At 31.2% G+C, this 58,607-nt stretch overlaps 7 protein-coding genes across 14 annotated transcripts; 3 read left to right on the forward strand and 4 right to left on the reverse strand.

The window, feature by feature from the left end:
• Positions 1 to 1,610: 1,610 nt before the first annotated feature.
• Positions 1,611 to 7,177, forward strand: LOC124823884 (CRS1 / YhbY (CRM) domain-containing protein). 4 transcript variants are annotated; one of them, XM_088105331.1, is made up of 9 exons: positions 1,612 to 2,473; positions 2,998 to 3,478; positions 3,558 to 3,688; positions 5,214 to 5,564; positions 5,645 to 5,801; positions 5,903 to 6,198; positions 6,279 to 6,338; positions 6,430 to 6,522; positions 6,846 to 7,177. In XM_088105331.1, the coding sequence occupies exons 1-9, from the start codon at positions 1,670 to 1,672 to the stop codon at positions 6,936 to 6,938; spliced, it is 2,466 nt and encodes an 821-aa protein (XP_087961457.1). In that variant the 5' UTR covers positions 1,612 to 1,669; the 3' UTR covers positions 6,939 to 7,177. The 4 variants fall into 4 exon arrangements, with proteins under 4 accessions (XP_087961455.1, XP_087961456.1, XP_087961457.1 ...); XM_047296195.2 differs by having other exon boundaries at positions 1,613 to 2,473; positions 6,670 to 7,177; XM_088105329.1 differs by lacking the exons at positions 6,279 to 6,338; positions 6,430 to 6,522; positions 6,846 to 7,177 and having other exon boundaries at positions 1,611 to 2,473; positions 5,881 to 6,116.
• Positions 7,178 to 9,462: 2,285 nt separating this feature from the next.
• On the reverse strand, positions 9,463 to 15,100 carry LOC124823893 (uncharacterized). Of its 2 annotated transcripts, none has more exons than XM_088105332.1 (8): positions 14,950 to 15,100; positions 12,488 to 12,603; positions 12,256 to 12,338; positions 11,951 to 12,072; positions 10,839 to 11,006; positions 10,364 to 10,457; positions 9,854 to 10,055; positions 9,463 to 9,703 (listed from the first exon to the last, which is right to left on the reverse strand). In XM_088105332.1, exons 1-7 carry the CDS (start codon positions 15,098 to 15,100, stop codon positions 9,854 to 9,856), a joined length of 936 nt encoding a protein of 311 aa, XP_087961458.1. In that variant the 3' UTR covers positions 9,463 to 9,703. The 2 variants fall into 2 exon arrangements, with proteins under 2 accessions (XP_087961458.1, XP_047152162.1); XM_047296206.2 differs by lacking the exon at positions 14,950 to 15,100 and adding an exon at positions 13,359 to 13,486.
• On the reverse strand, positions 14,823 to 19,054 carry LOC124823910 (uncharacterized). Of its 3 annotated transcripts, none has more exons than XM_047296243.2 (8): positions 18,925 to 19,054; positions 17,954 to 18,072; positions 17,718 to 17,800; positions 17,400 to 17,521; positions 16,851 to 17,015; positions 16,424 to 16,517; positions 15,323 to 15,524; positions 14,823 to 15,226 (listed from the first exon to the last, which is right to left on the reverse strand). In XM_047296243.2, exons 1-7 carry the CDS (start codon positions 18,938 to 18,940, stop codon positions 15,323 to 15,325), a joined length of 801 nt encoding a protein of 266 aa, XP_047152199.1. In that variant the 5' UTR covers positions 18,941 to 19,054; the 3' UTR covers positions 14,823 to 15,226. The 3 variants fall into 3 exon arrangements, with proteins under 3 accessions (XP_047152199.1, XP_047152193.1, XP_087961460.1); XM_047296237.2 differs by having other exon boundaries at positions 14,823 to 15,235; XM_088105334.1 differs by having other exon boundaries at positions 14,823 to 15,235; positions 17,954 to 18,061; positions 18,925 to 19,017.
• A 1,245-nt stretch (positions 19,055 to 20,299) lies between these two features.
• Positions 20,300 to 27,779, reverse strand: LOC124823945 (putative uncharacterized protein YDL057W). Its single transcript, XM_047296284.2, has 8 exons — positions 27,544 to 27,779; positions 26,510 to 26,625; positions 26,274 to 26,356; positions 25,471 to 25,592; positions 25,054 to 25,215; positions 24,500 to 24,593; positions 20,797 to 20,998; positions 20,300 to 20,715 (listed from the first exon to the last, which is right to left on the reverse strand). The coding sequence occupies exons 1-7, from the start codon at positions 27,701 to 27,703 to the stop codon at positions 20,797 to 20,799; spliced, it is 939 nt and encodes a 312-aa protein (XP_047152240.1). The 5' UTR covers positions 27,704 to 27,779; the 3' UTR covers positions 20,300 to 20,715.
• Positions 27,780 to 29,348: 1,569 nt separating this feature from the next.
• Positions 29,349 to 35,237, reverse strand: LOC124823955 (putative uncharacterized protein YDL057W). 2 transcript variants are annotated; one of them, XM_047296305.2, is made up of 8 exons: positions 35,156 to 35,237; positions 34,946 to 35,021; positions 34,733 to 34,851; positions 34,566 to 34,648; positions 33,005 to 33,126; positions 32,212 to 32,373; positions 30,102 to 30,195; positions 29,349 to 29,832 (listed from the first exon to the last, which is right to left on the reverse strand). In XM_047296305.2, exons 2-8 carry the CDS (start codon positions 34,959 to 34,961, stop codon positions 29,631 to 29,633), a joined length of 798 nt encoding a protein of 265 aa, XP_047152261.1. In that variant the 5' UTR covers positions 34,962 to 35,021; positions 35,156 to 35,237; the 3' UTR covers positions 29,349 to 29,630. The 2 variants fall into 2 exon arrangements, with proteins under 2 accessions (XP_047152261.1, XP_087961461.1); XM_088105335.1 differs by lacking the exon at positions 35,156 to 35,237 and having other exon boundaries at positions 29,349 to 29,472; positions 29,631 to 29,832; positions 34,946 to 35,120.
• An 8,722-nt stretch (positions 35,238 to 43,959) lies between these two features.
• LOC124823621 (putative transcription factor bHLH041) lies at positions 43,960 to 46,779 on the forward strand. Its single transcript, XM_088109419.1, has 8 exons — positions 43,960 to 44,075; positions 44,152 to 44,259; positions 44,345 to 44,450; positions 44,550 to 44,564; positions 44,668 to 44,730; positions 44,830 to 45,462; positions 45,651 to 46,046; positions 46,696 to 46,779. Exons 1-8 carry the CDS (start codon positions 43,963 to 43,965, stop codon positions 46,777 to 46,779), a joined length of 1,518 nt encoding a protein of 505 aa, XP_087965545.1. The 5' UTR covers positions 43,960 to 43,962.
• Positions 46,780 to 56,466: 9,687 nt separating this feature from the next.
• Positions 56,467 to 58,201, forward strand: LOC148207034 (uncharacterized). The gene is made up of 3 exons (XM_088115801.1): positions 56,467 to 56,551; positions 56,637 to 57,251; positions 57,789 to 58,201. Exons 1-3 carry the CDS (start codon positions 56,489 to 56,491, stop codon positions 57,927 to 57,929), a joined length of 819 nt encoding a protein of 272 aa, XP_087971927.1. The 5' UTR covers positions 56,467 to 56,488; the 3' UTR covers positions 57,930 to 58,201.
• Positions 58,202 to 58,607: the final 406 nt, after the last annotated feature.

Raw genomic sequence — 58,607 nt, forward strand, 5'->3', positions numbered from 1 at the left:
GTACACATCATACCTAAATACGTTAGTACATTAGACTAATTTGATATATATGCTGAATTTATAAAATTTTAAAACTTATTTGAAATTTGTTCTCCTTACATTTTTCCTACCAAAGTTAGTACATTAGAACATATACAGTATGTTTGGGTGAATAAACACAAAATGTTGATAGAAACATGATTTTATAAATTATTTATAATTAAAGTTGAAGTAATTTGTATTCAAATGTTTTTATGTTAAAAAACAAGTTTGAGGTAAAATTTAATAGAAAACATTTAATCTATCAGAAAAAAGTTACCTTTTATCATTTCTTTAAATGAAGATTAGAATATCATATATCTTTATTAAAATAAAGTTTCATACAACAAATCCAATTTGAATACTTCCACACCTTAAAACCAAACATGAATATAAAGTAGCTTGTGTTAGGTTAAAAATATACACAAAATCTTACACCAAATCTATTTTCAAAGTAAAAATCTAAATACAATTTGAAGTGTATATTAAAGAGCTTAACCTCTAGCTTTTTTTTTTCTTTTAAAGTTGGAAGCCAATCAGAGAATAAATACACAACGAACTTACTTTTACTTTATTATTAAGAGGATATGACTTTTCAACATTATATTAAAACTTGAATGATAAAGGTTCAATCTTTAGTTCTTGCAAATTAAAGAATGAGTTGTAGAGGAATGAGGGTTTGATGGTTGAACATAAAGCAGATGAGATTTTGAGTGGTGAAAACATTTTTAAACTAAAGTGATTTTACATGAGAAAATTGAAAATGAAGTTTTTTATGTTTTGAAAAGTTTAAATGAGTTAACTCTGGATAATAAATAATTAACATTAGAATAAATGAGATAAAAATAATACATTTAAAATTAAAACAAATAGTCTATCTGAAACAGAAATTTCATGTAAAAATCATATTGCAATAATGTTTTTATTTATAAAAAAGTGTGATAAGAAACTTTGGATATAGATGGTATAAATCTTTGCATAAAAAATAATATGGGAAATCAGGCACACTGTATAACATATGATTGGGATAAATGGGACAAGTTTCATTAGTTCCTATAATGATTATGGAGAAGCAAGAAGCAGGATTTGGTTTTGGATGATCGAAAGGCCAAACAGTGACCTATTTATAATAGGCACTGCACCATATGAATTTGGCAGCATCAACCATCACACACCTGAACTGCTCATGTCACAACAGCATCTTATTTGGCACCACTCCACTCTCCCATCAACCAAATCTTTTCTCCCTTCTTTTTCAATCATATCATTTCCTTCTTAAAATTCATTTTGCACAAATTTAAAATCAAGCCTTCAAAGATTCTCATACTGGTACACCACTCATCTTCTTATAACTCAATAATCATATGGTGCAAAAACGGGAAAACTTCCGGAATATGTAATCCGAAAGTTTCTTTTTTTTTGGGAAGTAAAATGGTATATGACTGTTTTTTAAGTTTTATGGGGTGCGTAAAGAAATTTGGAAGGCTCAGGAAGTAAAAGCCCTGTCACGAATGTGACAACTATGGCTTACTTATTGGGGGCTTGTCGGCCCAAGTGGCTACATTTTTGTCAAAACAGCACAAAACAAAAATCCTCGGAGTATGTTACAGATGAAGAGGTTTTGTGCACTGGATGATAGAGTAACTATGCCATGGCGCTTCAACCAATTCCATTGAATTGTTCATCCTCCACACTGTGTCGCTCTTCTTCTCTGCATTCTCTGTTTTTCCAACCCCATACTCTTGTCACTATCAAATTCAGAGTTTCTTGTTCGAACCAGACTGCGGGAGTTCAGACTCAACAACAAGTGAAGACAGTGAAGAAGAAAAAGAAGACCAATCACAGACCAAGCTTCTTTCATCAAATTCAAGATAAATGGTCTCATAAATTGGGGTCCCAAAGAGAAAAATTTCCATGGCAAGAATTGCAAGACGAGGAGGAACAACGACACCAACACGAACAACGACAACAACCACCGAAAGAAGAAAGGCATGAGAAGTTGCAGAATACGGAAAAGCCTACAAAATCGAATTTTCAGTTTCCGAAGCGATTCTCGCCGTGGCCGCAGGCAGTGAACCCGAGCAATGCACGGTTTGCTTCTGAATCCTATGATTCCGAGGAGGAGAATGACACCGAGGGTGTCAAAGGTTCTGGCGGTGAAGAGAGAGAGGGAATGGTGCGTAAGGCTTGGAATGTATCAGAGGGAGTGAATGGAGAGAGGAAAAAAAGAAGAAGCAACACGGTGCTGGCGGAGAGGACGATTCCTGAACATGAATTGCGGAGGCTGAGAAAGATTGCGCTGAGGATGATGGAGAGGTTCAATGTTGGAGTGAAGGGCATCACGCAGGAGTTGGTGGCTTCCGTTCACGAAAAGTGGAGGGATAGTGAAGTTGTGAAGTTCAAGTTTGGTATTCCTCTTTCTACTCACATGAAAAAGGCTCATCAACTCCTTGAGGTATTTCTCTCCTTTCATTTCTTTGCTTATCTTTATGCTTCACTTGAAAACCTCATAAAAGACAATGCACTCTTCATTTTCAATCTAGGCCTGATTGTATGAAACTCTCTTTAAGCATCATAAAAAGGTAGAATAAATTGAACTTTAACGTCTTTCATAGGTTAAAATTAACTTATTCATTTAACCTTTCGTAGAAACTCTTTTAACTTCTTCAAAAGCTAAAATTGCTTAAATTGATTTTAACTTATAGAAGGTCACTTTATTTTGCCTTTTTATTTTTTTAATAAATGTTTATGGAGAAATTTATATCCGGGCCTTAGTGTAATATGTTTTTGTCAGATAAACAGTCTCTAGTCACAAATTATGAACAAGACAAGACTCTGTAAATAGGCTATATTTTTCAATTAATAGTAAGAGTGCATTGGTAGCATTGTTCTGGCTTATGGATTGTCTTTTATCTTGTATTGGTTTTAACTGCTAGTTATTTTTCTTTTTTTCTCAATGCTGTCTTCGTGCTTGATCAGAGTAAAATTGGGGGCATAGTGATATGGCGATCGGGCAGTTCCATAGTATTGTATCGGGGTATGACCTACAAGTTTCCCTGCGTTGAATTGTATAAGGAAGTGAATGATGCCAAGGAGAATGCTGTGAATAACTCACTACATGTTGGAAGTGGAAATAATGGTGAAGCAAATGTCCGAGAAACAGTTGGAATTACAGAGTCATTTATCCAAGACTCTGAAGAGTGTTTGAAGGACATGAGTGAAAAAGAATTGATGGAAATGTGTGACCTCAACCATTTGTTAGATGAATTGGGTCCACGTTTCATAGATTGGACAGGCCGTCAACCATTGCCTGTTGATGCGGACTTGTTGCCTGCTGTGGTTCCAGGATATAAGACCCCATTCAGACTTCTTCCCTATGGATTACGGCCTTCTTTAACTAACAAGGAAATGACCAACTTCCGTAGGCTTGCAAGAACAACAGCTCCACACTTTGCCCTTGGTATGCAAGAAACTATCTAGTTAAATTCATGTGTTGCAAACATCTCTTTCCAACCGGTACTATCTGTTTATTGCTGCAGGCAGAAACAGAGATTTACAAGGTCTAGCTAGTGCTCTGGTCAAGCTGTGGGAAACAAGTGCTATTGCAAAAATAGCCATCAAACGAGGTGTGCCCTTTACAAATAATGACAGGATGGCTGAAGAACTTGTGGTAATTCTCATAAACAGAGCTGGAATTGTTTCAACACTACTGTTTGATTTAATTGAAGTGAAATTTTATTGTGAAAAAGAAAGTATATAAATCTACTCATCTGCTTGACCTTTGAATTATGTTACAAACTCTTATAAATGGAATTGAGGAATGCTAGGAACATTTTCTTTCTGGCACTTTGAAATTATCTCTTTATTATTGATTGAAATTTGTTGGAAACAACCATTTTGGTGGGTCTCAATTCACATTTAATGGCTCTCTCTCATAATTTAGAAGTTGGACCGACCAAGATTGGTGCTTTCAAATAAATTTCGACCAATCATGAGGGAGAGTTTCAGAAAGAGAATGTCATTAGCATTCTTCAAAATTTATATTCTCTAATGGTTTTTTGATAGTGTCTTTCTAATGTGCGTCCAAACTTCCATTCATTTTGATATTTTAAAATATATTAAAAGTATTTTTAATATATCAAAATCAGTGTTTTTCATTTAGAAAACATTAGGAATGAGAATATGATCCTAAACCCATAAAAAATGAGGCATGTCATTATGACTTAAAGAAAGTATGCATTGTATTATTTTCATCCTGAAACAGTAAAGGTCAAACAACCGTTAAATTTTCTCTACATGTTTCTTAACCTTTGCTCGACCTACCAACAAATGAATTTAAAGTTTAGGGAATTGCCTGAGTGACTACGCCACCCACCTAATAATGAGTTAATAGGAAATGAGAGGTGCAGGTGAGTTGACTAAATAATTAACCAATGACCATGACATCTTTCTGTGATAAAATAACCATATTGTATCATAAGATTGATAAGTTTGTTAACATTTCCTCAGTTGGGATTTTCATTTGAAGTCCATAAAACAAGAAAATTGCTGAATGTCTTCATTTTGTTGTTAATCTCTAGACATGCGTTTGCTATTTGTCCTCTTCATTTAATTTGCTAAAATCAGATGGTTTTCATCCGTGGAGACTGAACAACTTGACATGTGTGATTGTCACGGCATTTGCCTTTGTTTTGGATCAGATACATTGGAGATATTGTTTTCTCTATACCATCATTGGGGCTAAAATGCACACACATCTTTCCATCTAAATGCAGAAAACTATCCCATGCTTCAAATCTAGCTACCCAACTCCTCGAACTTACCAAACCTTGCACGTTACTGTAGAAAATCCCCTTTTGAGTTTAGATAAATTCAAGAAGTCAAGTTATTAGGGTTTGTACTACAAGTGGTTATCTGCAATTGATCCATAGTTCTTGCCTTTTGGCCCATTCTATTCTTTCTTTAAATAGTTCCTGATCGTAGAAAAAAAAACTCATGCTCTTAATAGTCTGAACCTGCATTTGTTGTAATGCTCACGGTTTACACTTTTTGTAGACTTACCACCATATTTGTTAAAATCTTGTAAGGTTGTACGGATTGTTAGAATTTGAAACTTGTATAACTTGACAGCTGAGGTTCCTAATTTTCCCTCTGGCATACTCAAGTGAAGTAATTATTCCTTATCATGCATGCAGAAATTGACTGGAGGAATTCTACTTTCCAGAAATAAAGAATATATTGTACTTTACAGAGGCAATGACTTCTTGCCTCCTGCTGTCACAAATACACTGAATGAGAGACAGAAACAAACCCTCCTCCAACAAGAAGAGGAAGAGAAAGCTCGGCAAATTGCTTCATCTATTACTCTGTCAAAAACCAAAGCAGCTCAAGTGCCATTAATTGCTGGCACCCTTGCTGAGACTAGGGCTGCAACCTCCAACTGGGGACACCAACTGAATAAGCAAGAAATTGAGAACATGTTGAGAGATTCTGCCATGAGTAAACTTTCTGCTTTAATAAAAAACCATGAGAAGAGACTAGCTTTAGTAAGTTTTGAAGGTATAAAGTGAAATAACTTACCAAAAATGATCTGTTACTAAATCTATCTAGCTTTTAATGGTCGTAGGCAAAAGCAAAGTTCAGGAAGGCTGAGAAGGCTTTAGAAAAGGTTCAGCGTGATATGGACCCAGCTGTCATTCCTACTGATTTGGAAACATTAACTAATGAAGAGAGGTTTTTATTTAGGAAGATTGGTATGAGCATGAAACCATATTTACTTTTAGGTAAGATGAACAAATTTATTATAGCTTTGTGATTGGCTGTTTTTGTATAAGGGTTAATGGCTTACACAAGAAAGGTTAGAAGCATGGAATTTTTATTTCAGGGAGGCGAGATGTTTATGCTGGCACCATAGAAAACATGCACCTACACTGGAAATATCGTGAGGTGGTAAAGCTAATTCTGAAAGGAAGAAATGCAGCCCAAGTCAAGCATATCGCAATATCTTTAGAAGCTGAGAGCGGGGGGGTGCTAGTGTCTGTGGACAAGGACAACAGAGGTCACCATATCATTATTGTGTATCGTGGGAAGAACTATTGCAGTCCACATGTTGTGAGACCCAAAAGCATGTTGACACGAAGACAGGCAATGGCTCGATCTGTTGAGCTTCAAAGACGTGAGGTAGTAAAGCTATGACTTGACTTGTGGTAAACTTGGATCTTTACTAGTACTTTTATCTCATAAAGTTCTAATATATCCAGGCTCTTAAACATCATATCCTAGACTTAGAGGAGAGAATTGGGTTGCTGAAATCTGAGCTGGTATGATTTTGTGTCACTTTTATGTAATCCTGCAGTTGCTTATTTTAAGTAGCTTATAAGTTCATTCTGAAGTTTTTGTTGCTGATTTCAGGAGGATATGAAGAATGGGAAGGAGATTGATGATAGCAAAACTCTGCACTCAACACTGGACAATCCTGTTTCCTCCGACAATGACTTGGAAGAGGTAAATATTTTCTTTCAGTAAACAAATACCAAATACTTGTATTTAAAGGGTAGATTTGCCAATAGCAATTTTAGAAGTACCCATAAGAAGTGACTAACTGTACTCTTTTCTTATGTTTGTGCCATGCTACTTTCTTTGGTAAAATAGATTGAATGGAGTGAGATTTATTTTAGCGAAGATGACAGTGATGATGAGGATAAGAAACGTCAAAATACTTAACTAGGTAAACTAGCACTGCATTGCAATAGGTGACAAAGAAGGTGAAGAAAAATGTGAAGCACCGAAGCTTAAGCCTCTCACCCCTCACTGAAATATTTTTGTAGATGGTAGCAGGCACAGATTATTATTGCTGCCCCCTTGTGAGCACCATTTATGCGGGAATTCTATCTTACCTGGAAATGGTATGCTACCTATAACATCATGTGAAATGGTTAATTCAGTTGCATGAATGTAAATTGCATTACACGAGTTTGATAACGGTTAATTCCATTAGGGTAGTATGACCTTTCATTGTAGGATTTCTTTAGAACTGTTGTTCCACAAAATAATATTTATTTTGGGGTCAAAAGTATATTGTAATTTATATTTGACCTCCATCCTTAACTATTGACCAGTTTGAGTAAGAGTCGACATTTTTATTCTTTGGATTACCAAACTTGTATATATCATATATGTGTGAGATTATAAGAACTGGTATTTCATTAAATTGAAAAATTGAATTATTTTCATTTATATATTTTTGTATACAGATATTTTGTTTTTAACACATTTTTCTCCTATGAATCAAGATTAAATTAATAAAGTTTTGATTATATAATATTTTGTATTGTTATACAAACCTATAATTTAGTCAAATGAATATCTTCCTCTCATTCCTCCCCTGGAGTTGGTAATGGATGTCATACATCCTCAACTTGTCTAATCATTTCTAAACTTTCTCATAACTTTAATAAGAGTATTTGCAAGTTGTTTTTCAGATCGAATATTTGACAATTTTATAATGTTTTTATCAACCTTTTCCTTGATGAAAAAACTATCAATCTCCATGTTTCATTTGGTCATGTTGGAAATCCTTGAGAGATATTCTGAGGCTCAAACCTTCACAAAGTAAAAAATCATTCTTCAGCTCAACAATTTTTGTAGTGGATCTTGTTACAACTTTTTGCTTCTTGTTTTTACATTACAAGATTATCTTCTACCGTGACATATCTAGAAATTGATATTCTATTATTAAGAGCACTTGTCCAATATATTAGTATAAATTATCACATCCTTATAGTTAGAGTTCTTCTTAAATAAAACAACTTTTTCCAAGAGTATCCCTTAAAATCTATGTAACAATCTTATGTTTTTCACTTGAATTGTGTATGAACTAAATAACCTAAGAACACAAGTTAAATCTAGTCTAGTGTGTGTGAGATACATCAATCTCTTTCATAACTCTATGATATTATCCTATTGCTTGGTAGAGTTTCATCTTCTTCAATACACAATTTTAATCCCTTTCAATTGGAGAATTTGCTTAAGTTTTCATTCTAATTTCTTTCAATAAATTCAATGCATATTTTCACCATGAGAAAAAAATACTTAATTTTGATTCCAAGAAAAAAGGCTCAAGATCCTTCATCTCGAATTTTATACTCTTTCAATGCCTTGTGTTCCTTTAAAAAAGTATTTATAAATCATTTCTCATAGTTATTATGTCATCAACATAAACAATAAAAATTGTAATCTTTTCATTCTTTTTTTCTTTAGAAACAAGGTATGATCTTGGTTTCTATTTAAAAAGTAAGCATTAGTGAATTTACTTAACTACATTTGTGGCGATTGCTTTAATTCATACAATGTATTCTACAATAATATTGAATATTCTTATTTATTAAATATCAGTTATTTATAAGAAAATTATAATTATATAATATTTAAATTAAAATACCAAATAAAATATCACGAGACAAACATTTGTTAAATTTTCAAAATTAATAAAACAAAGTTGATAAAAATTTAAAAATATTTTTAAAAAATTACAAAAAAAATAGATAATCAGATTTAAAAATATTTTAAAAAGTCTTTTTATTCCCATACTTAAATTCTAATGAAATATTTTTTATATAAAAATTATAATACTACTTGAATGAAACAATTTTGTTTTGTTTTGCAGTACATACTTTTTGATTTATAGCAAACTCAAGTAGTTCATCACTTCTATCATAAAATGCGTTTATCAAAGCATTTCAAGAAAGGACAATGGCTAAATAAAGATACATTTTCATGATTTATGACTTCATAGACATTAATAACCATCTTTTTACTTTTTAGTTTTCAGTAGCATTTTTCATATCTCTCATATACCTTTGTTGAAGGCTTCACCTTCCTACGGATGTAAGATCATTTTCTCTTTACAATGTGCATATCCATTAATTGTGATCATAAATTATAATTGGATTTATTTAGAGTAATACCTATGTTAAAATCGCCTTTAGATTGAATTATCATTAGTTTCTTTGTCACATATCCAACTAAGATTTCAAAAAATTCATAAAAAGAAATCTAAACTCTGATGCCAAATTGAAAAATAGAAATGATTATATAAATTTATAATTTAACTAATCAAATATTTTCATTTCAACACATTACATAACTAATCATGCTCTCTTTATAAGTAATCTGTAACTGTGATGATTAAGATTATATAAGCCATCTACTCTCTCATCTATTTTCCTTACACACGCTTGCAAAACATCAATTGTATTTATCCTTTATTCTTTGTCCATTTGTTGAGGAGGACTTTTTATCTGGTTAAAATGATAAATAGAAAATGGTCTGTTGTTTATCCTTTTGATCCGTTTTATTAATTATTAATTGCTGCTTACCTCTACTTATTTTTCTTCGTATCATTTCTTACTATTTAACTTCACATATTCATAAAATAACATGATATGGTAAAAGTATAATGACTATCCTCAACCTTATTTCTCATTTAATATACATACACACACAAATAAGGGTACAGGTTTAGAAATTTAAAATCATAAAGTTTTTATTGTAATTCACATTTGTCTGTAAATATTACTGCCACATTGTGCAATGGAACAAAACTAAAGCTCTCCATGAGCAGAGTCCTCAGATGTCCCACGCTGCAAATTACAGTAGTGCATCATGAAGCATGTCCATCAGGGAGCTGCAAATGCAAGTTTGTTATGGATCGCACTTTCAAATTTCAATTGACTAAAAGCAGCAAGATTGATCATCACCATTATTACTTTTAGAAAAACTAAAGATTTTAAAATATAAAAAGCTATTATTCAGGCCAAGATAGGTAGATATATACCTAACTGGCATTAAGAAGGTCCATTTGCAAGGTTTCCTTTATAACATGCACCACAAAGGACGCTAATTCAGCTTGATGATCCGTATATACATGATCAGCTCCTTCTATGATGTGTAACTTGTGATTGGGTAGAACCTTACCAAACTCAACTGCAGCTACAACCGGGATTATGGTGTCTGTTCCACCATGAACGGTAAAGACCCTGTCACATTATGCAACCATGCATTATGGAAATTTCATTAACCTCATTAAAAACTGTCCTCTTTTGTAAAAAATACTATAATTGAAGTTGAATTTCTTTAAATTCCATTTCGTGATAATCGTTATATTCCGAACTTCTAAGTTTCAAGAGTTAACACTTGTAATATTTTCACACATTTTCAAGTGTCAAAATACAAAAAACAAAACTTCTGATGTCAAAATATAATTCTTCTGTCATTATAATGAAACTCTTTAACGAAGAATGAAAGGAAGAAGGGGAGGGGAACTATTAGACAGCTTTTCGCTCACCTGCATTCTTTGTCAATATGCAAGCATTCTTCAAGCATAATTATGTTTAACCGATCCTTCAAACTTTCTCCAGTTACACGATGATCAATACCTCCTACAAAAGTAGACGTCATGTGATATCCTCTAGAAGAAGAGAACCTATGTATACAAACGCACACGCAAACATCGGTGCATATATTATTTCACATTCAAAAGAAGAGTTACGGCAGAGAAAGATCATAGCCTGATGCTGATGGAGCATTGCATCAAAGATTGGAAGAGAAAAGAAAGAAGCTTACCAAAGGAAAACAAAATCGAGGAAATGCTCTGGGCTAGCTCATTTCAGCAAAAGCAACTAATAGAAAGTTTAAAGTAGAGAAACAAGTATATGGACCTGAGATTTCAAAAAATCATCTTTGAAAAGCATGCTTCTACACCAATTTGAATTTAAGCATTTGATTGTTTTAACACAAGGCTGATGAAGTGGCTGGATTACCTGCTGACTCTGCCTTTAACTCAATGAAACCTTCCTTCCTGAGTCTTTCCATAAAATCTTTACCAAAACGATATTCAAGGCCTATCTTCAAATCAGGGCTGCCAGATAGGTTGACAATTGTTTTAATGTCGTGATATTTTGATGCATAAAGAAGCGCTGCATTAGCTCCTGCATCAATATACATAAACTATTCAGAACAATTTTAACATAGATATAAACTTTCTAATCTACAGTGACAGAATTCTTTGACTTGTCCTTTATGTGCTTGAATCCGTACTTCTCGTATCATAGAGAAACTGATGCTACTAAATTTTAAATTAGGTAGTTGTAATGCTGCATAAGGTATGACAGTTACAGTGTGTAACAGATTTGTAGAAGGCAGTTAAGATGACATTTTTTCTGGTGTTTTGGAGGAGGGAACGCCATGTAGGTGGAAACCCTGCTTTTGTTGATGCTTCTACTCAAATTTAGCTTAAGATAAAATATTCTCCATTAATATTAAGGGTTGAGCGTGTTGAACTCAAGTCTAACAAAAACTCAAAAACCACGTATCCATGGAAGATGTTATCAATTTTTTCCTAGGCATGAAATATTGTTTTAAAACCAAGCACAAATATGCAGCAACTTGACATGTATTTATTCCTATCCAGTGGATACAGATTAACACAGACATCACAGTAAACTTCAATTTAAAGTTTAAGGCAAGTGATAAAATTTCTCATAAATCCTCTTTAAACATATCAAGATAAAAACTACTCAGTTTATTTTAGTGCTTCTGCTGGCTAGCTCAGTAGATTAAGAGACAGAGTTTTATTCATAGTATGAACTATAAATACATACAGACATGCTTTTATTTTCAGTGACAGTGAGTAATAATCTAGAGATAGGAAAAAATTATGTAAGAAACTGTGCAGTTCTTGTCCTATTGCTTCATTCTGAGATTTTTGCCCCAGCCAAATCGTTGCTGACCAGAAATTACTTATATCATGGTTGTTAGAAAAATATTGACAAAATCAATTGCCTCAGTATTACCTGGACGCTTGTTACTACGAACTTGTCAGTTCGTAGAATTACACATATGCATGTATGGATATCAATATAATACAACAAACCTTTACTGTGCCCAACAATTGCAATAACTGTACGGTTTGTTTCTTGAAAGTGTTGAGCTACAGCACGTATATCCTCAGCTTCCCTCCAGTAGCTACCAAACTCAAATGAACCTTCACTTTCCCTATAAGAAAAACTTAACAACTAAATCAAAATGAAACAGTCAAGCAATACTAATGGTCAGGTTTAGGTATCCGAAGTTTCATAGAACATGGCATAAACGGAGGAACTAGTGGTTCTATCTATTGATGGTCAAAATTACAAACATAAACAAGTTCAGGGTTTTGATTTGTAACCAGAGATTTACCCATTTCCAGTGAAGTCAAAGCGGAAAGAACTGATTCCTGCATTCTCTAGAACAGCAGCTAGATTTGTCATGATAAAGTTTTCCTGGAGATAAGAAAAAGTAATTAAACAATGAGAGTAACTGAATCCAGGTATTATGTGTACATGGATTGTGGAATCAGATGTCATTCATTTCGAATAACTCAATGCATTATAACAAAAATTGGCGGGTTCATATAAAACAGGAAAGTAACCTTGTTAGCTCGAAGACCATGGCATAGGATAACAATCTCTTGGGTTCCAGATTCATGTAGTATGCCCACTAGTTTATTGCCATGTTTGTTCGGGATTATGACTCTCTGCTGCTGTGCTGAGAAAATAACCAACAGTTTGAAGTCAATTTCTTTTTTAATTGATTGAATATTCAGTATGCCACTCAGGTTTCATTTCAAATACCGCAATAAATGCTTCTGAAATACTCAACACCGTTATACTATACTTTTCATATGCCACTTTGGATACTTCCATTTCATGTTATTTCCATTTCCATAGGAAAAACAGTGTAAATCATAGAATATGAAACCCTGTTTATGAGTTAAACTTTGGGCGATACAGTTAAAGAGAACATAAAATAAATTAGGTTTATATAATACGGAGAGATAAAATTCAAAACGGGAATTAGAATCTTCAGTTTTGGCAAGATTTGGCAACACTATTTGATGGAGATAGAAAAAAATGGAGACCAGAACAGGGAAGTTAAGAAACCCAGTAATTTGGGTATCATGATAGTGTGCTGTTCCCAACATGTCACAGCCAAATTCTTTTTAAATAAAGAGTCTTGAAGAGTTAAAGACAACCCAGAAACTTCAAAATACAAACTCTGGAACTCCTCCGGAACAATTGTAGTTTCTATTCAATCAAGAAAGTAGAAACTGCTAACTTAAGAAAGTACAGAACATAATCCAAAACATAATTTGAACCTATGAACAATTTAGAAGCATTTCAGTCAGACAAGACACTTAAAATGAGTAATGAGGTTGACTTATATTTATGTACTTTTTGCAGTGAAAGGAATAAGCCATTGGTATCGGAAGTCATGACATGAAGTTCATATAAATAACTCACAAGGGCTTTTTTGTGCATCTCCGGCCATCTTCAAGTTGTGAAAACGTCAACTACTTTCAATAATTCAACTTCTGAGTGTGGCAGGTAACCATGTCATCTCTTTCCATATAATTATATACATTTGGTCTTACTCTTATTCAATACTTATTTTTATATTCTTAATAATATAAATTGTTTTATGTATTAATTAAATTTTTATACTGTAATTTTTCATTTTCTCTTTTCAGTGAAAGAATATTTTTATTGTATTCTTTGCGACTTTACCATTGTTAAGTGTTTAATCAAAACATCCCAAATTTCAATTTCAAATATTTGTATTTCTCTAATATTTGATTTCTCCTCGAATCTTAACCATTTTACTTTAAAAAAATTATATTCTTCTAAAACTGAAACTTTTTTTTTATTATTTAAATTAGAACAATACTTACATACAAGAGTAACTTGCTAATAACATACCTTAAACAAATTATTAAAGAATTTAAACTTAATTTAATGCTAATTAATGTAATCATAACATTTGGAAGTGTTTTTTTACAGTTAGTAGTTTGAATTCAAGTCCATTGAAATTGCTCAACTTTGTCATCAAATATGTAAAATTCGGTACGTTTGTTTAATTTTTTTTCTGAATTTTTTAAATAGAATAATGACTTATTATGATTTTGAACATATTTGAGTATATTTTTTGAAAAAGTAGAAAAAGAAAAAAAAAGTCTTCAGTTTTTTTTAAAGTAATTTTTTGATGTTATTTTTCATAAAAAATATGCGCTTAAATAGAGAAAACTTTAAAAAAGCTTTTACCATACATAAATACATATCAATTTTTACTTTATATCCTTTAAACAATAATTTTTTTTTAAAACAAACCACCTAAAATAAATCACCAATGTTTTTCTTATACAAACAAACGCACCATTCAATGAAGCAAAATTTATCAATCTTGTGACAAATTCCGAATACAACGTAAGATGAAAAATCATTTCTTTCAAAAACAATGTGCTTAAAAGTAAATTTAACACATTTATTTAATATAAATAAAAAGATGATATCCCAACCCACCCTTTATTTTATGTTTGAAATTCCTTGATAAATATAGAATAAAAACATCCCAATATTCAGGCTTCTACGTAAATACTTCAAGAAATAAGAAAAACAAAAATAATTCATAAATTAAAATTAATCTATACATAAATTATAAATATTTTCTTAAAACGTACATAAAAGAGTTTTTACAAATTCACTTATATACAAACTAATTTTAGTTTCTTTAAATCTATTTTATACCATTAGTCAAAATAAACTTTACATTAATTAATTCAAATCATATTTTCAGTTTCACTTCTATGCCACATGTTTTGTCTGAGAACAATTTCTCAAGTCCTCCACAATCTTCCCAGAAATCGAATACATAAATAATTTCATAATTTTTAAAAGCTATTGCTCACTTGTGTCTCAGACACTAATGAAGAATGTAAAAATAAGAAATCCTTTTAATATATTTATTTTAGTTCTTTAACTACTGTCCCTCCAAGACTAGTTATCATTGCTTCAAACATGTGGCAACTAAGAAGTCTTTACCATAAGGTTTTCTTACCTTTTTCTTTTACAATTCCATGCTTTGTTCCAACATTCTTCAAATGTGATATTAACTCCTCACCGAGGCTTATGCCCTGTTCACAATAAGCTAACTTGAGAAAGCTGTTTGCACTGTCATAAATAATTGAACTCTCCATCATTTTAACCATGATGAGAGATTCACTAATTCAATAAGTACAATCCAGAAAAGTTCAACACGTGTTGTGGAACATCATAAGCAGGTTCATCCATAGCAGAAAATTTGCTCATCAGTGGCGGATTGAACTGGCTTAACACTGCAACATCTACCACAAATATATTATTAGATAAACGAATGTCCAACATAAAATGTTGAGTTCAAATGCAGCCAACAAAGATAGATAGATAGATACCTAGCTAGAAGCACCCTTATCCTTGCTCAAGGTTTCGTTTATGAAGTTCACAACAACTGAGGCTAATTCATCTTGGTGATCACTATACACATGATCAGCTCCCTCTATGATATGAAACTTGTGATTAGGAAGGATCTTGTCAAACTCAACTGCAGCCAAAGCTGGGATTTGGATGTCTGCACTACCATGAACTGTAAAGAACCTGTCATTTATCTACAACCATTCAATATGGAAATTTCACAACTTCACAAATAAAAACTATCATTTTTCCTCACAAATTAATGTTCCGGTTCTTTAAATCCATTACTAATTACTAGTACATACTCCATATAGACATAAACCTATTAACTTGCATATTGGAAGCATGAACCAAACATCAAATTACATGGATAAAGATTATCTCCTTCACTGACTAATATGAGAACTAATGAATATAGGAAGTAAAACCATGCATTGCCAACATCACTAGTTCTTTTCAGATTGAATGACTTACATGCAAATTTCGAAACTGAAATGTTTGGAAGGTTATGCCTTTCACTTTTGGTCAAATTTTCCATAGTTAATAAAAACTGATACTTTTGAAGAAAAGATAATGAGAAAACTAAGCATTAAAATAGTGCAAGTTATAAATTCCATTTCCTGTCTCATTTATTCTTGCAAATATGACAGATTTTGATTTTGTATCCTTCAAATATTTTATTGTTTTAATCTTTGTAATTTTTACTTTTTTAAAATGGTCTCTATTACTGATTGGTGATGAGTTAACATGCATGTAGACAAGTCATGTAAGCGATCACTTTAAGAACGATATAACATAGTAAATTTAGATCGAATCACTATCATCCTCACAAACTATTTCGTTATTTTTCATATTTATTCTTCATTGTTAACTTACAAACAAAAATGTTTCAAATAAAAATTTCTAACATGAAAAAATAATGAGGATTTTGTTTAATTTTAAAATTTGGCAGAGGCATGCTCTTGAAGGAAAAACACTTACACAGTTAAAAATTACATGCATTAACTGCTGAGAGATTCGGGTGTGTGGATCATTGTAATAAAACTCTGTAATGAAGATGAAAGGGTGAAGAAGAGTGTCACCTGCATTCTTTATCAATATGCAGACATTCTTCAAGCATACTTATGTTTAACCGGTCCTTCAAACTTTCTTCAGTTATACGATAATTGATGCCTCCTGCCAAAGTACATGTCATGAGATGTCCTCAACTGAAGATAACAGGTGATAATAATTTTTTCAAATTTGTCAAGAAATCGAAGTTTGACATTGTGAGAACTTATAGCAAAGCAAGATGACAAGACAAATGCAGTTGGAACATTGTATCAAAGATCAGAGACCAAAAGAAAGAGCTCCAATTGGTTTGAAGAACAAAGGAAGTTTTGTTTTGAAAAAGAGTGAAGAGGAAAAAAACATCATTTTAGAAAATGCAATAAATAGCAAGTTAAAAGCAGAGAAACAAGCATATGAAATATAAGTGTTGAAATAAATGCTGATTTAGTGGTCAGTTACCTGGTTCTGCCTTCAACTCAATGAAACCTTCCTTCCTTATTCTTTCCAGAAATTCTTTTCCATAACGACTTACAAGGCTTACCTTCAAATCATGAGTACCAGAGAGGTTCACAATTGTTTTAACATCATTATATTTTGATGCATAAAGAATGGCTGCATTAGCTCCTGCACCAATATACATAAACCATTCAGAACAATTTAAACATGCATAGAAACTCTCTAATACACAGTGGCAGAATTTGTTGACTTCTTGATACTGGTAGAAGATCTTGGAAAGTTTTGCGAAGGGATGAAATAATGTTTTAAGCCCTATCACGAATATGCAGCAACTTGACAAGTATTCGTTCCTTTGTAGTGGATACAGATTAACACAGTCATCATAGTAGACTTCACATTAAAGTTGAAGGTAAGCAATAAAATTTATAAATCCTGGTTTAGCATACCAATACAAAACCGACTCAAGTTTCACTTTGGTACTTCTGCTGACTAGCTCAGAGTATGAAATATAAACACATGCAGACATGCTTTAATTACATCAATACAACAAACCTTTACTGTGGCCAACAATAGCAATAACTGTCCGGTTTGCTTTGAGAAAATGTTGTGCTACAGCATGTATATCATCAGCTTCCCTCCAGAAACCACCAATCTCAAATGAACCTTCACTTTCCCTGGAAGGAAAGAATCAACAGCTAAATCAAAGCGAAACAGTCAAACAGAAACAGTAATAGTCAGAATTCGATAGCAGAAGATTAATATAAACATAGCATAAATGGAGGAAGGAACAAGTGGTTTATATATTGAATTGAACACGAGAATATAAGGATAATATACTCTCGGTTTTGATATGTAAAACGAGAAATTTACCCATTTCCAGTGAAGTCAAACCGGAAAGAACTGATTCCTGCATTCTCTAGAGCAGCTGCAAGATTTGTCATGATAAAGTTTTCCTGAAGATAGAAGAAAATAACTAAACAATGACAAACTGAATCAAGGCTTTCATATTATGGAATCAGATGTCATATTAATTTCTAATAATAATAACATTTGCATCGTAATAGAAAAAATTGTGAGTTCATAATTTACAAATCAGGAAAAGTAACCTTCGAAGCTCGACCCCCATGGCATAGGAGAACAATCTCTTCGGTTCCAGATTCATGTAAGATGCCCACTAGTTTATAGCCATACTTATTCTGTATTATGACTTTTTTCTGCAAAAATGCTGAGAAAATAATTTAACAGTTGGAAGTCAATTTCTCTTACATTAATTGAATATTCAATATGCTACTGTTTTTAACCATTGCAATTAATTACCAATACCACACAACGATCGTTAGCAGCTCACTCTCTAACACAATCTTCCTGACATATTCTCTACTAAATGATGAACTTTATTAAAAGTTATAAAATCATTAATGGTAGCAAAACAACAAAGATTCTACTAAAAAATTTTGTAATTTGCAATAAATTGTCAAAGAACATGTTAAAAAATATTATTTTGGTATGCCAAAAGTACTAATCATTTTAGTCGAGATCTGCAGTTTATAAAACTCTCTTTAATCACCGAGTTGTCTGAAACACAAAACATAGACAGAATGATTGTGAATATTTCCATTCCATTGCATGTTATTTCTTTTGGTACGTGAAGGCTAATACTTGGCTTAAAATTAGCTCAAATAACGGAATGAAAGGCTGGTTCTAAGGACGGCTGACTGCTACAGTGAGGTGAACAAGGGAGAAGTCCCTTTACTGTGAACAAAAAATAAATTTGTTTTATAAGGTATACAGTGTGATAAGAATTGGGAGACAATCTTAAATAAACTAAAGATTGAACATGCAAATAAGAAAAATTCAAACTTGAAACGTGAGAAAGACTTGGCAAGAATGCAATTGATTAGAAAAGACAGGTTGGGTAAGATGGTGTGACGCTTCCAACATCTCACAGGTAATTTGCTTCCATACACAGTGTTTTCTTTGTAAATTATGTAAAAAGGAGTTCTTGAAGAGTTAAAGAACACCCACAAACTCTCAACATCAAGCTCTTATCAAATAAAATTCAAAAGAAATAACTCACATGGGTTTTGTGCCATCTTCAAGTTCTGGGATGCGAAATTGCTGGCATGCTTGCTTGCGAAACCTCTCTTGAATTTGAGTTTACAGTGCCACAAAGCCTGCTTTTTTTATAATTCAACCTCCGTGTGTAATGTGAGGGCATTCTTGTCTGATGGAATCGCCCACTTAATGACAAATTATCCAATATTACTCCCTCTTTTGTAAAAATTAAAACTTTAACTAATATCGTAAAAATTAATTAAAACTACCTCTTTGTTGGTTTAAATTTATTAAGGGTTACTACATAGATATTAAACTCAACACCAAAACTAATGATATTTAATCAATTTGGCATTTAAACAGGATCAGTTACATATAATATTAGAAGATTACTTATATCAGGGTTCATGTTCAGTTAAACTATTCTAACGGTTCAATCAGTTACTACTTGGAACATTAATTACTGATCCCATTTACATAACATTAATTTCAACAATAAAAAAAGTGAATGTTCGAAGAAAAGTTGCTAAAAAGAAATTATTCCTATTTTTCATTAACAAAATTAAAACACAAATAAATTTAAAAAATAGTTAAATATAATTTTAGTACTAAATTAATGTGAAATTGAAATTGATTTTGTCTGAAACTTTAATATATTTTTATTTCTGAACTTTAATATAGATATAATTTTTTTAATCTAATAATATTAAATTTTGTTACATATTAAATATATTCTTCCGTTAATGTTGAATTTAACACATATTTAACATGTGAGTTTAGAAATACATTTTACATGAAAAAAAAGGTTAAATATAATTAAATTAAAAAGATTATATTTATATATTTTTAAATTTTTAAGATGAAAATGTATTAAAATTTTAGATACACAAATTTCAATTTTATTTTAAAGTTAAAAAATTTAAAACATATTTAATCCTTAAAAAAATAAAATAAATTTTTTTAATGCGCAATAAACTATTTTGTTTAAAATAATTACTTAATCAATATATATATATATATATATATATATATATATATATATATATATATATTGCTTATTAAAAACTATAAAACTGTCTCCTTAAGAAATTAATGTCTATAACTTTGTTTTTCTCCTTAAATTAGTTACAGAAATTAATGTCTATAAAAATATTAAAAAAACATTAAAAGAATAATACTAAGACAACTTTTAAAAAATGTTGTATATGTTAACAAAAATCAATTTTAATCCCTAAATAGTCTAATATACGAGGTTGATTATCAACTTATGTATCACACTAACTTAATCAACTTGGCAGTATCATCACAAATTATGAAACAATTTAAATAAAAAAGTGGACCTTTTTAAAATTAAGGACCAAACCAAACTTGAACTAAAAGTTCAGATAAGAGGCAACTTTAGCCACAAAAATATAATGAACTCATTGTAAATGTTTTTTGTATCAGAGTGTAAGAATACAAATACTTTCAACATTTTTAAAATACTCAAACTGGTGACCACATCGCCATAGGCTTTCGTTACACTCTTTTATATAAATACCAAACCCTTGAAATGTGGGGCTAACCCCCACTAACGCTACAATATGCCACCATAACAACTGTTTGCATATTGCATTTCATAATATATATAATGTCAAAATGACTTTGTACATCTAATCAGAGACCAATAGCAGTAGCAGATATTTCTCTCGCCATTATTTTCACCACGATGCAATATTCACAATTTTTTTTAACTGCAATTTTATAGACAGGTTCATCCGTAATAGAGATTTTGTCACCTTGAGCAATTTTAGGTGGCTCAAAACTGCAAGATCTACCACAATTGCACATCTTTAGAAAAATAGATGTCAAACAAATTAAAGTTCAGATAGATGGCACTGGCAAAGGTAGATACCTAGCCAGATGTAACCCTATCCTGGAGCAAGGTTTCCTTTATGCAGTTCACAACAACAGAGGCCAATTCATCTTGATGATTAGTGTATGAATGATCAGCTCCCTCTATGATATGCAGCTTATGGTTTGGTAAAATCTTGGCAAACTCATATGCATCTTCAACGGGGATAACTGGGTCTGAAGAACCATGAATTGTGAAGACCCTGTCATCCATTATGTGATTTGAGATTAGCAATTATATGGATGTATGTATGTGATACAGCCCAAATATCTGTTGGGCCAAACAATATATTGGACAAAGAAACAAAATAGCAAAGGAAATGGGGACAAGTTTATAGCAGGAGAAAAAAATAAAGGGACTGAGGTGGACAGAATTAGTTAGACAGAGAGAATTGGAGGATCCTAGAAGATTTCCTTTTTTGTTATTACCTTTATAGTGTCAGGGGAGTGTGTGGGGGTGAAGATTCTTTTTTTTGAACAAAATTAGAGTGGAGAGTACCGTTTTGGTCTCTTAAGGAGCCTAGCTCTGGGCAGTAGGTTATTCTTTCTGCTTTTGCCTTGATTTCAATGAACCAGGATCTGTGATCCTTTCTATATTCTCTTTTCCTCTTATTTTATTACTTGTCCTGTGGTTTCCTAACAGTATGTGATGAATTTGTAGCTTTATTAAGAATATTGTTCACAAGACCACCCTACTACCTTTATCATCATCTCTCACTAGTGTAAACTCCCTTTGCTCAAAATCACTACTCTAAGAACTATTAAATAAGAATTCCTCAATTAAATACAAAAGTATTCATAAATTTGTGCATGTAATGGTTTCCCCTGCTTGACTAGAGAGTAAATCAAAACCTGAAACTAAACAATTCTATTTCAAATATCAAGAGTGGATATTAAATCTTGTAAATTTCCTCCTCTGATTTCGTAATTTTCAGCACCTGTGAAATAATTAGAGGGACATCTCTCGTATCCAGTTTAGAGAAGGCAAAACAACGGACATTTCAAGAAATTAATGTGTTAACAGCATTATGGATCCAAGTTATATAGACAAAAATCAATAACCCTTATATAAAAATGACTTTGTCACTAGATACGCCCCCTATATAACCCTTATATAAGATAAGAACTCTTGGTCATTGTGATAAATATAAACATATAATTACAATCACTAGGTTAAAAATAACGGTTTAAATAGTGTTTTCTACAAATTCTACATAATTTTCGATTACAAAGGGGAAAAATCACATTCTTTAAAAAATTATCACTGGTTTTAACTTTAGTTTTTACACAAACTGTTACGTACCTGAGTACGTAAACTAGCCAAATACAACCTTTCACACTCTCTCACCCGTAATAGAACAATAAACACACGTATTAGAACAATAAACGAATAACAATGGATGAATGAATCTCTTTTACTGATGGTAATATCTGAATAAACAAGGGTAAACAATAATTGGGAGCATAACCTCCTTCAATTACTTTGAGAGCATAACCTCCCTCACAAGACAATAATGTCTGCCACAAAACTCAATAATCAAAAGCCTGTCTTTAACCCTGGACTCTAACCTTATTTATATTAATTATTTCCCGCCCATCTCTTATTAAATATTCCTCTAGAATATACCTGCATTTAATATAAATATCCTTATATTTAATATTTAATATAAATATCCCTATATTTAATATAAATATCTCTCTGTATATTATCCTAGCATATATCCTTAATTATAAATATCTTATATTGAATATTTCCCTAAATATATATTTATTTACTCTAATTAACTTATACTATATTTATTTACTCTAATTAACTTATACTAGATATTCTCTCTGCTCATATACTTTCCAACCCTTATTATTACCCCTACCTTAGATCGTAACATTACTCCCCGCTGCAAAACAACCTTGTCCCCAAGGTTGGGTTGGGGAGCTTGATCTCATGGCTCCTCATCAATTCAAGTCTGGAGGTTTGGGTGGTGGAAATTCTTCGTCGTCCTCTGCATATATCAAGACTCTCAAACTCTTGTCCGGACAACGGTGCGCAGCACCGAACCGCTCGCCGCATCTAAAGCACCTTCCTTCTTTCCTACGTTTTTCATATTCCTCATAAGGTAGATCCCTCACGTTTCTTTCCTTTTGTCCGGTCCCCACATTCTCCGTGATGTCCGCTCGGCTCTCCACGGCAGTTACTGTTCGGCCTTGGTTCGGGCGACTGAGCTCTAGTCGCGTATCCACCCCGTTCGGTTTTTCTCCAGATTGATTCTCGATCACACTTTCGCTCCCAGCCTTCACGCCCCCTTGGAACTCTTCCACGTCCTTTGCCAGTCTCATAACGTCCATCAACTCCCGCGGATCAAGTAATCTGAGTTGATTACAGATCCCCTCCTGCAATCCTGCCATAAAGTACTCCATCAGCTGTGCGTCGGGCATTGTTTCCGTTTGGCCGACCAAGACTTCAAATTCTTGGATGCATTCTTCCACGGTTCCTGATTGTTTACAGGCCGCCAGTCTCTCGAAGACGGTTCCCCGGTTTCTTCCTCCAAAACGGATCACCATTGACTCCTTTAATCCTGCCCACGAATGGTTCCTGGCCTTCTCCCTCCATAATCTGAACCAGTGTCCCGCGATTCCCTCCATGCTGATATAGGCTAGGCGCAACTTTTCTTCCTCCGACACTCCTTGTAGCTCAAAGAATTTGTCCGCTCTATTGATCTAGTTCAAAGGATCGCTTCCTTCGAAGATGGGTAAGTCTACCCTTCTCCTCCAATACAGTTGCTCCTCTCGGTGTCCACCATCTAGCCTGCTGCCATCTCTCTCGTCCTCCTCATTCCTTCTCCCGTTGACAGACCCCTGACTTCCATCAGGATTTCCCTCATGTCGTCGACCTCGCTCTCCCATCACCTTCACCAGTTCCTGGACTGCTGCCTCCAGTCCTCCCATGGAGATTTCTATGACCTCCAATCTTCCTTCAATGACATTCACTCTTCCCTCCATGATGATCCGGCAGGTCGGACCAATTGTTACGTACCTGAGTACGTAAACTAGCCAAATACAACCTTTCACACTCTCTCACCCGTAATAGAACAATAAACACACGTATTAGAACAATAAACGAATAACAATGGATGAATGAATCTCTTTTATTGATGGTAATATCTGAATAAACAAGGGTAAACAATAATTGGGAGCATAACCTCCTTCAATTACTTTGAGAGCATAACCTCCCTCACAAGACAATAATGTCTGCCACAAAACTCAATAATCAAAAGCTTGTCTTTAACCCTGGACTCTAACCTTACTTATATTAATTATTTCCCGCCCATCTCTTATTAAATATTCCTCTAGAATATATCTGCATTTAATATAAATATCCTTATATTTAATATTTAATATAAATATCCCTATATTTAATATAAATATCTCTCCGTATATTATCCTAGCATATATCCTTAATTATAAATATCTTATATTGAATATTTCCCTAAATATATATTTATTTACTCTAATTAACTTATACTATATTTATTTACTCTAATTAACTTATACTAAATATTCTCTCTGCTCATATACTTTCCAACCCTTATTATTACTCCTACCTTAGATCGTAACACAAACTCTGTAAACTCCATGCTCATTCTTCGTAAACAAAAAAAGATACAAAGGGTGACGCAAAAAGAGATCAGACAAAAAATTGTGCTCACCTGCATTCTTTATCAATCTGAAGGCATGCTTCATGCATGTTTGTATCTAAGCGATCCATCAAACTTTCCAAAGTCACACGGTAATCAAAACTTCCTGCAATGAGATGTCCTCAAATGGTCGTATAATAATGTAAAAAAGTGTGTGCCTATGTTAGACAACTAGAAACAGAGAATGTCATGTAATGTGCCGGATTACGTATGAAGGCTGCCAACAAATCTTGAAGTATAATTATTGCCTAAAATTTTCTTTTTCTTTTCCTTTTTGGGGTTTCTTTTGTTATCAGACATTTAAGAGAATGAACTGTGGCAAAATAAAAGTACTGCAGCAAGAACTTTGTGCTTAAAAAGATAGAATATTCCCCAATTATAATTTTGGTATAAAATGTATAGCAAAAGCAAAAAGCCATGTTTATTGACTTAATGGTTTTAACAAATATGCATAATAAATCTGATGTAGGGAACTAGAAATTAATGGACACTGAATTTATTCAAACTATCTCTAACAAAGTGCGGTAAGAGGCGTGTAAATGTTTTGTCGTTAAATGAAAAGTTACCTGACCGCATGAGGTCAATGAAACCATCCTTCCTAATTCTTTCCAAATAATCCTTTCCAAGGCGTTCTTCAATTCCTGCCTTCAGATCATAGCGTCCAGAGATGTTGATAACTGTTTTAATGTCACGATACTTAGAAGCATAAAGAAGCACTACGCCACCTCCTGTATCAGGATACAAGTAACAAAATTTCACATAAACCCACTTTATACTTTTATTAAGTTTTATTACTAAAGCTGTTCATAGGCTGATAGATAAGATAAAAATTACTACAGTTTCGGTTTAGAACTTCCACAGGCTAACTCAATACATTAAGAATAAAAGTTTTGTATTTAGAGTATGGACTAACACAGGATTAAAACTTTAGTGCTTGATCATCTGCAAAATTATATCTGCACGTAAGGATGTAAACAACAAACCTTTACTATGTCCAATAATTGCAGTAACTATACGGTTTGCTCTATGAAAGTGTTGAATGACATCATGTAGATCATCAACCTCCCTCCAATAGTGACCAAACTCAAATGAACCATCACTTTCCCTAAAAGGAAAACTCAACGACTAAATAAAAAATGAAACAGCTAAACAATACTAGTGATCAAGATTAGGTAGAAGAAGTTTCATAGATCATGGTGGAGCAGCTAGTGGTGATTCATCACGAAATGGTTTTAACTTTTCTATTGTCAAAGGAAATAATTACTTTGTTAAAACTAGAAAAAAAGTAAAAGTATGTGTCCAAATTCCCTTGTAAGGCGGAACTGATGTTTTAATCATGTTTTTGCATAAAATACTAAATATATATTATCAATGACCTCTAATGTGTTATTTTTTGGTAAAACAGATAATTTTTTTATATCTTGACAGTTGAGAAATTTATATTCCAAGAATAAATAACTCAGTAAATTAACATAATGTTAAGTAGCGTTTGCATATACACTATACCGATGCATATGTGAATATATAAATATCCAGTATCTGTTTCCTTAAAGAGAAAATCATATCATATGCTTCACAATTGTTACTAACGTATGCCAACAACTGCACAAAATAAGTAAACCTTAGAACATCTTGCATTGCAGAATCTCTGAAGATTTTTAGCTTGGAACTTTTAGAATAGTTTTGAATCTAGTAACATATTCACAACAAAAAGTGAAGCTGGTTGCATAATTTGAATACAAAAACAAACAGGTTCACAATTTATCCTGTAATACAAGATATCTACCCATTTCCACTGAAGTCAACGCGGAAAGAACTGACTCCTGCATTCTCTAGAGCAGAAGCAAGATTTATCATGATAGTATCTTCCTGGAGATAGAAAATTTTAATTAAACAATGAAAAAAATTAATCAAGTTATTTAATACGTATGGATAATGGGATGAGATGTCATATTAATTTTTAATAGTATTTACATAATAATAAAAAAAGTGAGCTCACAATTTATTAAAAGGGAAATTAACCTTGGTGGATCGAAGACCATGGCATAAGATGACAATCTCTTCGGTTCCACATTCATGAAGAATACCAACCAGCTTACTGTCATTCTTTTTAGTAATTATGATTTTCTGCTGCCGAGCTGAAAAAAGTAATTCAAGAGTGGGAAGTCATTTTCTTTGTAATTGATTTAATACTCACCACGCAAGTCAGATTAACCATTGTCACTCTTTACCACTTTGGATACTTTCTTTGCATGATATTTATATTAGCATAGCAATAAATAATAAATCATGGAATGTATGAAATCATGTTTCCAAGGACAGCAGATATCTACGATGAGGTGAACTCTGGATGTGATACAGTTAAAGGGGAGAGGCCCTTGACAATGAACATAAAATCAATTTGATTTATACATATGGAAAGCAGTGTGAGAAAAATTGAGACATTCTTCAACACGTCTGAAACTGAGGAAGATGTAGAAGCAAATTTTGACAAAAAAGAAAAATGGTGGAATTAGAAGCTTAACTTTAAGCTGGATTTGGTAACACTATCTAATTGGTAGGGAATAGGAAGATAAAGAAGAACCAATGGTGTTCAACTGCCTATCAATTTGTGTCAGCGTGAAAGGTGTTGTGGCTCCAACAACCCAGAATTGTTACTTGAACAAAATGTGTTTTCTTGCAAAATTTTTAAACAAAATAACATTTGAGAGGAAGACAACCCAAAAAACTTTGAACATAAAACTATGGAACCCATTTAAAACTGTTAGTTTAACATGTAAATTTACATTGTAATTCCAGGTAAAATGCAGACAAGCGCACGATCTCAGTGCCACAAATGTACAGAACCTGTAAACAACTTAAAAGCATTCAGCCAACATTCAGGCAACCATTTCTGGAATATTTTAACAATGGATTAAATTGGTAGCTTCAAAATAAACCACACGAAGCTGTTTCGAGTACTTAAAGGTGAAGTTTTGCTAGCCAATGATTGTAGGCAGAGTCACTTATGTCATCGATTCTCATATAAAGTATCAAACACCAGAAAATTAACTCACATGGGTTTTGGGAAGGTTGGGCCATCTTCCAGCTCAGGGTTTTTCTTGAAATGCGAATCGGCTTGCGAGAAATACCAGAAAAGATTGGTGGTGAAAGCTTCCTGAATTCAACAAACCTGGGAGACAAATTTACGACAGAACCCGTGAACACAGTAAGCATATCATGTGATCATGAATTACAATGATCCAAATTCCTTTACCATTTGTAAAGTTTTTTTAATTTAATTACATTGATTTTTTTTTAATATTTATGAAAGGTAATCATGTCAAAACAGTTTCCAACGGCGAGCCCGGCGAGCCCGGTCCACCGTATGTTTGAGAACTATTAGATTTAAAAAAAAAGTAACTTTTTTGAATTCGTGGTATTTTTAATTCAGTTTCAATTCGTGGTGAGTCGGGTTCGTTTATCAATTCACCTAATGTATTTTAATATTATTAGTTAGTATTTTTTTTATTATATTGTAGATGGGATAAACAAAAAAGATGTTTTCTAAGAGAGAAAAATATTTTAGATGGACAAGTGATACAAAAATTATCAATAATAAAAACTTATTAGTTTGTTTTTTTGTTTGTTTTTTGATTAATTGTATGATATTTTTTTTATTTTGAATTATTTCTGGAGTTTAACATCATTTTAGAGTGAAATTTATTTAGATTTAAATTAAAAAAAATTATAATTTTTTTATTAAAAACTTATAATTAAGTGAGTTAATAAATCAACCCGTTTAACCTATCAACCTGTGGTGGATTGAGTCGAGCTCGAATTTTTTCAGCTTACTAATAAGTGAACTGGGTTAGATTGACTCACTAAGTGACTAACCCATGGTAGACCGAAGTGGGTCGAGCCAGGTTACCCGTTTTGACAACTCTCTTCAAAAACATTTTATAATGAATATTAAATGAAAATGTGTCAAATATAAATAATTTATATATTAACATGAAATATATTTAACATGTTAAACACAATTATAAACAGAACTTAATTTTAATTTTACATTAAAATTAAGAAATTAAAAATATACTTAATGTTTTTAAATATGTATAAATTATTTAAATTTTAAAAATAATTAAGTAAAATTAAAAAAACAATATATATATATATATATATATATAATTATACATAAAATAAATTTTAGTTATTAAAATAAAAATTACTATCAATAATTTTTTTATTATGAATAATTATCTAAACTTAAAAAAATAATTACTAAAATAACAAAATAATAAATAATCATTTTATAATAAGTAATTATTTAAATAAAAGAATAGTTACTAAAATAATAAAACTAAAAAAAATTATTATAAATAATTATTTAAATTTAAAAAATAATAATTAAAAGGAAAAAATTAAAAAAAAACAAAGAGATTATATATATAATAATTACAGAATTTATTTGAATGCTGGAAGAAGCTGCCACTAGTCAAATGATCAATACTGCATGCAAATGGGAAGTAAGTTTCTTAAGTCAACTTTTGACTTGAATTAAACCATAACTCAAATTTAAGATAGTATTAATATATGTATTGTTATTGAATCAATTATGCCGGTATAAAACATTCACAAATATTTAATCTTTCTTATCTCAATTAAAATATGCAATTTTCAATGTAAAGATAATGTATTAAAATTTACACATTTCCTAATAACCAAAATAATGTATATAAAAAAGAGCAACTCTTACATCGTGTTAAATTAAGTTCAAAACTCATTCTAATATACCAAAAACTCATTCTAGTAGCTGTTGTTCATTCAATTATCAGCAAATATACAATCTTCGATAGGAGAGCTTATTTTGAGATTAAACTAAGTTCAAATCCAAATTTGCATCGTCATAATTGATAATGTCAAAATAACCCAGTACATCTGATCATGTAGATAACAAGGACAGACATTGGTCTTGCCATTATTTTCACTCTGATGCAAGTTCACTGATTTAATAACCAAAAGTTAGAAGGCTAATATATATTGTAGAACATTATAGGCAGATTCATCCATGTGAAAAAATTTGTCATCAGTAGTAAATTCAACTGGCTTGAAACTGCAAGAAAAAGGTAAGTTCAAATGCTTCTAGCAAAGACAAAAATACCTAGCTAGCAGTACCCCTATCCTGGTGCAGGGTTTCCTTTATGAAGTTCACAACAACAGATGCTAATTCATCTCGATGACCAGTGAATGAATGATCAGCTCCTTCTATTATATGTAGCTTGTGGTTTGGTATAATCTTGGCAAATTTAGATGCATCTTCAGCAGGGACAACTTTGTCCGAAGAACCATGAACAGTTAGGACCCTGTAATACATTATATGACTTGAGATTAGAACTTATGTTCATGATGGAAAATTCATATAAACACCCTCTACTCAAAAGATTTACTCTTTGCACTATCGAGTTTTGAATCATAGGTTCCTAAATTTAATGCCATCATAAATTATCCTATGGTTTATTGCTTCCCAATTATATTTTCTTTATATAAACTATGTAATTTCTACATGCATACTTTACCATCAAAAAGATGCAAAAGGGTTAATCAAAAGGAACAGGACAAAATATTTTCTCACCTGCATTCTTTATCAATCTGAAGACAAGCTTCATGCATATTTGTCTCTAAGCGATCCATCAAACTTTCCAATGTCACACGGTACTCAAAATTTCCTGCAAAGTAGATGTACCCAACCCCAAATGGTCATTAATTAAAATAACTCAATACTGTGTCTAGTTAAACAAACTAAAACAGAAAATCCGTGTCATCAGTCAGATTACCTGTGATGGCTAACCGCCAATCAATCTTCAATGGTCCAAGTATTAAAAACAGTTGCAGATAATTATTTTATCGCCCAGATTTTTCATTTTTTTCTTCTGTGTCTTCCCCTCTCCATGATTCTTTTTTCGTTTTGTTTGATTATCAATTTAAGAGAATGAAATGCAAAGAAGTACTGCAGCAAGAACTTTGTGCTTATAGGATAGAATAATACAATAAGACCGAGTTTATTAGGTTAAGAGATATGATTTCAAAATTTAATGGAGAATGAAGATGTCTTGCAAAAAATGTCTGTAAATAAATTCAAAACAATTAATTCTTCACTTATTCTAAATTTCATCTTTCTGAATTCCTAAATATTTTACCCTCTCTCTAAGATTCTTGGTTGATCATCCATCTTTTCCACAATCTCATTACATCAATAATGAAGCAGCAACGAGATTGATCAAAATCTTGATCTAGGTAAGTTCGTATTTTCCCATTAGTACTATCCCTTCCTAATTTTCTTGAGTCAATGGAAGTTCATACTCCATCTATTAAAATCAACTGAAAAATAGGATTGTACTAATAATTGGACCAAGTGAAGACGTTGATTGTATAGGTTGAAACTTGGGAGGTTCTATCAGATTTCTTTGAAAACATTTCAATTTTGGAAGTTGTTTTTCTTGCAAGGCTAGCTATCTCCAGGTAAAGGGAGCTAAGAGCTTACATCTAATCATTTAATTTGATTTAGATGCGTTAAAATGTGATGAATGTTGTTGATTGGAGTTCCGTTTTCTTTGAATTGGAAATATGTAGAGTTATGGTTTAATTGGTGTATACCTATGTTGAATTGAATTGGAGTTTGGATTCCTCAATTTTAGTTTGAGTTAGCTTATTGGAAGGTTCGGTTACATTATAGCTATATTTTTTATGATTGAATTGAGTGAGGATGGTTAAGATTGCTTAAGTTGGGTAGCTGTACCTATAATGAAATTGCTTATGATATGGGTTTTCTCTCTATCTTGCTTGAGTGATGCTAAGGTAGTGGTAATCATTGCATCCACCAAGAATTGTTTCTCAAGCACCACACTAGTGAGAAGCTGAAGAAAGTTCTTGCCCTAGACTTTATATAGTAGGTGTAAAGAACCACCCCAACATAGGAAATTGGGATTGAATTAACAATAGTACTTCTAATGGATCAGTTGTTGTTATGAGGTACGACATACTTAATACAAGTTTCTAGGAAGGTGTCAAATGTCACAAATTACCCTAATGTCATAGAAAATACAATTAAGGATTTATGTAATCTTAGATTGTGAATTGGGTGTAATTTGTTGTTATTATGGTTCTCCAAGATAAGATATATGTGATTATATTGTTCTTGGGATTGAGATTGTTGTGGTAATTTGAATGATATATATGCCAACAGTATTATATCACGAGAGATGTGAATGTTTAAAACATTAGCTCACCTTGATGTTCTGTATTGTGCTACTAGTATGATTGTACTTTTTACGGAAACAAATGTTGTTATAGTTAGGGAAAGCATTCCAAGCAGAGCTAGGATCATGATTTAATATATTCCTAGAACGTTAAGACTTTATATATGTATTTTAAGAGCTTAAAGTTCTAAGATAATACATGAAAACTTGGTCTGTATAGTTTCTGAGTATAAATATCTACAAAACTAGTATAGATGTACATATTTTGGAGCGTTTCAAATACCAATTCCAAATTACAAGAGCATGGCAAAAGCAAGACAAACCGTAATTCCAGGCTTGCTAATTTCAGAAAATACACTCGTACCATAACTTCAAAATGGAAAATCAAGAAATTGATAGTCACTCAAATTGTTCACACTATCTCTTACAACATGCTGTAAAGTCTAACACTATCATTGAAACTAGTGTCCTTAAATGACAAGTTACCTGATCTCTCCACATCAATGAAACCATCCTTCTTAATTCTTTCTAAGTGATCTTTTCCGAGGCGTTCTTCAATTCCTGCCTTTAGATCATAGCGTCCAGATAGGTTGACAACTGTTTTAATGTCATGATATTTAGAAGCATAAAGAAGCACCACGCCACCTCCTGCACCAATAGCCATAAATGACTAATTTTAGTCCAATTAGCATGCAATTTCAGAGAAGCAATTTGAGAAGATGTATGAGGCAAAGCTGAACTAATAAGTTAAGTTTCACTGAGTACGAATGAAAAAAAAAAATTGACCATCAATAAAGATTAGAAGTCAAGGAACTTTTCATCAATTTTACCTATTACTATAATATATCTAGTTTAGGAACTATATAACCCGCATTCCACATACCTATTGTTCTATAATCCTAATTCACAAACACTATGTTTAGATAAAAGATGCTTCTCAATTTCCTCTATAGCAGGCTTTTTTGGCAAGCAGCCCAGAAATTACATTTTAATATGTTGCATTAGCTCATAATAGAAGACAAGAAAGTTATTAAGTATTAAGTACCAAGTAGTGATGAGCTGATTCTGGTTCTATGCCAGAAACAACATAATTCTCTTCATGCTGCATCATTCATGGTTTCTACCTTTACAGTCAAGCCAGTAGGAACTCATAACATTATCAATTACTGGGAAATGATTATTAAATCAACCCGAGTGTTATCTGACTTATCTTTCACGACCTTTTTCTTGTTGGTAGAGATACTTGCAAGATGAAATTGAAGAAAATAATTTAAAATACCTTTACTGTGCCCAACAATGGCACTAACTCCACGGTTTGATTCATGAAAATGTTGAATTACAGCACGTAAATCTTCAGCCTCCCTCCAATAGTAACCATACTGAAAGGAGCCATCACTTTCCCTAGAAGGAAAATCCAACACTAAATTAAAGGAAACATAGAATGAAGCAAAACTATGATAAAGACCAAATGGCAGAAATTGCACTTCATGTAACACAGTAAATGGAGAGAGAAACTACCAGAGTTTTCAACCTATCATTCAATGTCTTAGAGGCTGGAAGGTTTATGTGAGAAGGAAGAAGAGAGAGTAGAGGAGTAGAATTCCTAACTGCATCGGCAGCTAGGAAAAGGCGGGGAATATGAGTATAAAAAGAAATAAGAATTGTATTGTTTTGATTCAGAGAATTACATACTTTGTATAGGCCGGTATTAGACCCGGTGGAGGAAGGTTAGGCTCTCGATAGACACGTGTTTTACACATGTCAATACAGTAAATAATATACACATTCTTGATTCATCTTTTCGGTGGAGAGTTTATAACAGTGAGTGAGAGAGTCGGTTAGGATTTATCACTGAGAATCCTAACACAATGTGATGTGGCCAAAGTATCAGGAATATATATGCTTAAAAAGTATTGAATTGAAGATTGCTTAATTGTTAGGACTTAAGCATAAGAGGAGAGATCAACCCAAAAAAACTAATCAATCACGAGGAAGAGCCCTAAGGCGTAAGTATCTCATCCTACTTATGTGGGACTTCAAACATTAATTCAACAGGCAGTGAAGATAGCAATCCTGTCACATATAATTAGTTTACCGATAAATCTCTCCATTGGAAAATCACATCCCATACCATATTAGTAATCCCCAAGTCTACTGTTGCTAAGAAGTTTGGGTCAACGGTGGTGCCTGTTGTTAAGAAGCTTGGTTCACTGGTTTCTTTGGAGCTGTTATTACTAAGAACTTGTATGGATAAACTTTCCCACAAGACTTTTAGGAAACAAAAATAAGAAGAAAAAAATGTAATAAACTTCTCTATAACTTAAAATTAGTTTATACATAAACTAATTCATAAAATCTTTCTCATAGTTTCTCTAAATTTTTGCTTTTTAACTTGTAAGTTAATTTTAACTTGTGAAGAAACTAATTTCATTTTTTCTTGTTTTTCTCTCTTGGAAATCCTTAGGTAGAAGTTGGTCAAAACAAATCTTCAAGACTGTCTTTACACTGTTGAAGAGCCCCAATACGACTCTAAAGGTTGCATTGCCTTAAATTATATCAACTAGGCATAACAACTTATGTTGCTCCAATTCCCAGCTCTTAAAATGTGGCAGTAATTACCCTTACCCATTATTCATCTAATCTAATACATTCCTCTTCTTTTCTTTTACAATAGGAACCCAACCTTAAAGCTTTCAAATATTGATGAGTTTAATTCAACAATTCAAACCTTAAAAGGCCAGTTCTTTTTTATCACATCAATGCCCATAATGCTAATACAGTAACAAACAACTTGAATCTTTAGGATTTATGATTGTGTTTTGTACTACTTTTAAACTTACCCATTTCCAGAAAAGTCAAAGCGGAAAGAACTCAATCTGGCATTTTCCAAAGCAGCAGCAAGATTCACTAAGGTATTTGTTTGCTGAACATTAGGAAATTAAAGCGATGAAACTTATTGGGTAAAATGGGTTTACAAGTGAAAGCTTAAAATATGAAAAAAGCTAACTTTTGAAGAGCGAAAACCATGGCACAAGATTACAATCTCCCTGCTTCCAGATTCATGTAATATGCCCACTAGATTCTCACCGTGCTTGTTGGGTATTATCACCCTGTGTTGCTCAACAGCTAAAAGGCAGTTAACACATCAATTGTATCAGTTTTCTTTCTTTGCACTTTATTGAAGATTCAATTTTGCAATGAAAAGTACAACAAATATCACCTGGGGTGTGTGCCATGCTCAAGATGAAAGTCCTTCTGGCTCTGGGTTTGTGATTATATGGGACGGAAAAGCGAACCTGGTAATGGGAAACTTTAGGCGTGGTAGGAAGTGATGAATTGAAGAAAACTGAAGAAGCATTCTGCAAAAAGGATTCCATTGGGAGTGACCAATGACATGCACAGGCATTTCATTTGAACACGATCCATTTACCTATTCCTCACTCGCTCTTGTCTGTTCCTGGTCCTCACTCACTCAGCCTCCGATTAAGATTTAGAGTTCTTGATATAAGCAACCTTTTTAATTTTAAAATATAAACAATTGATATAAATCCTCCCTGCACCTCACCCATTTCTTACTAAGACCTCTTATTTTACACATTTATCTTTCATTTATTAAATCATTTATTAAAATCAAAATAAAAATTAATGATGAATTAATGATTTCATAACTATCAACAACTTTAAATCTCATTTTGTTTTCCTACATGCATTCCCTTTTTTCTTCTTATTTTTTAACTTTAAAATAAAATAACAAACAAATCAAAAAATAAAAAAATATTCCAAAAACATATTCAATATTATTTAATCATAAAATATAACATAAAAATAAAATTTACAAAATATATAAATATAAAATATTAACAAAAAAAACTATAGAAAATATTAACCAAAATAAATTAAATATACTTTAAACAAATTTAATACTATAAATAAATATCAAAAATACTAAATAATAAATAATATAACAATTTATAAATTTTTAACAAATTTAATTAAATATAATAAAAGAAAATAAAGTAATAAAAGAAACCCTAAAAAAGCCAGCGCAGAGCTCCAAGTGCAGCCACCGTAAATCGCATGTAGAAGTGCGGCTAGCCTCATCCGCATTTTTAAGTGCATGCAAAGGTACCGAACTGTAATTCCATGTGCAGTTCCCAACCGCACTTCCATGTGCAGTGGCCGCAGTGTCATATGCGGTAGCTGCAGTTTCATATGCGGCAGCGCCTAATCCACAACTCTAAGTGGAGTTAAGGCCCCAGAGATCAAATAAGAGAGATAAAAACGAAACAAGCACAGATTTTATCACACTCAATGCATGACCTTAAGGAAATCTACGCTTGAAATTAACTCTTTGAGAAGAAGAAAATCTACATTGTTACACCAAAAGAACTTAAAAACAAATGAAGTTGATGATGAGGGAGGAGGAAAGGAGTGCGGGAGGAAAAAATGTGAGCTTGAAATGAAATGCGACAAGGAGAGGCAAGGAGGAGGAAGGAGTGTAGGGTTTACAAAATAATCTAAAATACGTAAAGGCTGAACTCAATTAAAAAGGAGTGTAGGGCTGCTGCTTCAATTTAGTCATTAAATGGGTCAACTTTTTTAAAATAAAATATTTTTTCTGAAAAGGGTAGAGTTGTAAGTAAAAAAAGAAAGAAGGTGCAAGATGATGTTGGTGAGGTGTAGGAAAAACCTCTCATTAGTTTTCATTTCGATGTACATTCTAATTTATTTTGGGTAAATCACACTTAAATCAATGACTAGCTATTAATTTAGATTTTAAAAAATAAAATCATTGTTCAATTGTGTGTACAACTACTAGTTAAACCTTAGAATTATAACTTAACAGCAGAATGGATGGTTGATAAATCTGCATTCGGATATTATTTATTCTAATTTTAGATTAAAAATATTAATATTAATTTACTATGAATAATATCCAACTTTTAAAATCAGATATGACACGTGATGGGTATTAAACATTTATTTCCATTATCGTATTTATTTTAGATTTAAATATTAAAATATTTTTAATTTAAATAAAGGTTTAATTCATTTTATCTTCACTCAGTTAATTAAAATTAAAGACAATTTTAATTATAATATTTTACTTTCTTCATATAACAATTTTAGTTATATTTTTTTATAAGATTTGGCTCACAGTTTAACTTCAGAGAGCACTAAGTACTAAGTAGTTTTTTTGGGTGCCATGTGTGGTTGTTTGGCGTTAGTCTATTTTAGAAGGGTTCAAATTGGAACTTAGATTCGAGGAACCTTTGTGTTGCTTTCGCTAGGTAGAAATAGACTAGTGTTAGGTGCTAACAACGATATTTGATGAATTATCATGTTTAATAATTTACAATTATGCACATGTGTAGATCAATTGGTAATAATAGGTTTAAATGTAATAAATATAATGACTAAATTGTGGGAATGATAAAGATAGGTTGTAAAGTATTTAAATGTTGATATGATGAAAGTGTATTAATGAAAGTACTTCAATTAGAAGACATTATCTTGATTATGATAATATCTAACTTACATAAAGAAAAATACTTAATCTTGAGAATCAATAAAGGTTCTTATAATATAGTGTTTTTGTATGAAATAGGATTGAAGCATGTATATATATATATATAAAAAAAAAATTATCTTGTCATATTTGAGAAAAACATTAATTTTAGTTATTACTTTGTGAGAGTGGAAGATAGTATGACAAGTGCAAAATATTTGGATGTACTCAATGCACATGTCTTTTAGAAATAGAGTTAAATGTCTAAGTATTATGAGTCATGAGCGTTGTGATTATAATTCTCCTTATATTAGTATGAACATGTTTTTGTAGACATTTGATTTTAAAGTTTGTGATGGTTAAATTTAAATTCATTATAACATGATATATTATAAATAATATGATTTGTTATAATTACAATAACTTATGTTGTTTATCATGTTATGATCTATCTACTGTTATAATGGTATATTATACATAATAATGTAAGTGAGAGTATTGGGAAACACTAAGATTGTTGATGGTCTTCTTAAAAGAGAGTAGATGTAATGTAAGTATATAATTTTTGCATTCTATAGATTCTCTTAGATAAAAAATTAACTATATTTTGAAAGTTAAAACTTTGATTTTCTCATAAAGAAACGTATATACCTCTTATATACTTATGTTTATTTATACTTTTTATCAAATATATAATATTAATACCTCTTATATACTTATGTTTATTTATACTTTTTATCAAATATATAATATTTTAATTACTATAGGATGATTCTCCTTATAGTCAACAAAGAAACACTCTTAAAAGAGCATAGTTACATTAATTTCGCAATGTGAAGATTTGAAATGATTATCGCTCATCTACCAACAAATAACACTATTTGATTACTATAAAATTGTTAGGTAATAACCCATATATAGTGCAAGTGAGTCTACATGAATCTGTTTCATATAGATCTATTTCTTCTCTTTGTACAACTACATTGAATAACATCAGTTTCTTTTATGCTCTCTTTCTTTTCATCTTTTGCTATGAAACCTTACAAGAATAGAAAGAATGTAAATTGTTGTTGTGTTTAACTTCAATTCAATATCTCTATGTAGATTATAAATAAACTTTGAAAGATAACTATATATTGAAGCTTTGTATATGTTGATCTTTAATCCTCCTTGATCTTCATATGAACTTTAATATGTATCTGTACCTTTGTTGTTTTGAACACTCAATTAGGAAAGATTCAATTGGATTATTCCAAGCATTCTCGTTTTTATTTTGCTTAAGAAAACTATTCAAACACAAACATATTTAAATATATGATAATTAATTGTGATTAAAACATAATTGCATAAACTCTCTTGTTAAAATGTTAAAAAAATTAAATCACATTCAAACACATAAAACATCTAGAGTATTTAGTATAATCAAACTTATAGACGGGCTACTTGTATTAAATCATCCAACCAAATGAACAAGCTCTCTGATGGGGTTTAAAAAATAAACCATCTGAGATCTGAAAAGTGTATATTTCAGTATATGAACAACACAGTTTTTTTTTAAGAAATTACATATTAAGGAAGACAAATAAATATGTTCTTACATATATATATTTTTAATTTATCCTAAATATAACAAAAGAAATTTCATCAATAATTATGAGTATTGTCAACATCCAATTTCGTCCGCGTAAGTAAATAAATAAAAATAAAGAATAAAAGAATAATAATTAATGATGGGTAAAAAAAAGGAAAAAAGAAAATAATAAAATAAATTTTCTTAATGCAGGACACATTGGAAAATATTTTTTTGAAATATTATGTCAATAATTATAAACAGTAATTAAAATAACATTTAAAAGTGGACAAATTTTCTGACAATAATTATAATCAATGTCTTGAATATTATTTGATTTCTTTTTCTTGGAATCAAGACATTTTCTTTTCCTATTTTGTTTGTTGTCAATTAATTCACGGACAAGATTACCATAATAATATTACAATGTGTGTATATAAATAAGAGTGTGAGAGAATATACAGGAAAGTAAGTTCTCAGGAACTCTGCCAAAAATAACTATCAAGGAAGAACTGATGTCATCTATGCACTATTCTCCTTCACTTTTTATTGTACTTTGAAGGTTTTTGTTAAAAGATTTTATTTTTTTTACTCTACAACAATAATGTTTTTTTTTTCATAAAAAAGAATATCTTTTCGCATTTCTTTTGGCATCGGTTATATCTCCCGCATAATATTTTTTTATATTTTACTTAAAAAATAAATAATAAATAATAAATAAAGAATTTCAAAAAAAAAATTCTAATCACGTATTTTCCTATAAAAAAATATCAAATCATAAAATAAAAAGCATGGGTACGCGTCGGCTTATGATCGGTCTTTTTCCTTTTCTTTTTTTTTCCACCATTTTTTTTCAAATAGAAGAATACAAAAAAAAACAATGGCAATCCTTGTTGGGGTTCGCTTTTCAAAATTCCCAAACAAAAGCAAACTCACAAACTTTTTTCTGGATAAAGAACTACGTGATTCCTAATTGTTCATCATAAATCAATATACGTAAGAGTAAGGTCAATCCTTGTCGGGTTCATAAAACAAAAAATATTTTTTTGTTTCTTATTAGTTTCTTTATATAATTATTTTTAGGGGAAATTAAATATTTCGAAAAAACCATGTCAATTTTATATATTTAATTAAACGCACTACCTTGAGGCAGGCGTATTAGGGTGCTAATATCTTCCTTACGCGTAACCGATTCCTGAACCTAAAATCTAGTTTTTGTAAACCATATCTTATTTTATGGCTTTCCATAGTTTTTCCATAATAAATTATGGTGACGACTCTCAAAATCTTTTCTCAACCCGTTTGTTTTCGGCTCGTCGTCTCGTTGCAATCCCGGTTGCCAGAAGTATGAATATAAATAATATTTAATTTTTAAAATTAAGTAGAAAAACATTTATTCTTCTTACTTTTTATTTTATTTTAAATTATTAAACAACCTTTAATTTTGTTGTTAGTTATTTTTTTACTTTTATGATTAGTAAAAATCAATTAGCATAATAAATATTAAAAGAATTTTAATTGTATAATTAACATAATTTATAAAATAAGTATTTTTTTATAGTTTTTATTTTATTTTATTTTATAATATTTTTGTTATGTTTTGGTAATTATTTTTCATAGAGGTAAATGATTTAACATTTGGCGTGGTACAATGCAACGTTGATTGGGACACTACCTCAATAATATTCAGCCTGAAAAGTTAATTCTTTAAATCTGTTGAGATTATCCATGGAAAATAAATAAAACTTAAAAATGAGGTTGTTTTGAAGGAGGGATTATGTTTTAAAATTTTAAAGGATAACAAAATTTATTGGTAATCAAAATTGTATGAATAAAAGTTCATCCATAACCTATCACTTTTGTAAAATTAGTCTGAAGTTATTGATTCTTATTTTTTTTATTGTGATTGACCTGACATAACGCAGTTATCATCACCTGTAGTTATAGTCATATGCATATGCAGTCATAGTCATCCTTTCTTGATTTTTCCTATCTTTTAATCTTTTTTTCTCACTTATTTTTAATTAATTCACAATTAATATTATTTTATATTTTATCAACGAAATTATATATAAAAAATTTTCAAAAACTTTAATTATCAATAAATTAAAAAAATTACTGATACATTAAAAATTAATTATTAACAAGATCAAATCCAAAACACAAATATTGGCACCTTACTAACAAATAATAAAGCTTTTAAATTATTAACAAAATTTAATAGTAATAAAAATTTTAATTTATTAGCCAATTTTACAAATACATTTTTCGTTCATAATTAAAATTTATTAATAAATTTTGATTTATAGAATTTATTTCCTATTAGCAAAATTTTATCAAGAAATTCTTATAGTGAAGTTTGTAGTGGGTTGTTAAACATTCAAAGACTTTACACAATCAACACCTATCCAATGATTCTGCTCTCCTTTCTCAATTGATTAAGATAACTAAAATCAACACATATAAAACAAAAAAGAATATGATAAAATCAACTGCAAGTACAAAAAATTACTTTAATTAAGATTTCGATAAGCTCAGCTTGATCTATCTAATGTTGCATTCTAGTAATATATATTATTGCTTAATCTAGAAATTTAAAGAGAAGATAAAGAAAATTAATTGAGAAATGAAATGCTAGTTAAAGTGAAGAATAAATATTACTTTAAACTTTTTGCATAAATTATTTTATTTTCTTTAAAATAATTTCTCTAATATTAACCCAAATCATACATTCTACAATTAAATAGAAAAAAAATAAGCATATTTTCTTAGCCCTAAAGTTTGTAATAAATATGATATATATGTTAATTTAAAAAATCATATTAATTGTGTCATAAAACTCTGTAAAAATAAAATAATTTATGTTAATTGTTAAACAGGGTTTTAAGAAAGGTAACCACAATTATTTAGATGCATATAATTAGTTTAAAAAGGTAAAACAATAATATATTTTGAATAGTTTGCCTCAAAATGAGAACGACTTCCACTCTTATAAAACAATAATAAGAACAAAACAAATTTAAAACTAGAAAAATCAAATAGAACCGGAAACAGGAACATAGAAAAATTTAGGTGATATATTGCAATATTTAGTCAATGTTTCATTTACAGATATTAACAAATATCTTTCCAAAAAGAATTTGCAAAAATAGTAATAAACACAAATGGTTCCATCTCTAATCTTCACAAGTTGTGAACACAGAAATGCCTAAAACCATGAACTGAGAAATTGGAATATATTTGTGAACAAGAGATGATAAATATGGACCACTACTCATACTAAGACACATGTTTCCAAAAGAAAAGACATGTTTTTCAAATCAGAAAGACAACCATCAACCACACACCGGTGGAGAAAGAAAACAGCATGTTTTCTAATTACTTCATTACCACGTAAATAATTTTGGTTACGTGACATAAGGAAGAACATGTGACAATAATTTATTTTAATTTTAGTTATATTTTATGTTTTTTATATTTCAAACTTCAAAATCATAATATAATTTTGTTTTCTTTATATTTCAACAAGTGAAAACACATGCCTCTCATGTATGTTTATTTTTTTTATGATAATAGAAAATGATTAAATTATTATTATTGTTAATATTATAATTATAAAATTGAATAATTTTTATAATTTTATAAAATTAAATGATTAAACTATATATACTTATATATAAAACAAAGAAGGAGATTTCTTTTGTTGGTGTTCACTTTTTTTTCTCCACTTTTACCATTCAACTTATTGTTTTATTTAAATTTAACCATTTTCTTAAATTTAACTATTTTTTAAAATTAAATAAATAAAAATCTACAAAGTAAATAAAAATCATCTACAAAATAAATAAAACTATATATAATTAAATTGTAAGAATTATTTATATTATTTTTTGTAATTGTAATTTTATTATGTTTTATTATCATAAAAAAAATTAACACACGTATAATGAATGTGTTTACAATAATATATTTAAAATATATCCTATTACACTAATTTACTGACTCTGAAACATGTTAACTAATTAAGGGTTTGTGGTAAAAATTGTCAAAATTTATATCATCAAGTTTAATATTTGTGATTAGAGGAACTGTAATTTTGGTCTCTATATATTATAAAAGTTATAGTTTTAATCTTAAACTTTTTTTTATCATAATTTTAGTTTTTAAAATTTTTAATTATCTGTAAATTTGAGCTATAATTGTTTTTCATTCAATTTTCATTTCTTAATTAACCTTAATTAATTTTTAATTTTAAAAAGAGATCAAAATTTTAATTATTCTTTTCAAACTTGAAGAAAGTTATAAGTTGCCAGTTTTTCAATTTATAACCAATAAGTGACTTATGAATGAAGCTTTTAAAATCAAGTTAAAGTCTATAAAATATTTCTATTGTATTTAGTAAAATTTAATTGAGCAGTTTAATTGAATCACACTATATGATGGTCTATTCAGAGCAATGGAAGCAAATGGATTTGACCTAGTTTCCTGGAAAGTTTGGCAGAAGGTTCCTATGATTCCACATTTGTCAGAAAAGGAATTGCAATTTTTGAATCTTCTATCCACTATAAATAGAAATAAGTTTATAGTACAGAAATAAAAATAAATATTAATTATATAAAGTTGAATTAGATTTAAAATTTATGTTTTAGCATAGTAATTATAGTATTGGATGTCTTTCTATATTAAATTTTTTTATTTTTTAATAATATATAAAATAAATTAAAATCTCACTTTATAAAAGTTCCAATATTTTTGCATGATTGCCATTACGGAAAACAAAAGGGAAATAAGTCTTCAAAGTCTCACTAGGGTACAAGGCAATTCAGTCGCTGTCTACAAGGGAACTAATATGTAGTCCATATCTTCCAATTTAATGGACACGTTTTCAAAGAACTACTTATATTTTGACAATATTTATCAAAATCTTTGACATTTTATTCTAAAAATATATCAATAATTTAATTTAGAAAATAGAAAAACAAAATGGGATATTATTATTAATGTGGACTCTCCTTTCCCTTCACACATACAAATCAGGAATTTTATCCATCAACTGTATAAAGATAAGGTTGAGAAGTATAATGATTGAGACGATGCATAATAATATAAGTAGTAATACAAACATATTCATCATCATGCAAAACCCTTAATTAGCAACATGGATGCTGTTTTTGCCCTCTCTCAAGCTCCCAGAGCTCATTTTCTCCGTTCTCTCATCCAATCTTTTGCCTGCACTTACGTTTCTCTATGGCAACACTCACTTTTATCCAAGTATATATCTCTCTTTATATTTTCTTAACTTCTACTCTTCACTAGCTATCATTTTTATTTACTTTTCTTTCCACAGTCGTTTGTTCTTTCTTGATGGTTTCTACAATGCTCTCAACAACAAACCAACTTCTTCTCAAAGCCTTTTTCATCAGTATGGGGCTTTAACGTTTGATGTCAGTGATGAGTAAGTGCTGCATTATTCATCACCATCATTCATAATCTTTCTTTCTGGAAAACGCTTTTACCTTTTCCTTTTTTTACCATTTTAGGTGTGTTCCAGGACTTGCTTTCAAGAATCAACTTCCCTACATACAACTCAAACTCTCGGATCTCCTACCACTCACATCCACCCAAATTCAAGCACAATTCTTTCAAGTAATTAATCATTTTACAAATTATATACATTTTGAATTAGAGTGTCATTTAGTAGAAAACAAGTTAACAAAGAATTCTGATAGTCTTAATGTTATACAGGAAGCAGGGATTGAGGTATACGTTTTTATCGGAAACAAAAACTGCAAACCTTTTATCGGTAATCATTTCCTAAATTGTAATGAACATTTATATTTATTACAGATGTTGTTGATCGCAGATGGCTGTCTTCATGGGGTGCAAAGAGGGAGAAATCGAACTTGGCTTCTCCAACATTCCTCAAGTAAGAAAACTACACTCTCATGACATCGATGCGTCAATGGTTTAATCATTGTTTCCTCAAGTTGGCATCTCATAAACTATTAACTTGTGTACTATTCAGGCTGACATTGAGACAGCCCTTAAGAATTTATTCCCAGAAGATTTCTATATGCGTTTCCAATCAATTGATCAGAATCCATATTCATCGTCATCATCTTCTTTTATAATATCATCTACAAATACCTTTAATCAATCAATCAATGTTCCGGGAACTTCCCACTCCAACTTCCCTGATGCCCTCGGTGTGGGTCCCACACAACCGATTTCTCACCAACCATTGTCTCAAGTCATTCCATTTCCAAGCCATTTACCGACACCAGAGGGTGAACATCAAGAAATAGTAAGAGCATTAATCCGAGTCCTGTCTTCAACTTCTCAGCAGGAGCTTTCCCATCAAGTTTTGCCTCATAATTCTGTAAAACACCCTGGAGCTGCCGATGTCGTGAGATATATACCAGATTCAAATATAAACCCACACATGGAGTCCAACTTTAGCAGGCGAAACCTGCAGAATACATCATTTCCATTGCTTAAAAACTTAAATTCAAAGAGAATGAGAGAACGCCATACTATTAAACCAACCCACCCCATTAGTTCCCAGAAGTACTATCACACGGTATCCGAAAGAAAACGTCGTGAAAAACTCAGTGAGTGTTTTCAGGAACTCAGCGCACTTCTTCCTCTTGGAACAAAGGTATATATACCAAAATTTCAATTCACAAAGCAACGTCATGGTTAACTAGGATTAAGTTTATATTTATCTGTGATGATGCTATATTTGTTATCCAAACTGTACCACTATTAATAATTAATGATGCGTTAACATAATTTTTAATCAGTAATTAATGCATTTAGCACTTGGTTTGAACTTTGGTAATCTAGACAAACAAAAGGTGGGTTCTTACAGCAGCAAAGGAGACGATGAGATCTTTGATGGTTGAAATTGAAGAGCTTAAGATGAGAAATGAGCAGCTGATGAGAGTTTTGTCAGGCAAAGAAGTTGGTAGTAGTAGGGAGGAAGACAGAGGCAGGTCCTATAATGAAAGATTGAATATTCGGGTTTTGCATGCATCAGAATCGAGTTCATCAGAAGAGCAAATGGTGAACTTGGAAGTGACGGTGAGAGAACAAAGCAGTGAAGTTAATGTATTGGTTCGCATATTGGAGTTCTTAGAAAGGGTTCAGAACGTAACCTTGATTTCCACGAACACAAACCTCCATATTACAGAAGGAGGGACAGCCATTAATGTATTAACCTTCAGGCTGAGGATTATTGAGGTATGTTCCAAGAAACATTCCACGACGTAACATGTTCAGACATTTGCTTTGTCATTTGTGTGTGTACAGGGTTTTCATATCTCTACATGATCCAAATGTGAGTAATTTTATGAACCCCTAATGCTCGTAAAACCTAAACATATAAATAAATAAATATAAAACCGTCAATGAACGTTATGAACATCTCAACCGTAATTACAACCACCGGATCTTCGGTCTCCACCTTAATGGAGACGGCAGCTATGGAGTAGGGTTTCGCAGCAATGGTCAGGAAATATAATTTGCAGAAGTAAAAACCCAGATCATAAAAGCTACAAAGTTTTAACTTTTATGATGCAAAATTTACACAAACTTATTAATATATTATATATGACTTGTAAATATTAACTGGTTGTAATCATATCCAGTATTTATTTTTATTCAACAAAAGAATTTCTTATTTCATCTCTATTTTAAAAACTTCACGTACGGTAAATATCAAACTATCCATATCATAGACATACAAAGATAAATGGTATTTTTATAACTTATTTCAATACAAAACCCACTTTTTGCATTAATATGAATTATAAAATTTGAATGAAGTTTTAACTGATAATTAATATAAAAAGGTATTGGGAAGAATAAGAATAATGGTGTGTATTTTCAGGGTAGTGAATGGGACGAGGTTGGCTTCGAGGAAGCAGTAAGAAGAGTGGTTGCTGACATAACACATCGTGAATTCTACCCATAAATCTACGCAACACTCTTGATTTGACATGATTTCTAGAACTTCAATGTTTTCTGTATCAGTTTCCTTTTCGTTTCCCTTTTATATTTATACTTTGAAATATACAGAAAATGACAAAAACAAAATATTAAAAGAGAGAGGTTGATGATGTTACGTAGTCATCACTTTGTCGCCAATGCTTCATTCTTAGGAAATACATTCTTTTCATTATTGGTTTCTTTTTATTGTTCGTTCCATGTTTCACTGTACCATTTCTTTAAATTTTTGTTTATTTAACTATATATCATTGTCAAACTTTACAATAATATTATTTTTATTTCACTTTAGTTATATATCTCTGTGTGTGTTGTGGTATATATGAATATGGAATGGGATTAGCTAAAGTAAAAAATTTCCTTTCCTTATCTTATATCTAAAAAAATCGTAAAATAAATTAATATTACAATAACTATTTTAGTTTTGGCTAGTATGGATCAGATAGGTTGTGAAATTGTTGAGTCAAATGACATTCTCCAATACTTAGAGAGAGGTTTAGGCAACAGAGTTAATTAAGGAAGGTGTCAAAATTTTTAGAGTGCTATCTTAAGATAAGATGAACCAGAACAAATATAGCTAAAAGTAAGTTCAATTAGATAAATAAGAAAAGAAATTCCATATTATTGGAAAACCAATAACTTACAATTATGGTCGGTTTAAGAATCAAGCAAATAAAATAGTTGTTTTAGGTCCATTAAAAAAACTCTTGGAGATTGGTTTGTTATATGTGTTCTCTTACTATAATAATCATGATTTTTTTTCTTTTCTTTTTCTATTCTACTACTTTGACTCCTTATTTTTTTTCTTCAACATTGTTTTAGTATTTTGAATCACATTAGTCAATATAACTATCTATATGCTTTACCGAAGTACCAAGGTTTTCTTATGAGCTCTCCACCTTCTCTACATAATAATTTGGGCACTCCACTTGGTTGATCGACTAATCTAACTATGTACGTCTCACTAATTACACTTATCTGACCTCATGCTCCACTGAGTTCTTCACATGCTCCACCGAGTTCTTCACATGCTCCACCGAGTTCTTCACATGCTCCACCGAGCTCTTCACATGCTCCATCGAGCTCTTCATACGCTTCATCAATCAGTGAGTTACTAAATTGGATTTTGAAATCTCATGCATTTTCTAAAGTTAGTTGGTGGAGCATGAGAACTCAGTGAACCACTAGTAGAGCCCGACGAAGCATGAGGAGAGCTCAATGAACCATTAATAGAACTCATTTCTGGAGGAGTACTGTATATAAAAGACAAGTATCATATATCTTTTTTATTTACCGTGTTCACCTTCTTGTAACTTTTAGGTTTTCTTAGTTTTGCTCATGTTTCCTTCCCTTCATCTTTCATCAACTAACCTTGTTTTTCTTATTTGTTCTCCTTTTTCCTTATCTTGGTCTTTCATCAGACATTATTTAGTTGTTGTTGATGCTCTTTCCTTTCCGTTTCCTTTTTACTGACTTTATTTTTTTCAATTAATTTGCATTTATTTACTTTTATTATATATCATATTTCCAATGACTAAGAAGTTCGACAATATAAAAGTGATTGATGATAAAAAGAAAACACTAAAACTTAGGATTAAAATCTAACTACTTGTGATATGCTAAAAACAAAAATAAAAACAAGCATCTCGAAATGATTCTTATAAATGGTTAAGTACATATGATTTTTCAATTTTCTTACTATGGGTATTTCAGGCTGGATTGAACTATCGAAAGGTCAAGCTGCTAACTGTCGGACGGCTAGGCAGCCAAGCTGCCTATTGTCAACCGTTTTCTAAAATCAATTTACTGAAACATAAGGACAATTTGGTGGTGACGTGAAAAACTTGATGAGTGCTTCTCCCTACACCACCACACCTTTCTCCCTACACCACCACACCCTTCTCTCTAATTTTTTTTATTCCAAAAGTAACCTTCAGTAATTATGTTTTTACTTTTACCTTATTTGATCTAAAACCCTAATCTTCTCTTCTCTCCCTTTCATTGTGCTGCTTACCCCACACCTCACAGAATCTCATTTCTCTCATTCTCTCTTCTTCCTACTCTCCTCATCTTACTCTCCCTTTTTGTGAATTTCGTTTCGTTTCCCTCCATTATTGTATGGTTGTTGTTTTGGGTGAGGTTGGGATCCTGTGAGTTGATCTCTTTGAGTGTTCCTTTTCATGCATTATGGTTGGTGTTTATGAGTCTCAGTTTTGGTTATGGTGCATGGATATATGATGTTGTTACACGTATGAGGCATTGTGTTAATGAATTCTAGAATTCGTATAGTATGAGGGTATTTGTTACATTGTCATATGAGTCTCTCTTGGGTTGAGAATGCTTGGGTTACGAGGTAGCTAACCGTGGATATGTAGCAGTAGACTAAGGGCGTAAGCTCATGAGTAGATTCGTGTGGTGTTCAGCGTGAAAAATGCAAGGATTTTGTTTGAGGAAGAGAAAAGTAGAATTACCCTAGTGAGGGTTGCAATTTGATTCTCCATAATTGTTTAAGAAACCAAAATAAAATAAAAATGGTTGTAGGCAGGAATGGGCATTCGTTAACGAATTCTCCATTTCCGTGGGGTAGGTGTGCATGTTTATATAGTGGTAAAATACAAAATTTTTTAACCACCAACTTTAAATGTGTGTCAAGGATAAATTGAAGATGTGGTGGTGCAGGGAGAAAAACATGGTGGTACAGGGAGAAACTCTCAAACTTGATAGAGCATCAGTATAGAGCCCAATGCACCATGAGAACCATTATTAACAAAATAATAATTATAATAATAATAAACAACCAGTGCGTAGTTGTGGTTGAAAATTAACTCTAGAAATGAATACGATACTTTATAGTGGGGAATGGAAAGCAGAAAAAAGACCACTTGATAGAACTTCCTGGAAGGTCTGACAGAGGTTTCCTTTCAATTGAAATTGTCAACTAAAGGGTAATATGTAGAAGGTTTAGATTATGATTATCAAGAACAAAAAGGGAGAATGCAAAGAATTCAAAATTCATGAATAATGTAAAAATACAAAACATAAATATATGTGCATTATATATTATAACTATTCAGGTCTACAAAATAAAATAAAAGATATATATTTATAATACTTATAAAAATGTTAGGACGTATCTTTTAATCTTTTATAATTTTATGAAAAGGTTAGCACATATACACAACTATGATAATAAAATTAATATCTTAACAAAGGGTGATAGCATGGCTGTGTTGAGTTAGAATTTTCTAAGTGTTCTGAAACAAAAAACCATTTTGGAGTAGACCAAATTTTGGTTTCTTAAAATATATTTTGGAGTTGACCATTTTGGAGTTGACCAAATACAGTAATACTTACGCTTTGTATACATCACATGGAAGTGGAAGAGAATAAAAATGGGATTTTTTTATTCGAGGAAAAAAATAGTCAAAAACTGATAATAAATATTATTAATGTAATAGAATAACTTATTGGTATATATTTAAAATATATATTAAAGTGTAAATAAATTTTAAATCAAAATAAAAAATATATGTCGAAAAAGCAATATATTAAAATATTATTTTAGAAAGTCTCACAATTTAGATAAATCAATTTTATTCGATTTATTATGTTAACTATTTATTTATTATAATATAGAAACGTACATATGAATAAAATATTAAACTATTTTATTTTATGTATTACTTCAATGATTTTATTCTAAGTATTACCCTTTTATGATATGGAAATATATACTTATAAAATATTAAATTATTTTATTTTATTTATTATAATATAAAATATATTAATAACATAACATCAGAAAAAAATTCTTATGATATGATAAGTAACCATGAGGAACAAAATTATAATATAAAAATAATTATATGTATCATAAATTATTTATTCTCTTTTATACATAAATTTTTCATAAATCTCTCCTGTGCAGTATACAAAAAAAGGTTAATTCAATTTAATTTGAGAAAAGAACGAATATTAATTTAAAAGGTTTAAAGATTAAAATAATATTTAATTTGTGTGTTTTTTTTTTCTGCTTTTCGTCAAAATACAACGAAGTTGCCTAAAGGAAACAGACAACAGAAATAAAAGAAATCTGATTGGAGTTGGTGGTGTGAAGATTGTTGAAGTTTTGAAATGAGAATTTTGACGGTGGCACTGTTAAGTGGATATGACTGGTTGGGAAGGAAAATAGACAAAATGGAAAAAGATTTCAACAATATGACTGGTTGGGAAGGAAAGTAGACAAAATGGTAAAAGACTTCAACAAATTGCAAATGCAGCCTTCCAAACCAACAGCGCCTTCCTTGACCTACTCAACAACATTTATATTAAACATTTATTCTAGAGTAATGATATGATCATTATTACATAGTACAAAAATAAATTAATTATAAAATTTCGGCTTAATACCTCTGATAGTCCATATTTTTGTCAGGTGTGTTCGATTTGGTTTCAGTTTTTTTTTTCTGTTCAATGTTTGTTCGATTTGGTTTCAGTTTTTTTTTGTTCAATGTTGTCTTAAAGAATGTAATTTTTGTTCAATTTAGTCATTTTTGCAAAGGGCGTTTAAATAGTTAACGGCAGGCCGTCCAGTAACTTCTGCCACGTCATCATCTTCTTCAACCTTCAGCCCAAAATTAGGGTTTTGCATTTGGGGGAAACCTTCGTGCGCCTGCGCCGCAAACGCTGCTCGTGGTTTTCTTTCAATGGATGATGATTTCGCGAATTGTGCGGCTCATGGTAGCATGAAGAAGACGAACCTAGTTGTGTAAGAAAGCACTCATGGTGGCCGATGGAGGCAAGCAACAGGTTTCTTTGATTTGGGATTTTTCTGGATTTCGTTGTGGTTCTCTGCAGGTTGGAGAAGATGATGGCCCTGGAGCTTTGCGCGACGACAACAAGGATTGTCGCACTGACGATGAAGCTCTCGATTTGGATCATTCATGGCTGATGTGTGAGAATGAAGATTCGAATGGAGTTCGAGATTATGGCTTGCGACATTATTGACGGTGAAGACTTAGCGGTTTCGGTGATGCGATTCAGCTTTCTCTGTTTCTGGGTGCTTGTGTTTGATTTGCAGGTACGAGATGCTGGTAGTGGCGGCTTGAGAAAATCCTGTGATGGCGGAGGCGCGAAGGTGATCCGGGTAGTGCGGTGGCCTGAGAAGAGTTTCGTGATTTGGGGGAGATCGCGACTTTGATGGTGGTGGCCATGGAGGTTGCGCGTGATTGCTGCCATGGTTCTCTATAGACGCGGCTTCACGACGACATGATGACTTTGGACGAGGTTTGTGGCGACGGTGGTGTTAAGGTTCGGTGGCGGCGCTAGGGTAGGGTTTCAGTATCTGTTTGGGCAGAAGGATGAAGAAGATGGTGATGTGGCAGTAGTTAAATGGCATCTCATTAGTCTTGTGTATACCTGGATTGTCTGTTGTTAACGATTTAAACGTTGTTTGCAAAAAGGACTACATTGAACAAAAATTACATTCTTTAGGATAACATTGAACATAAAAAGAAACTGGGAACAAATCGAACACACCTAACAAAAATAGAGACTATCAAGGGTATTAAGCCTAAAATTTCTCATATATATATATATATATGGGGTTTGCTAATGCGCGTACGTCTGTTTTTCAGTTGGTACATTTTAGCAATGTGTACCGGGTTTTAGTAGACAAAAATACCCTTATATATCATGGATTCTAAGTTTTAAGGTTAAGGGTATTTTAATAATTTTCATTCTCAAAACTAAAAAAAAACAAACCCCGAAACCCTTACTCACCTCTCTCATTCCTCTCAACCCTTTCTCTTTCATCTCTCTCACTACAACATTTTCTCTGTCATCCCTACTGTATCCCCAATTGAAAAAAATCAGAAATACTTGTCGTTAAACAATTTGCCTTTGTAAAGAGTTGAGTCATTGACATATTCACCTTCAGGCAAAGGTTCATTCAAGATCTCTTCAATTTCACCATCTTCACTAACCTCTCTAATTTCATCATCATGTTGAATCATCATCTCTAAAAAATACCCTCAGGCCAATTACCAATTCCTTCAGATGTCATTATGCTTGTGAAAATTAGATAAAATTATATACGAGAAAAATTATAAAATGAAAACTCATTATAAAATCATTTTTTATAAGAAATTGTTTAACAATGAGTGTTTCTGATTTTTTCCATACCAATTACCAATTCCTTTGATGTCATTATGCTTGTGAAAATTACATAAAATTAAATAAAAAAAATTATAAAATGAAAACTCATTATAAAATCATTTTTTGTAAAAAATTGTTTAACCGCGAGTAATTCTGATTTTTTCCAAGTCAATTACCAATTCCTTTATGCTTGTGAAAATTGGATAAAATTAGATAAGACAAAAATTATAAAATGAAAACTCATTATAAAATCATTTTTTGTAAGATTGTTAAATGACAAGTGTTTCTGATTTTTTCAATTGAAGCTAGAGAAAAAGTTGGAGTGAGAGAGATGAAAGAGAAATGGTTGAGAGAAATGAGAGAGGTGAGTAACGATTTGTGTTTTTTTTTTAGAATGAAAATTATTAAAATACCCTTAACCTTAAAACTTAGAATCCATGATATATAAGGGTATTTTTGTCTACTAAAATTTGATACATATTACTAAAATGTACCAACTAAAAAACAAGCGTACGCACGTTAACAAATCCATATATATATGATTAAAAAATTTGGAGTGAGCACTCTAGATCCGTCACTGCTTAAATATATAAGCATAATGTGTCTAAATATTAGGTCAACTCATTTACTAACCATGATTTAAAAATTATATATTTAGCAAATGATCATTTTATTACGGTAAAAATATATTATTTTATTAGATTTTGTCTATTATAAAATGATGTTTTACTGGCTAATGTTCATTTGTAAAAAAAAAAAAAGCTGTAAGAAGTTTATTAATTATCATTTTATTAGGAAAATCATAAACAAATTGTGGAGTAACGAACTTTGTCTTTTGAGAGAAAATTTTAAAATATTAATTCATTTTTTCAAGAGATTTGCATTGCTAAACTGGTTTTTAAAATGATGATTTTACTACATTGATTTAGTTTTAGGAAAAATTGGCATTAGTTTATGCCTTTAAAGTATTGTTTAACAAAACTAAATAACGATAATTTATTGAGGTCACATATAGAACTTTTATTCCAAATTATCAATGTTTTATAAACTAAACAATCTTTTTTTTACCAATGTAATTAGGTCTTTGTAGCTTTCCGCTTCCTAACACGGAGACACGTGAAAATCTCATAATAATAATAATAATAATAATAATAATAATAATAATAATAATAATAATAATAATAATAATAATAATAATAATAATAATAATAATAATAATAATAATAATAATAGTAGTAATAATAATAATAATAATAATAATAATAATAATAATAATAATAATAATGTTTGCTAGTAATAATCTTAAACTAAATTATTTTGTTAAGTTATTTTACATATAAAGATATTAAATTGTAGTATATGTTTGCCGTACAGTTTCGTTGATTAATTATATAGATTAATCAATAAAAGCTGTCCAATTGCGTCGTAATTTATAGGTTTAATCCTTTAGTACATCCCTATTTATGTACGAATGTCTCAATTGGGTCCTCGTTTTTTAAAGTGTATCAAAATGGTCCTTAATTTTGAAAATTCATATCAATTGAGTCCTTTCCGTTAAGTTGGCTGGACGGCGTTAAAAAAATTGATGAGTGGATGCTGAGATGACGAACGGACGCTCGTCCACCAGCGGACGAACGCTCGTCCACCAGCGGACGAACGCTCGTCCACCAGCGGACGAACGCTCGTCCATCAGCCAACGAACGCTCGTCGACCACCGAACGAACGGTCGTCCAGTGTGGAACGAACGGTCGTCCAGCAATAATAGGTCGACGAGCGTTCGTTTTCTGGTGGACGAGCGTTCGTTCTCTGGGGGACGAGCGTTCGTTCTCTGGTGGACGAGCGTTCGTTCGCTGGTGGACGAGCGTTCGTTCGCTGGTGGACGAGCGTTCGTTCGTCATCTCAGCATCCACTCATGAATTTTTTTAACGCCGTCCAGCCAACTTAACGGAAATGACTCAATTGATATGAATTTTCAAAATTAAGGACCATTTTGATACACTTTAAAAAACGAGGACCCAATTGAGACATTCGTACATAAATAGAGATGTACTAAAGGATTAAACCTAATTTATAATGTTCTTTTTGGCAACTCCAGAAAAAGAAAGTGTATACGTACTTTACCTCAAACTTTCAATTAGTGTTTTTTTTTTTAAATATGTAATTTGATATACATAAGTTTTTTATATTCATTTAATATAATTTTTTTATTTTATTTTTTCTTGATATAAAAAATTAATTTTTTTTATAATTATTTTATTTTTATATTATATCTTAAATAAACGTAAAAATATGTGATTCTATCATTATTTATTTCTTTATTATACGAAGAAATAATGATGCTGCTTTAAAGAAACAATAATGATATTCACACGTTTCTATCCACATCTGTGTCTGTGTCTCCTCAATTTTTCTCCTTTTAGGAATGAGTTCTTCCATAGTAAGAATTTTGTTTTTTCTCTCTTCCTTATGTTTCCTTAATATTAAAAATTGAATTGCAAAGAAACAATTCCCACACCTGTCTTAAGCAAGATGAAGAATTAATCCACCTTGCCCTCATTTTCTTCATTTGTTCTGGTCAAAGACTTTTCCAAACGTACTTTTACAATAAAAAATATTTTTTTAACAATTTTTTATAACTTCCTGTAATAAATTCATTTCAAATATTTTTCTAAAAATAAATTTAAACGAATTAATAAAATAATAACACATAATTTATTATCAAAAAATTATTATAAAAAATTATTAATATCTCATTATCTTTTTAATTAATATATATATATATATATATATATATATATTTATTTATTTATGACTCTTTGAAGGAGTCCGTAGCAAGAGGACAATTGTCTTAAGGTAACAACGACAAGTGACTATACATTAATTGTCTTTTCTTCCAGTTCACACAAGCATTCATTGCTTCAACCAAACTACCTTCATACTTTTCAAAATTCCACCTTCTCTACGAGTCATTTCCCACGCTCCCATTCATTCCTATAAATCACACATTTCGATTTTATCAATCTAAATGTATATATACCTTCATACAACAAACCAACTTCTTCTCAAACCCTTTTTCATCAGTATGGGGCTTTAACTTTTGATGTCAGTGATGAGTAAGTGCTGCATTATTCATCACCATCATTCATAATCTTTCTTTCTGGAAAACGCTTTTACCTTTTCCTTTTTTACCACTTTAGGTGTGTTCCAGGACTTGCTTTCAAGAATCAACTTCCCTACATACAACTCAAACTCTCGGATCTCCTACCATTCACATCCACCCAAATTCAAGCACAATTCTTTCAAGTAATTAATATTTTACAAATTATATATATTTTGAATTAGAGTGTCATTTAGTAGAAAACAAGTTAACAAAGAATGGACCGATTGTCTTAAATGTTTATACAGGAAGCAGAGATTGAGGTATACGTTCACCGGAAACAAATACTCCAAAACTTTTATCGGTAACCATTTCCTAAAGTGTAACGAACATTTATATTTATTACAGATGTTGTTGATCGCAGATGGCTGTCTTCATGGGGTGCAAAGAGGGAGAAATCGAACTTGGCTTCTCCAACATTCCTCAAGTAAGCAAACTATATATACACTCTCATGATATCGATGCGTCAATGGTTTTGGCATCTCATAAACTATAACTTGTATACTATTCAGGATGACATTGAGACAGCCCTTAAGAATTTATTCCCAGAAGATTTCTATATGCGTTTCCAATCAATTGATCAGAATCCATATTCATCGTCATCATCTTCTTTTATAATATCATCTACAAATACCTTTAATCAATCAATCAATGTTCCGGGAACTTCCCACTCCAACTTCCCTGATGCCCTCGGTGTGGCTCCCACACAACCGATTTCTCACCAACCATTGTCTCAAGTCATTCCATTTCCAAGCCATTTACCGACACCAGAGGGTGAACATCAAGAAATGGTAAGAGCATTAATCCGAGTCCTGTCTTCAACTTCTCAGCAGCAGCTCCATCAAGTTTTGCCTCATACTTCTGTAACACAACCTGGAGCTCCCGATGTCGTGAGATATATACCAGATATGACAAACCCAAATATAGAACCCCACACGGAGTTCAATTTTCGCAGGCAAAACCTGAAGAATACATCACTAGTGAGAGAACGCAATAGTACTGTTCAAGCAACCGATCACATCAGTACCCTGCAGCATCGCTTTCGTATGATATCGGAGAGAAGAAGGCGTGAAATACTCAAAGTGAGTTTTGAGGCACTTAGAGCAATTCTTCCTCCGGAAACTAAGGTATATGTTATAATTTAGCAATGCCAAGCATGTAGCTTTTTCATTCATGAAAAGAAAAAATTATGAAGTCATAGAAACTATGGATACACCAATCTCACCAGATGGTGATATTTATATACTTTTTTCCATACGATACAAATAAACCTGAGATAAAACATTTAAGTGCATATTTCAGGGGAATGATTAAAAAATGTCGTATTTCTAAAAGTTAGGAATTAGGTTTCTCTGGTGGGATATTTCTTGTGTCAAGCCTTTATTTTAAGTTTAAATTAATTATTAACTGTGTTTTGCTTCTACCGTGCTAACATAATGTAGTATACTACATTAATTTTGATGATACTATTGATAACTAGTTAATAGTATAATACATTATATTAGCAGATAACTTTCTTATATAAACGTGATGCCTTCAGTTTCATCAACAATATATATGGATGAAAATGTAAGTTCAAAATCAAACATTTTTTCCACTAGTAATATGACCTTTTTTGTTGTGATTCCAAAACAATCTAAGAGATTTGAATTTGGGTGGTTCAGAAAAGTAAAGCGATGATCCTGACAACAGCAAAGGGGAGAATAATATCTTTGATGGCTGACATTGAAAAGCTTAACATGAGAAAGCAGCAGCTTAGGAAAGATTTGTCAGGTGTTATGAGTGAAGAAAACAAAGGTAGGTAGGACCCCTGATGAAAGCTTGAATGTTCGAGTTTGGCATGTACCAGAATCAAGTTCGTCAGAAGAGAAAATGGTGGACTTAGAAGTGACAGTGAGAGAACAAAGCTGCGAAGTTAATGTATTGATTCTCATATTGAAATTCTTAGAAAGGATTCAGAACTTAACCTTGATTTCCACGAAAACAAACCTCCATACTACAGAAGGAGGGACAACCATTAATGTATTAACCTTCAGGCTGAGGATTATTGAGGTATGCATACCAAATTAGTACATGTTCAAACCTTTATATATATATATATATATATATATATATATGTAGTAACATGTGTGTGTGTAACTTGATAATGAACACTTATCAGTGTAAGGGATTAAGTATTTGATTTGTCTGTCGTAGTATAACTTCTATGGGTTAGAAATTAAAACTACAAATACAGTGTGAAAACCTTATACTGATGCATTATAGAAATTGATAATTATATAATAATAGTAATGATTTAGATTTTATCGAACATATAAAAAAAAACAAACTCAACATTTAGTATTTGTAAATTAACATATTGTCCTTTTTTGGTTATAATATATGTAGGATATACATTTTATTTTTAAATAAAATGTGTGAAAATTTTGAAAATTTTAATCTTTTTTATACTTTATCTAGCAAATAATATAATTTACTTCCCA

This window comes from Vigna umbellata, chromosome 1 (genome assembly GCF_029865625.1).
Source record: "Vigna umbellata cultivar VRB3 chromosome 1, Vumbellata_1.0, whole genome shotgun sequence".
NCBI lineage: Eukaryota > Viridiplantae > Streptophyta > Magnoliopsida > Fabales > Fabaceae > Vigna > Vigna umbellata.

Bases quoted from the DNA above. Each gene is read 5' to 3' on its own strand.
- LOC124823884 (XM_088105331.1), top strand. From the start codon at position 1,670: ATGGCGCTTCAACCAATTCCATTGAATTGTTCATCCTCCACACTGTGT. The intron at 3,479-3,557 runs GTATGCAAGAAA...TTATTGCTGCAG, and splicing joins AGCTCCACACTTTGCCCTTG to GCAGAAACAGAGATTTACAA. The intron at 6,199-6,278 runs GTAGTAAAGCTA...TAATATATCCAG, and splicing joins TTGAGCTTCAAAGACGTGAG to GCTCTTAAACATCATATCCT.
- LOC124823893 (XM_088105332.1), bottom strand. From the start codon at position 15,100: ATGGTTAAAATGATGGAGAGTTCAATTATTTATGACAGTGCAAACAGC. The intron at 12,604-14,949 runs GTAAGAAAACCT...TTATTTTCTCAG, and splicing joins TGGAATTGTAAAAGAAAAAG to CACAGCAGCAGAGAGTCATA. The intron at 11,007-11,950 runs GTTTGTTGTATT...ATATTGATGCAG, and splicing joins AATTGTTGGGCACAGTAAAG to GAGCTAATGCAGCGCTTCTT.
- LOC124823910 (XM_047296243.2), bottom strand. The intron at 17,801-17,953 runs GTTACTTTTCCT...TTCTATCTTCAG, and splicing joins ATGGGGGTCGAGCTTCGAAG to GAAAACTTTATCATGACAAA. The intron at 17,016-17,399 runs GTTTGTTGTATT...ATATTGGTGCAG, and splicing joins TATTGTTGGCCACAGTAAAG to GAGCTAATGCAGCCATTCTT.
- LOC124823945 (XM_047296284.2), bottom strand. From the start codon at position 27,703: ATGCTTACTGTGTTCACGGGTTCTGTCGTAAATTTGTCTCCCAGGTTT. The intron at 25,593-26,273 runs GTAGATATCTTG...TTTTCCTTTTAG, and splicing joins GTTGACTTCAGTGGAAATGG to GGAAAGTGATGGTTCATTTG. The intron at 20,999-24,499 runs GTGAGCACAATT...AATGGATGACAG, and splicing joins CAGATTGATAAAGAATGCAG to GGTCTTCACAATTCATGGTT.
- LOC124823955 (XM_088105335.1), bottom strand. From the start codon at position 35,102: ATGGAATCCTTTTTGCAGAATGCTTCTTCAGTTTTCTTCAATTCATCA. The intron at 33,127-34,565 runs GTAAGTTTAAAA...TTTTCCTTCTAG, and splicing joins TTTGACTTTTCTGGAAATGG to GGAAAGTGATGGCTCCTTTC. The intron at 32,374-33,004 runs GTATTTTAAATT...CTATTGGTGCAG, and splicing joins CATTGTTGGGCACAGTAAAG to GAGGTGGCGTGGTGCTTCTT.
- LOC124823621 (XM_088109419.1), top strand. From the start codon at position 43,963: ATGGATGCTGTTTTTGCCCTCTCTCAAGCTCCCAGAGCTCATTTTCTC. The intron at 44,076-44,151 runs GTATATATCTCT...TTCTTTCCACAG, and splicing joins CAACACTCACTTTTATCCAA to TCGTTTGTTCTTTCTTGATG. The intron at 44,731-44,829 runs GTAAGAAAACTA...TGTACTATTCAG, and splicing joins GCTTCTCCAACATTCCTCAA to GCTGACATTGAGACAGCCCT.
- LOC148207034 (XM_088115801.1), top strand. From the start codon at position 56,489: ATGGCTGTCTTCATGGGGTGCAAAGAGGGAGAAATCGAACTTGGCTTC. The intron at 56,552-56,636 runs GTAAGCAAACTA...TATACTATTCAG, and splicing joins GCTTCTCCAACATTCCTCAA to GATGACATTGAGACAGCCCT. The intron at 57,252-57,788 runs GTATATGTTATA...TGGGTGGTTCAG, and splicing joins TTCTTCCTCCGGAAACTAAG to AAAAGTAAAGCGATGATCCT.